This window comes from Chenopodium quinoa, unplaced genomic scaffold, assembly GCF_001683475.1.
Source record: "Chenopodium quinoa cultivar QQ74 unplaced genomic scaffold, ASM168347v1, whole genome shotgun sequence".
Taxonomy (NCBI): domain Eukaryota; kingdom Viridiplantae; phylum Streptophyta; class Magnoliopsida; order Caryophyllales; family Amaranthaceae; genus Chenopodium; species Chenopodium quinoa.
The window spans coordinates 10,369,002-10,441,090 of record NW_018743331.1 but is presented as its reverse complement, the minus strand read 5'-3'; the positions used below and the strand labels follow the sequence as shown (position 1 = coordinate 10,441,090).

Sequence of the window (72,089 nt, the reverse complement as noted above, 5' to 3'; positions counted from 1 at the left end):
CGCCAGGCAACCGGTTAATTTTTGGGCCTCCTTGACATTTCGAGGTGATTGCATATCAATCACCGCCTGGAATTTCTCCGGATTGGCCTCTATGCCTCTTTGATTAATCAAGAATCCAAGAAACTTCCCAGACTCAACACCAAAGACACACTTCTTGGGGTTAAGCATGACCTTGTGCCGCCTGAGTGTGGTGAAGGTTTCTCGGAGGTCCGCTAGGTGATCCGCCTGGAGCTTGGATTTGACTATCATGTCGTCTATATACGCCTCTACATTCCTTCCGATCTGATGGGTGAAGACCGTGTTGATCATTCGCTGGAAGGTAGCAGGCGCATTCTTCAGCCCAAACGGCATCACCGTGTAGCAGTACAACCCCTGATCAGTGACGAAGGCTGTCTTTTCGTGATCCTTCTTCCACAGGGGAATTTGATGAAAGCCTGAGTAGGCATCCATAAAACTCGTCAGGGCATGGCCGGCTGTGGAGTCGACCAGACTGTCTATCTTGGGAAGTGGATAGCTATCCTTCGGACATGCCCTGTTCAGGTCAGTGTAGTCTACACACATCCGCCAGGCTCCATTCGGCTTTTTGACAAGTACCACATTAGCTACCCAATCCGGGTAGTAGCATTGCCGAATGAACCCAGCGTCAAGTAGCTTTTTGACCTCGGCGGCTGCCGCCTGAGACCTCTCCTCGCCATGATCCCTCTTCTTTTGCCTAACTGGATTTACTTTGGGATCAACAGCTAGCTTGTGGACAGCTAGATCCGGGCTTACGCCTGGCATCTCTTCCACTTCAAAGGCGAAGAGGTCTTTGAACTCTTTCAGAAGTTGGAGCAAGTCTGCCCCCAACTGTTCAAAAGCAACCGTCCCAACTTTAATGGTTCTATCAGGACGGCTGTCGTCCAGGACGACATCAATGCTTTCACCAGCCGGCTGGGGCCGGGAGTCATCCGGCCTTTCCCCGGCTAGTGATTGCTATTTCATTCTCTTGGCGGGGGCCAATTGGTCCGCCTTTCTCTTGTTACCGCCTGCCCTAGGGACAGGCCCGGCTTCTTTGTCTTCGAGGTCAGTAGGTTCCTCGCGGGGGCCGGCTGCATGGGCTGTCGGCCTAACGTCTGAGAGATAGCACTCTCTAGCCGCCTTTTGGTCCCCGTTTAGGGAGCCTACTAACCCATCATCCCTCTCGAACTTAATCAGCATGAGAGAGGGGATGATTACCGCCTTAGACTCATTGAGGGTTGGACGCCCCAATATAAGGTTGTAGGCAGTCAGTTCTTCGACTACCAAAAACTTGACGACCATGTGTCGTCCTTCCCCCTTGCCTCCCAGCCGGATGGGTAGGTCAATCCTACCTACCGGATGCACTACCCCACCTCCAAAGCCGACTAGGGGGTGGGGGGCCTTGTGCATACTGCTGGGCTTGTATTTCAGTTTCGCCAGGCAGCGGTAACTTATTAGGTCAGACGAGCTCCCGGTGTCGATTAGGATCCGGCCAACTCGCTGATTGGCAACTTTACATTCTATGACAATGGGGTCATCGTGGGGCCGCCTGACCGTACCCCTGTCTTTCTCGGAGATGAAGACTTCTGGGAAGACGACTTTCGACGCCTGGCCTTCTTCCTCTGAGGTGGACAATTTCCTGATGTTGTCTTTGGCACCCCGAATGGTAGGGCCACCACTGGCAAAGCCGCCTGCAATGGTGTAGATGTGCTCTTCATCAGTGTCAGAGCTCACCACCATCTTAGACGACTGTCCTCCCTTTGCAGGGTTACCCTTGGGCTTTGTCAGGTAAGACTTTAAAGCCCCCTCATCGGCCAACCGGTCCAATAGCCGCCTGAGGCTGTAGCAACCATTGGTGTCATGGCCGATGTCCTCATGAAATTGGCAATACTTTCTCTTATCCCGATTCTTGACCGCGCTCTTGAGGGGAGCCGGTTTTTCAATAGTCAGGCGGTTTTTTATCTCCATGAGGATGGAGGAGCAGTCTTTGTTGAACTCGTACTTGGGGACGTACGGTTCCAACTTCTTTTGCTTCTTCTGGGATGACTGACCTGGGCGGTCAGCTGCCCAGACTTCTTTTCTTTTCTTCTCTTCCTTTCTGGCCGGCTGCTGGAACCGGCTCTCTTTTACGTCAGACCGCCTGGGTTCTGACGTGTGCTTGACAGCACAGAGCTCCGTCGCCTGTATATAGGCCTCAGCCTCCATTAGGGCCTCCTGGAGGGTAGCGACCCTCTTGCGAACTAGGTCGAACTTGAATGTCGACCCATCCTTCAGACCCTTGAAGAAGTCTGTGTATGCAACTTCGTCAGACAGTCCTTGTATCTGAATTCTCATCAGATTGAACCGCCTGACATAGGACCGAAGTCCCTCCTTGTCACCCTACCGGATCGCCCCTAGGTCAAGGCTGGTTTTCTTGGCCGGGATATTCATGGAGAAGTTGGACGCGAACAAGTATGCAAGCGTCTTGAAGTTGTTGATGCACCCAGCCGGAAAATTGCCGAACCACCGTTGGGCTATGCCCTTTAGTGTTGCCGGGAATCACCGACACCAGGCGGCGTCGTCCAACCCCTGTAGGTACATGAGGTTGGTGTACGCCATCAAATTGTCCTCTGGGTTGGTGGTGCCATCGTAGGTACCAACCAACACATTCTTAACCTTAGCCGGCTGTGCCGCCTCGGTTATTTCACGGGAGAAAGCCGAAGGCTGTTCCCCTAAGTTTAGCAGCCTGAGCTGCCAGTCCATGGGCTGGACGGTATTTGTTGCCATTCTCCCAAAAGGAGAGTGCTGCATGTATGGTGATCCAGCTCCAAAGGGCTGTTGAGTCCCAAATGGAGCCTGGTGGATCACATGAGGGGCAGTACGGACGGACGTGCCGTGCGTGTGGCTCCTCGGGTGAGTCTCCGAATGCTTGATCGAAGAATTACAGAAGCTGTCTGGGTATGTCGACATTGAAGCCTTCTGGGACATACTCTGACCTCTTTTATCTTCGATAAACAGCCGGGCATCTGTGAATGTCTTTTTTGAGCCATCCGGTTGTATTTGCCGGATGGCCTTTCGCTGCCCTGACTCGGGGAAACGAATCTTTGAAAGATCAATTAGGGGCCCATCTCCCCCTCTAGGCTTTGGATGGGGAGTAGGCACCCGGTCTTTGGTGGGCTTCTTTCCTGAAGCCCTCTTGGCCGACTGGCCCTTGTTGGAACCAGCTGACTTTTTGAGGATGTCGGTGATTTCCCCTTTGAAGCTACTCATGAGGTTCATGAGCTCATCTCTGGTGACAGGGGCCGACCCCTCCGTCGCCTGGGTCTGTCCGGTATGCCTGCCGCCTGGGTTGTTGGGGCAAGCCTTGTCCATACCACGTTCCCTTCTTTCTTTGGAACGGGTGCGCCTTGAGCGGAAAGACCCGTCTGGGGCCATATAGGTTTCGACATTGCAGTCGTCACCACTTCCACTTTCGTGATCCGTGTGGACCACAGGGTCAGCCGTGGGCCGGCTACCCTCTGCGTTTGGTACATTTTCAGATGCCATCCAAGTGGTACTCTCCCCACAGACGGCGCCAAATGTTTCGGGGGTTTTTGAGGAGTCCCACGGGAGAGTTACAGCACCGGGAATGTACGCCTGACTTCTGTACCTGCAAAACCACGAAACTCCGGTTGGGTGGAGTTTCGCCTCCGACGATCAAGTTATAATCACTTCGGGTGAAATAACGTGCAGAAGGTAAATTAGTACTCTCGGATTCCGGGAGATTCCGCAATTAATATTGCTCTGGTTTGGTGGATGTATTTCTCTATATCAATAAATGAGGTAGATTCCTCTATTTATAGCAGATGGGCCTGCCCCCCCCATTGGGGGTACGATGCCACGTGGCATCCATTGGTTGGATGCCCATGGTGCAATAGGGGGATGACACGTGTCAGATCCCCATAGGGCCACGTGTCCAGGGTAACTTTTACCCTAAACAGCAAGCATTCAGACAAATTCATGGTATTGACTATGATAAAACCATTTCCCCAGTAACAATCACTACACGAATAGAGCAAATTGGCAACGGTTCAAACCCCCCCAAAGGCAACGGTTTTGAACCGTTGCGTATTAGAGGGTTGCCAAATCCCAAAATAATTGGCAACGGTTCAAAACCGTTGCCAACTCAACAAATTGGCAACGGTTAACCGTTGCCAATTGCTATGGCGCCTTTTTTTTAATTAAATTTAATGCAGTTGGCACCGGTTAACCGGTGCCATTGACTTGTTTTTTTTTTTTTTACAGTTCAAAATCAGCATAAACTTGCACCATAATCGTTTAAACCAAAAAAAAAACACCAGAATCGTATCAATGAACAACAAAACACCAGAAAAACAATGAACACCATAATATACATGAATATATTATATTAAATAAATTGTTATTTTACAATTTATAAAAGAATTATATAAATAAAAACGTAACAATGAACAACAAAACACCAAATCCTTGAATCTTGAATCCTTCGTCTATGAGCAATCGTTGTAGTTGTAATACTACCTGCATCAATTAAATTAAAACCCCTAAAATCAAAAAAAAATTCGAACCAATAACCTGGAAACTAATAAACCCAAAACATTAAACAAAGAAAAAACCATTGTTACGTTTTAATCTAGAACCTAATAAACCCAGAAAAAACCAATAATCTAGAACGAACCTAATAAACCCTGAAAAAACTAACAAAAAAACTAGAAACAAAAAACCCAGAAAATTTTGAAAAAATCCGAACCCAGAAACCTAGAAATTTAAACAGAAAAAACCGAAAAAATTCGAACCAATCAAATTCGAAACCCAGAAAACAATCCGAACCCAAAAACCCAGAAAAAACCAAAGGAATTCGAACCCAAAAATTCGAAACCAGAAATTTAAACCCAAAAAACCCAAAAAATTCAAGAAACTAAGAAACCGAGAAAAAACAAAAAAAAAAAACAGGTATTCGAACCTAGAAAAACCCCAAAAAAACGAAAAAATTTCGAACCCAGAAATTAAAACACGAAAACAACCAAAAAAATTCAAGAAAATACCATGCGAATATTAGGAAACAAGAAGAACGAGTGATTTGAGAGATTAGAGAGATCTGAGGTGCATGCGGATTTCGGAGATAATTCTAAGGGAGATGAGAGAGAAGGAGCTCTGAATGAATTAGAATGAGAATGAATTTGAGAGAGAGATAGAGGGGCGGCTGAGGGAAAGAATAAAAGGAGCCCAAATTTTTTTTTATTAATTGGCAACGGTTAACCGTTGCCAACACTAATCCTTTTATTTTTTATTTTTTTTAAATAATCATTTGGCAACGGTTAACCGTTGCCAACTCTGAAATTTTAATTGGCGCTCATTTTAGTTGGCACCGGTTTTCATGAACCGCTGCCATAGGGGGGTTGCCTATTTAGTTTTTTCTACTAGTGAATGCTTAAGTCTATTCGGAATCTTCTAGCGATTGCTGCATTTTTCAATTACGAAATTTGGCAGATGGATGTCAAAGCCGCCTTCTTGAATGGGTTCTTGAGGAGGATGTGTACATGACACAACCTGAGGGTTTTGAAGATCCAAAAAATCCTGGAAAGGTATGCAAGCTTTAGAAATCCATTTATGGATTGAAGCAAGCATCACGGAGTTGGAACATTTGTCGATGAGGCAATCAAACAGTTTGGTTTCCTTAAGAGCAAAGAAGAACCTTGCGTATACAAGAAGTCTAGTGGGAGCAGCCTAGTTTTCTTAGTCTTGTATGTAGATGACATACTGCTTATGGGGAACGACATACCAATGCTTGAGTTAGTCAAGGAATGGTTGAAAAGTTGTTTCTCCATGAAATACTTGAGTGACGCCGAGTACATATTGGGAATTGAGATCCATCGAGATAGGTCTCAAAGGATGATTGGACTAAGTCAAGAGACTTATATTGATAAGATCCTTGACAGGTTCAAAATGCAAGACTCTAAGAGAGGATTTCTTCTAATGTCTCATGGTATTACGCTTAGTAAAGCTCAGGGCCCTCAAAAGCGAGAAGAGTTGAAGCGTATTGCGAGTGTACCTTATAACTCTGCAATAGGGTCCATTATGTATGCCACGATATGTACAAGGCCAGATGTTGCATATTCCCTAGGCATGTGTAGCAGGTTTTAGGAAAATCCAGGAGAAGCACACTGGACAGCTGCTAAGAACATCCTTAAGTACTTGAGAAGGACTGCAGGAATGTTTTTGGTTTAAGGTGGCGAAAATGAGTTGGTTGTCAAGGGCTACACGGATGTGAGTTTCGAAACAGACAAAGATGACTTCAAATCCCAATCTGGATACATTTTCTGTCTGAATGGAGGAATAGTGAGCTGAAAGAGTTCAAAGTAAAGCACTGTCGCAGACTCTACGACAGAATCTGAGTATTTGGCTGTGGTAAAAGCAACTAAGGAGGCAGTTTGAATCAAGAAGTTTCTTACTGAGCTAGACATTGTACCTAGTGCTCAAGAAGGAATTGAGTTGTTATGTTACGATAACGGTGCCATTGCCTAATCAAAGGAGCCAAGATCACATTACAAATCCAAACATGTTGAAAGGAAGTATCACCTCATTCGAGAACTCGTTGGCAGACGGGATGTCAAGATCTACAAAGTTCATACGGATGAGAACATCACTGATCCACTTACTAAACCCTTCCGCAGCCCAAGCATGAGACTTACTCTAGGGCTTCTGGATTGAAGCAAGTTATGTAATTTAAGTTGTATTTGTTTTTAGAAAACTTATTACACATGTAATACATTAACTTGCAGAATTATGTTTAATCAGAAATTTATTATTTCTCTTATTTAATTATGGTTTTGATGTTAAATAAAATGTCCAAAATAGTTGTGAATTGACGGGATCATCAAATACGTGATTTGGTGAATGAAACCCCACAGGTGAACTAAATCATAAATTATTTAAGTTCCTAGTTCGAAATCATTAAATTGGACATAAATGATTTCAATAAATGGACTAGCATGTAAGATTGATTGGATAGCGCAGTTTCATGGGCTTTAGGGGCATAGAGATGCTCGGTCAATCACATGGGTATGCATGAATGATGCATGATTGAATTATTAACCTACTTTGAAGTTAAGTATAGAGCTTCCGGATATATATATTAGTGGATTCCTCTTACATGAGTGGAACACTGATTTCTTTTAATGATTGATCTAATTGTGGTACATCCAAACGTTATTCCATAAAAGGGGACTATAAAAGGTGTTTCCTGGTTACTTCAAAAGTGGAGTGGGAGCTTTGGTTGCCACAAGATTGGATTGAGTCTACCTATTTAATTAGGAATGTGTCATGGCCTCTTGAGGAGGGAGAATACAGAAAATGCATGGTTGTGCTCAAATGGATTACATAGTAATCATTTGTTTTTGCAATTCTAGCTCAGTTTTCAAGAAATGATTTTTAAATTAATATGATTTCGACATGAGATGCAATCATATTATTAAATTGACACATATTGACTTAATGAATGTAAATGTTGCACACTTGTCTCAGATAAATGGGAGATCGAAGGCTTTATGTCTTCGTCAAGTACACTTACTTGATATATCATAGATCATTATTATGGAGATAATTAGTCCATTCTTTTGGGTCGTCATTGTCTGTCGCGCCCTGTAAGGAGAAGAGAGAAATCAATGGAATTGAATTCTGCCGCTCGGTAAGGCCACCAACACCCGGCCGGGCGCGAGAGCGTTTAGGTTTCTGCATCAAGAATGGCCAGTCGGGCAGTCGCTGGCCCGGTTGGGCGCGGGTTGTTGCTGTTTTGAGAGTGACGATTTTTATCAGTTTCTTGTATGGTTTGGCTTTATTTATTGCTTTATTAAATTATATATATGTTCAAAGCACATATGATGGGACATATTCAAGGAAAAATTAGTTTCTATTTTTCTCTTGAAACCATATTGCAAACCCCAATTATCATTATCATAATTATCAAAGTTTAATTACATTTGATCACAAATATACTACACACTATTTGTCTTCGTTGTATCTCCTAGTAATTTCGTGACACCCCGTGTGTTTAATCAGGGTCGAAATATTACTTTGTAAATTGATTTTGTTCACGCCTCGAAGTGTTAATTTTTCCAAGTTCGTTGCAATTTTTGTGACCTTGTAATCAATTCCCCAACAATCCAAAGTAATATTTTCTACAAAGATGGAAACGGTGAAAGAATTGACATCAAACTTTCAAAAGTTGGACAAGTTTAAAGGAGTTGATTTTCGAAGATGGCAGAAAAAGATGCATTTTTAGTTAACCTTACTTGCAGTGGCGTATGTTCTCACATCCCTAAAGCCATCGGAGGAGGAAAATGAGGTATTGGAGGTCACTAGGAAACGCAACAAGTGGGAGAATGACGATTACATTTGTCGTGGGCACATCTTGAATGGTATGTCAAATGAGTTGTTTGATATTTATTTGTTTCATGATTCCGCTAAAATGCTTTGGGAAGACTTAGAGTCGAAATATATGGTCGAGGATGCATCTAGCAAGATATTCCTTGTTAGTAAATTTAACAATTATAATCTAGCAAGATATTCCGTGTTCAAGAAGGACAAAAGGAGGAAAATGCTATTTCTACCATCGTTGACATGGTGGAGGATGGAAAATCTAATGAGAGGAAGAGGGGATATGACTCAAGCAAAAATAAGGGCAAGAAGCCTAATGTAAGTGGTGATGGTACAAAATCACGTCCTTGCTGGGTTTGTGGAAAACCTGGTGATTTTAAGAAGGATTGTACAATCTGGAAGAAGAAATTGAGCAAGAAAAAGACTCAAGGTGGGAAAGGCGACTCTAGCAAATCCCATAAACAAGGTAAATCGTGTGCACAAATTTCATTTAATTCATTTATGGATTGAGTGTGTATGATTTCTGAAATCAATTGTGTACAGGCTGATTGTTCGTGGTATATCGATTCGGGTGCATCGAGGCATGTGTTCAAAGATTAATAATTGTTCAAGACCTTCATGGAGGTTGGTGATGGAGAAATAATTCTTTATATGGGCAATGACTCTATCTCTAAGGTTCTAGGCAAGGGACAAGTTGAGCTAGTCTTTAGTTTGTGCAAATCTCTTATTTTAAGAGATGTATTGTTTGTTCCCAAACATAGGAGAAATCTTGTATCCGTTGCGATCTTGAATCGATTAGATTTTAAATGGTTTTTGAGTCGGAGAAGTTTATTTTTTCTAAAAGTGGTCAATTTGTAGGACTTGGTTACTTGTGTGACAATATGTTTAAATTAAGTATTTGTAATACATTGAATGATGTTGTGTATGTTGTTAATGACAATTCTTCTTTATCGCATTTGCGACTTGGTCATGTTAATTATAAAAAAGTATATTTTATGTCTAAGCATGATTTGATACCCATGTTTGATCCAAGGATAGAGAAGTGCAAGACATGCATGTTAATAAAAATCACAAGGAAACCATTTCCTAATGTTGTTGGGAAAAATACTACTCCCTCCGTTAATTTTTATTTGCAAATTTTGCCATTTTAGTTCGCTAACCATTATGTGCAAGTTTCTATTTTATTTCTATTTTTAGTACATAAAAACCCTGAAAATTACAAATTTACCCTTAATTAAAAATTCTGATTTTAATAATTTTACTAGTGGGTGGGCCAACTTTCTCTCTCCAAACACTTTAATCACTTTCATTTGCTAGTGGGTGGGCCAACTTTCTCTCTCCAAACACTTTAATCACTTTCATTTACTCCCACTAATGTTTGCCCCTTAAATTTTGCCTCGTAAACCGCAAAACCCCCTAAAGTTGCAAATAAAAATTAACGGAGGGACTACATTACTCGATTTAGTGCATAGTGACTTATATGATTTTCACAACACACCTTCTTTAGGGAATAAGAAATATTTGGTAACATTTATTGATGAATTTTCAAGGTTTTGTTATGTCTATTTATTATTCTCTAAAGATAAAGCCCTGGACAAGTTTAAAATCTACAAAAATAAAATAGAATTGCAAATTAACGGAAAGATTAAAAGATTGAGAACCGATAAAGGAGGTGAATATTATGATCCAAGTTATTTCCAATCTTTAGGTATAGTACATGAAACTACCGTGGCATATACACCACAACAAAATGGTGTAGCGCAAAGGAAGAATAAGACACTAGAAGAAATGGTTAATTCTATGTTGTCATTTTCAAGTTTAAGTGATGGATTTTGGGGTGAAGTCGTTTTAACGGCTTGTTAAGTGTTAAATTGTGTTCCCATGAAAGGGAAGGATGTTACCCCATATGAGCTATGGTATAAAAGGAAACCAAACTTGAGTCATCTCAAAGTTTTGGGGTTGTAGGGCAATTATAAAAGTGCCGGAACCTAAACGTAAAAAGTTAGGTGAAAGAGGAGTTAAATGCATTTTTTATAGGATATGCGGAATATAGAAAATCTTATAGGTTATATGTGATATAGCAAAATGAATTTTGTTCCGTTTACACCACCATTGAGTCAAGGGATGCATTGTTTGATAAAAATCAATTTTCTTCAACTCCTAGACCAAAGGATATAACTCCAAATACCAATTCTCAAAGTTTTGATCAAGTTTTAATTGATCAAGAGGTAGATGACCAAACTCATTTAGAGGAGGCTTCTACATCATCATCAAAACCTAGGAGAAGTAAGAGGGCAAGGAAAGAAAAATCCTGTGGCCCGTATTTTCATGTGTACTTGGTTGAAGGATCAAGGGATGAAGTTTCAACATAACATCCATACATTTTTAATGTGGAAGATGATCCTTTAACTTATGAAAAGTCTATGAAGTCTCGGGATGCTCCATTTTGGAAGGAAGAAATTAATGATGAGATGGATTCCATCATGGGAAACAACATTTGGGTGTCAACTAATTTACCGCCTAATTTTAAACCAAAAGGTTGCAAATGGATCTTCAAAAAGAAATTGAGGATTGATGGAACTGTTGAAAAGTTCAAGGCTCAGTTAGTGGCACAAGGTTTTACACAAAAACCTGGTATCGATTATTTTGATACATATGCACCTATAGCTAGAATCTCAACAATTAGGTTATTGATTGCACTTGCGGCAATAAAAAATCTAGTGATCCATCAAATGGATGTCAAGAATACGTTCTTGAATGGAGATTTGGAAGAGGAGGTTTATAAGCGACAACCGGAAGGGTTTTTGTGGAAGGCCAAGAGGCAAAAGTTTGCAATTTAATTAAATCACTGTATGGGCTAAAACAAGCACTTAAGAAATGGCATCAAAATTTTGATGAGGTTGTGTTGTCTAATGGATTTAAATTAAACAATTCTGACAAATGTGTGTATAGAAAATTTGATGACAACGGTCAGGGTGTCATAATTTGTTTATATGTAGATGACATGTTGATCTTTGGAACGGATTTGTCACAAGTTGAAATGACAAAGTCCTTCCTTAGTTCTCAGTTTTTCATGAAAGACATGGGGAAAGCAGATGTCATCTTGGGCATATGAATAAAGAGAGAAAATGGGAAGTTGATCTTGTCACAATCTCATTACATTGAGAAAGTGCTCAAGAAGTTTAATGCTATTGAAAGTTTGACCTTTCTTTATTCAAAACCTGTGGATCTTAGCTTAAAGTTGGTACCTAATGAAGATAATGTAGTTTCACAACTGGAAAATGCTAGAGTTATAGGATGTTTGATGTATGCCATGACAAGTAGTAGGTTGAATATCGCTTATGCAGTTGGTCAATTAAGCAGGTTCACTAGAAATCCTAGTATGCTACATTGGCAATCGATTCGCCGTTTGTTGAAGTACTTGAAGAAAACCATGGATTATGGTTTGATTTATAGTGGGTATCTTTCATTTGTTGAAGGATATTTGGACGCAAGTTGGATCTCAAATGGAGATCATTCATCCACAAGTGGATGGGTATTCCTATATGGGGAAGTGTCATTTCATGGGCATTAAAAAAGAAAACTTGCATTCCGGATTCTACAATGACATCAGAGTTTATCGCATTACATTCTGCTGATAAAGAAGCCGAATGGTTTAAGGATTTAATGCATGAGATTCCTTTGTCACAAAAGCCAATATCGACAGTTGTGATACATTGCGATAATAATGCTACTTTGGCTAAGGCATATAGTTAAGTGTATAATGGTAAGTCAAGGCATATTGGAGTGCGACATAGTTACATCCAAGGGCTTATCAAGAATAGTGTGATCACTATTGATTATGTTCGAACGAATTTCAATCTAGCTGATTGTTTCACCCAGGCATTGGCTAGAGATGTGAATAATAGGATGACAATAAATTTGGATTGGAGCCCTAATTAATTACCAATGAGGGAGTCTTAACTTAACGCTTAATAAGACGTTGGGTCATAAGTTCAGTAAGATTAACTTTCTTATTTGGTAATTGGAAACTTGTTTAATCATCCAAGGTAAAGTTCCGATTTTCTGTGATGAAAAGAGGTTGTTTTAAACTTAATAGATTTCCTGATATAGTGCTTTGTCACAAGAGCATGTTTTGGAATCTACCTATATAAGTACGTAGTTTACCCGCTTCAAGAAGATTTTGGGGCATAGCTTTGAAGTACTTACGAAAAGTTAGGGACACATGGCTTTACGCGTCAAGTATTAATGAAATCAAGTAATTGATCTTGTGTGTGTAATATCTTCATGAATTCAATATGTATTGCTTTTGGTTCAAACGTTTTACGATACCAAATGGATACAAATTCTTTGAATGTATATTGCACTAAGTGGGAGTTCAATTCTTTGTACACTTTCATTATGCATAAGATTGCCTTTTATGATGATGATGTTTTGCAACGAGTCTAGATTTATACTCTAAATGGGGGAGGATAGTTGAATAATTTAGAGTATTATAGGCTAATTTCATGTTGTTTAATTAATTACTTAGGTTAAGGTGTTGTTTTTAAATTAAAAAAGTAATTAGAGAAATAACATACTCGGTTTAGAGGAAAAACCTTTGTTTTAGAGGAAGGAACAAAGCAGCCTATTAAAGGTGGTGCTGGCCCTACTGGGCGCGAGCGGTGGTTTCTGACGTTGCTCAGCCGCTTGGCCGAGTAGCCGCCGCCTTACCGGGATCGAGAACGAAGATCAAAATTAGCAGCCCTGTTGCCCGAGTTTTGAACTTCTTTGCTTTACAAGGCTTGAGAGAAATCACTGGAATTGAGTTCCGCCGCCCGGTCGGGCGCGGGTTGTTGCTTTTTTGAGATCTAAGTGATGGTTTTCGTCAGTTTCTTGGTATGGTTCGGCTTTGTTTATTGCTTTAATATATATATGTTCAAAGCACATATGATGGGACATATTCAAGGAAAAATTAGTTTCTATTTTTCTCTTGAAACCATATTGCAAACCCCAATTACCATCATCATAATTATCAAAGTTTTGATTACATTTGACCACAAATATACTACACACTATTGTGATTGTCTTCATTGTATCTCCTAGTGATTTCATGATACCCGGTGGGTTCAATCAGGGTCAAAATATTACTTTGGGAATGTGAATTTGTTCATGCCTTGAAGTGTTAATTTGTCCAAGTTCATTGCACTTTTTGTGACCCTGTAATCAATTCACCAACAATTATTAATCTTGCAACATGATCAGTTGTTTGACTAATTATTGTTAATAAGAGTTTGAATCGAAAGATCGTACTTTTAAAGGCTTACCTACAATTAGCAATTTTGATTATATCAGCAACCGTACTATATATGTTGAATTGAGAGCATTAAGACCTGGCCGTAGGCTTAGCAATTACTCTAGATACTTGATTATTTGAATTATTTATAATATTTTGATTGATTTGGAACTATAAACATGGTGAACCACAACCTTAGGCCTTTTTATTATTTTTAATCTTATATTAATTTAGACTACTTTTCTATCCCAATTCGTGACATAATTTAGCTTCTCCAATTCCTTAGAAGTTAGATTGAATAGCCATCACTCTATGGATTCGACCCTACTTACCCTACTAAATTGTTAGTTGGTTTTGTTAGGAATTTGTTTTTGACCAGTGTGCATCAACCTATCTGGATCATTATCTTAGATGGATGACGAATGTAACACCAGGCCCAATCAAGTAGCCCACAATCAAGGAAATTAAAGAAGTGGTCTTTAGTCAGTTAAAGGTATTCAAAAGAGATTGTTCGCACCAAGAAGAAAAACTTGTCTAGCAGTTGAAAGGAGATTATGGACATATTTTCAAGAAGCTTTTGCCTATAATAGAGGATGAATCTCTGAAGAAAAGACATCAACGAATCAAAGAATAAAAGCATTTCATTTTCTTTAAGTTTTCTTTAGCAGTTTCTTAGTTTTCCCTTGGCTTAGTTGTAGCACTCCCAAATCTCCCTCTACGAAAATAGAATAATATAGCGTAGAGATAGACTTGGGCATATTACCGCCACGTAAACACGTAAGGCATACTCAAAGTGGAGACCAAAACCAACTTTATTTTATTAAAACTTGACCAAAGTTGCTGAGTACAAACTTATTATGAAACTTAAAATAAAATAAAATAATATAAAAAATTAAAAAAAACCTAGACTAGTTGATCAATCCCGAACTCCCGATGCAGCATATAGACTCCACCTGAAATCACGACTGATGGTAATATGTGTTCGCAAAAACTCTCAGTACATATAAATGCAAAACATGTCAAATTCTTTTATTAAGCAAACACGCTTTCGAAATAGTTACATTAATTTAAACATGCCAAAATTATGATTTTCCCAAAATTCATCACTTTCCAAAATTAGACTTTCCAAATATTGGCTTTCTAAACAAAGAAATAATTAAAGATAGAAACTTTCTAAAAACTAATTCCTCTCCTAAGTGTGTACACCTCTCAAGCAAGTCAAACTATACTCGAGAAAAAGCCAGATCATACAAAGTTCATGGTCTTACTTAACCAATCCCGGGTAGAGGGACAATAAATGTTAAATACTTAGGCCCATAATGAGCTGCAAATTTAATTCAGTTCCTTTAATCATAACGAAATTCAATTTAATTCAAACATGATTTTGAAATCAATCCCTAAACAATTTATTAAAATATTTATACAAATAATCATTGAAACATATACATTGTTGGGTTTCGTAGAGTCCGACTCTACGCGGAAGAGAAACCCGCCCAAGACCCGCCCACTAATTAAGGCAACTAAGCATGCAATCACAATTATACAACAATTAAGAGAGATAAATAAAAGACATTCATATCCTTGGCGCGTGCTTCGCTCGATCCCGAGCTCTTACTTCAAAACTTGAACCCCGCAAATGCGAAGGTCTCCAATGGCTCGTACCCACGAACACGACCCGAACGGTCCTACTCCCGAAGGTTAGTCGGGACTTGACCAATAAAAACTAGAGTTTTACGAACTTAAGGGTTTCTTGCTTTTCTAAGGAGAAGCCTTTTTAGTTCCACTCAAATGTTCTTCCCAAATCCCAAAACTTGGGTATTTATAGGGAAATGAACCTTGATTTCCCATTCACAATCAATGTGGGAGATTTGCAGTTTTCCCCATTTTATTTTAATCAAAACAAAATAAAATTGCAATTCAATCACCAAGTTACAAGTGGCAATAGGAGGAGAGGGAGAAGGTGAGGACCACAAAGGGAGGGGACCAACCCACCTTGTTCCCCAAGGCAATGACCAAGCATTGGTCCCGACTTAGCAAAACCAGACCACCAAGGCATGTGGCTGGCTGGCAGCCTGCCTTGGCTGCCAAGGCTGCCAGCTGGCGCCTAGAACCAAGGCTAGGCAGCCTGGCCTGCCAGCTAGCACACACGCACAGCTAGCCGTAATGCATGCGCAGCCAGCCAGTGCATGCATACTGCTAGCGAGCTACACATGCTGAATTGATGCCTATGCGCTACTAGCAAGGCTGCTGCTTGGTGCGTCAATGTTGGGCGCTGCTGCCTGCTAGCACACACGCACAGCCTAGCATGCCTAGCATGCTGCTTGCTGGTGCGTGGTGCTATGCGATGTTGCTTCTAGCAATGCGCCAGCGCCTAGCATGCTAGCGAGGCCTAGCCTTGCGATGCTTGCTTGGCCAGCTAGCACGCACAACCTCGCACACACGCATTGCTTGCGATGATGTGTGTGCTGCGTTGTGCGATGCTCAAGCTTGGTGCGTCGCTGCGATGGCTAGCTAGCACGCATGGCCCTAGCACGCCTAGCACGCTAGGCTTGCGGCTAGCATTGCGAGGGACCTTGCTTAGCCTAGCACTCATATGGTTAGGCCAATGCGAGGCTACGGCTAGGTTCGAACTTGTAACTTGATTGATTTCACGTCTCGTCGAATTCTAAATTCGACTCGACTTGCGACGCTCGGTCTCGACGATCTAAGCTCGATGTCCGACGTCTTTGTTCGTAAAACTCTGACGACTTATCAAATCCTTCAGATTGATTCATCGTCTCAGATCGGTTGTTCAATTGGGTTCGATCCGAACGGTTCAGTCAAGATTAAGCTGTAATATTAGCTTGATTCATCGTCTCGGAAGCGGCCTCCACCTAGGCATTCCGATCACTTGACCTTACTGAAGAATTAGCTTTCTAATAATTCTGAACCCTCTACCGGAATAAGACACTTGTTGGAAGGACACCATTCCTTTCATACATATTCAGAAAACATTTTCAAAGGTCTAGCCATCTATACGTATCTCAACTTTCAAGATTTATTATCCCATCAATCGCAAACGATCTCCTAAACAAACAAAATAATTTTATTTTAAATAAAATTTAAAGATTAAAACTTTTAAAAGTTATAACTTTGAAAATAAATATATGTTTTTAAGGGAATAGAAATAAAAGATTGAATTCACGTTGGAAAGAATAGGCACAACTTGCAGAGGCCGTAACTCTTAGAATATAACTCTGAATTGGGTGATTCTTGTGTCTAAACTCAGGGATTTTTTGAGAGCAACAACGTTTTGTGATATAGTAAAATGCTAAAAATAAGCAAAAGTTCCCAAAAACTGGCTCTATATGTATACAGGCTGATTATTCTACGAAAAAGGTTAAGAAATGTTAGAAAAGGTTTAGGAAAAGAAAATTAAAAGAGAAGAAGAGAATTGATTTTTGGTGTGAAGAATATGAGAGGTGTAGAAGGGGTATTTATAGTGTTTAAGGACTATGGAATTAGGGTTTAATGATTAGTAAAAGATGGAATTTAAAGTTTGAAAAGAAATAAGATTATCATTAATATATTTTTTTTCAAAATTAATTAGAAAATACAATATTATATCATTTAATATATTAAGGTGTGAAAAGATAGAATTTAAAGTGTGAAAAGGATTGAATTTAAGTGTGAAAAGAAATAGGATTTGCATTGGTTTTTTTAATTTAGGAAACTAATAAGGAAATACAAGAGTTTATCATTTAATAAATTAGGTGAAATAACAACTAAAAATCTGGTCAAATACATCAAATATTTGACAGCCATAACCTAATAATAATCATAATTTTTTTTTAATAATGATAAAATCGAAACTCATAATTAATTTCGGAAAATAAATAATTAATTACCTAAAAATCAGAAAATACCTTTATAAAATTAGAAAATTTAGGATTAAATTAAAAGATATTATTTAATCATTATGAAGACCAAGAATTTTAAGCTAGATAAGTTTTATAAACCGAAAATGATTAATTTTGACTTTCAAGTAAAAAGATTGTAAAAATCTTAAGATATTTCAACATAATTAATTCACTTTGAAAATTAGAAAAATAATTTTCATAAATTATAACTAATATTCGGCATTTTAGGATGATAATTAATAATTAGGTTTAATTAATCCAAAAATCCGAAATTAATTTAATAAAATCTACAAATCATTCATAAATTTATAAAGCACTAAAATAAATTACGTAGTTTAGTAAAATAAATTTTGGAATATTATGATGTGACAAATTAATAAAATTACAAATTATTTACATTAAAATCCAAAATTAATTAATTAAATAAATTGGGTTATAAATCCAAAAGTGATAAAATTATATAACTACTCCAATATTTTGGCGCCTAAATTTGAATTTTTATTTTGGCTCTTATATCCAAATATAAGAAAATTAATAGAATACCCTTATTAAATATAAATAATTAAGAAAAATAAATTTTAAAATTACGGGGTATTACATTAGTAGCCAAGCGATAGTTTATTACTTAGCATGTATAGATGATTGTTCGATCATTCCAATTGTATGAATATGGAGTAACTCTTCCTTTTAGTACAATTATCGCCCTGACTTTATCCTTGATTAATGAAAAGCATTGCTTCTTTTGTCAATGTTAATCTATTTGTTTATTTAGTGATTCAATTCTTGTCTAACTTTTTCAAGGATAACTTCTTTACTTGTTTGTTGTGTTATATTATCAAGGTTATCAAATCATAACAAGCAACATTAAGGGAAGCCTCTTAATATCCTTGAACAAGATAGGGTTTTTGACTTATTGGTATATAACAATATTTACCACAACAAATACCTTAATGCCATATCTTTTCCTCTCATGGTTTCCAGTTTCCCACCCAAACCTACTATTGTTTTTTTTTTTTTTTTTTTTTAATTTTTTTGAGGAAGTATAAATGGAGGCTATTACTCTATTAGTTATGTATGTATTTGTTTGTTTTTGTGCTGACTTATATATGTATTTGTAAATACATACATAATAACATTAAAATATTGTAAAAGCACATGCATGGAAAAAGAGAGAAAGGAACAGAGAATTAGATGGGTGGACCCCACCTACTTTTCTGATCATATTGCCATCATGTTAGGGAAAATGCAGTGTAATTGTTATATAATACCATTGGATATTCAATGGTACTATATATGCATATATTTACTGCATACAAATGTAGTACCATTACATGCATATATAGTACCACTGAAAATTAAGTGTGGTATACTTTGATTATCCAATAATATTACTCTAATTTTAGGATATGCATTTTCAATATATATGTGTACTTACTTATATACCCCTCGTTATTTATGAGAACATACATAACGGTTATCCCGTTGGAATGCCTCTTTTTCTTTACTATCAAATCTATTACTTTTCAAAAACTAACCCCACTTTCTTTCATTTATAATATTTTAATATTTCAAATCCTCCAATTACCCCATTCACTAATTATCTTTAAGCTAATTAAATTTCCTAAAATTATATACCAGTCAAAGTGTAACACAAAAAAATCGAAAGGATTATACTAAATAATAAGACTGATAATGAAACGATTACACCAACTTTCCTCAAAAAAAAATCTTGCACGATTTAGAAAGTAATTAAGATGTCAACTCCATTCCTTATTTTTCTAAGCCAAAAACTAACGAACATAAAATAACTAAAAGTTGAAATATTAAATTATAATAAACATTGATTACAATGACGCGTTATTTTGGTATACATTCCTAAATTATAACACTTTAGGAAATAGTTTAAATGTTTATCTAACAATCTGGGAGCCTTCGTTAGCAAGATCCTTTTTATAACACACCACCGAGGCCTTTCACGGGTATAGAGGTTTGTTTGCTTGCTAAAGACTGATAATTGTCTTTAATCAATTTAGATTTGCATGCTATACTTTCTCCATTTTGACTACATAAATCTTACCGAATATGACATTTTCATATTAGGAATGACAATCAAGTAAATAAAGACGAAGGAAGTATTATATAGGCATTTTCATAAGAAATTGGAGCAAATGTGTTTACTGCAAATCAATGGAAAAACTAGAGCATACATACACTTATATGTTTCATTTTTTCATCTAATCGATTTTGCCACATTTACAAGTTTTTTTTCTTTTTTTTTTCGCTAAAAATCAAGCCAAACAAACAACAAACTGACAAACACAGAAATTAAAAAGACAACTAAGGAACTAACGATGGCGAGCACACCCAGCTAACAAGTGCGCAGGAACAACCCAATCTCAGGGAACCTTGAGAATTCGACAAGCCAAAAATTGAGGAAGGATCTCCTGAATTGCTTGAAAAAGGCAAGTATAGGAAATATCCGGCGATCTGGGAGCTCGAAACAAGGCGTCTAAAACAGTGCAATCTGTATAGATGAGAAGGTGAAGATAGCCTCTACGAAAAGCAACTTGGAGAGCCCACAAACAAGCATGAATTTCCGCTTGAAGGGCAGACACTGCTCTCCCCTTTGAGTGAATTTCCTGAAAAGCCAACCTGCCCCTACACTGTTATCTTGACAGTTCCAAGACCATAAAAGATTAGACAATGGTCGAGAAGATCTGAAGAACCCCCACGCAGACACCAAGGCGTAGAATCCTGTTAGGATGCAGTCCTAGGCCTGCACGTATAGGAGAGAATTTTCTGAACTTCCTGGGCCTAGCCCGAGCAACCCTATCCTCTGAAATCCTGAAAATCATAGAAGGAGACCAAACTGCCTGACGAAAGATACAGTTATTACACTTAATCCAAATAACCCAAAGGAAAGAAACCAAAAACACAAGGCCATCGAAATTCTTGGACGGGAGGAATTCTGAAACCAAATCCGTAAACCATAGGTGAAAAAGTTTAACTCGTAAGAGAGCTCTATCCAGTGCCAAAGGGCTCCTTTCCCACAACAGACATGTAAAAGGACAGTCATGAAAGAGATGAGCAACCATCTCGAACTTACAGTGACAGAAGATACACACCGGATTAACTAGAAGACCTTTCGAACACAAACCCGCCAACAAGGGTAAAGCCTCGTGAAGCAGCTTCCAAGCGAACATCTTGAACCATGGAAGGAGAGGTTAACCCTAGAAACGCTTCCACCACAACGCGAGAGCCGGGTTACTAACAACCGAACCATGGATTGTCGAACAAGCAAGGAATAGGCGGATTTAGTGGAAAACCGACCATCCGAAGTAAACTTCCAGTACACAAAGTCATCCATCAGACACTGTGGTCGCTCCATTGCAAGAATGCGCTGCGCAGTATGATTATCAAAAAGCTGATGGATCTATGAGGAGTCCCATGCGCCAGAACGCGGAATAATAAGAGAAGAAACATGAGTCGAAACCTCTGACTCAAACACAGAAGGTTTGAAATGTACCGAACCCCCAAAAGCCCAATCGTCCTCGAGAATGCGAACTTGCGAGCCTGTACCCACTTTCCAAGCCAGACCCTTAGCCAAAATCGATTGCCCATCGAGCAACCCCCGACAACCCCAGGAATCCTGAAGTCCTAACTTAACCAAGAGAACCTAAAGATGTTGGAAGATTTAGAGTGTTGATGGTTGCGCGCTCGCGAACTATGAGTAGCGCCCGCGCTGAGGTCGCGCCTAAACCGCGGACCTCACTGGAATCTGAAGGTTTGGAAGAAGAAAGTTGGCGCGCCCGCGCGTCCAAGTGGCGCGCCCGCGCGTCCAAGTGGCGCGCCCGCGCTTGGGTCGCGCCTAAACCGCGACCCTCTCTGACTTTCTGTATGAAAATTCGCAGGTTTTGGGAGGAGCGTCCTCTCCCAATATAGGAGCGCCCGCTCCTCCTGGTTGGCGCGCCCGCGCTCGGGTCGCGCCTAAACCGCGCCCCCTTCTGCCTCCCTTGGTGAATTTCGGAAGTTCAGGAGAGGAGCGCCCGCTCCTTGTTAGGAGCGCCCGCTCCACTGGAGAGGAGCGCCCGCTCCTCATTAGGAGCGCCCGCTCCTTATTAGGAGCGCTCGCTCCACTCTGAGGCGCGCTCGCGCCTTCCAGTTTTTCGCGAAATTCTGACGGTTAAGTCTTTAATAAAAGGCTTGGTTTTCTAGATTTCGAATATAGAGAAATAACTCTGATCTTCTCTCCAAAAGTATTCTCTACATTTTCTCTCAAAAACTTTGCAAACTTTTGTTAGAAAACTCTTGCAATCATTCTAAATTGTGTGAATTTATCATCTTTACTTCGATTCCAGTACTAAGAACGAAGTGGCTGTCAATTGTATCTCAAAGAAGATTTCCGGTTTAAACCCAAGTACCGTGTGGGGGAATTAAACTTCTTTAGGAAAGTATTCATACGCCTTTGACAGTGTATCAAGGTCATAGTCTCAAGGGGCATTGCAATTCTCATGTTCATGTGTGCTTTGATTGGCTTGGAGTAGAGGCAAGTTACATATTCTTCACATTAGTGTTTTGTTTAGAAATTTCTGTAATTTCTTAAACTTATTAATACTTGATTGTAACACCTTAGTTGTGTTTGTTGTAATTACTTTACTTTGTTATTGTAATCACATTATTTAGGTTTTGTCCCACATAAGTTTTAAGTGCATTTCTAGTTTGAATTCACTGAAAACCTAACAAAAGAAGGATATTTCGCGGCCAACAGCTTAGAGACAAGGAGCTGAGGATGACGATGAATACGCCAACATTGTTGAGCGAGTAAGGCTGTGTTGAAATGTTCAATACTACGAAGACCCAAACCACCCAAACCTTTGGGAAGATGCAACAAGGAAGCAGACTAGAGAGCCATCCCCCTTGAAGAAAAGAAGAAGAAGAAGAAGAAGAAGAAGAAGAAGAAGAAGAAGAAGAAGAAGAAGAAGAAGAAGAAGAAGAAGAAGAAGAACGCCACCAAAATCGAGCAAGCATGACATCTATATGATGACAAATCGAAGCAGGAATCTAGAAGACGGACAACACATGATTGAAAGAGGCCACAATTAATAATTACCAACTTAGCTGCTGTTGAAAGCTTGAGAGAGGTGAACTGAGAGAGGCGAGAAGCAACTTTATCAATCAAATATCGAAACTCCAAGACTTTACTTCTGCCTAAGTCAACCGGAAGACCGAGAGACGATCTATGGTGAAGGCTCAAACTGTAGCAAGATAATCCCTATAATCAGGGGGAGTATTAGGGCTAAACACAAATGATTTTTGACGATTAATCATTTGTCCTGACACCTCACAGAACTGTTGAATGGCAGCCAGCATATGGTCATAAGAAGCAGGAGACACTTGGAAGAATAGAAGTGATTCATCGATAAAATACAAATGTGAAATAGAAGGAGCTCCGCGAGAGATACGAATGCCCTGAATCTGAGAATGTTTTTCCGCTTAACGCAATAAGGCGCAGAAAACCTCCATACATAGAACAAAAAGATAAGAAGAGAGAGGGTCTCCTTAACGAAGACCACAATGAGGTTGAAAAGCGGGCAAAGGATTGCCATTGACCAAGACCTGGTAAGAGACGGTAGAAATGCACTGGTGAATGATATAAATCAAATACGGGGGGAAACCAAAGGCCTGAAGCGTACGCAACAGAAAACTCCAGCTGATTCTATCATAAGCCTTATTCATATCTAGCTTGAGAGCAGCACAAAATCGCTTACGAGCCTTAGAAGCGTTCACGTATGATAGGAGCTCGTGTGCAATTAACCCATTATCAGATAAAAACCGTCCAAGAACAAAAGCTTTCTGATAATCTGACACTAATGACGGTAAGACAAGCCGAAGACGACCCGTAAGGCATTTAGCAATGCATTTATAAAGCACATTGCACAGGCCAATAGGGCGGAATTGAGAGACCAGCTCGGGACAATCCACCTTTGGAACTAGGACTAGAACGGTCCAATTCCAGTCTTATAACATATAACCATGGGCAAAGAAATAATGAACAGCAAAAACCACGAAAGGGCCAACAATGTGCCAATGAGTCTTGAAGTAATGAGTTGCTAATGATGAGCCGAAGAGAGTGATGGCAAACCCAGTGATCCCACCAGGAAGAATCGGGAACCGTAGATGACTGAGAGGGATTGTATTAGTCTTTGTAAAAGGAGAAAATCAGAGACCGAACCCCACCGGATCAGAAATCCACAGCTCCAAGTTGAACTGCAATATTTAAAAATTCTCATAAGTTGCCCCTGCTTGTGCAACGATTCAATAACGCAGCATAACCCCCCAAGAAAACTACATCACTTGGGGTTTCCACTAGTATTTTTAACAAATATGTACTACGTATAACTATTGAGGATACACTACAAATCATTGATCAAGATAAAGTGATCTTCAAAACCCAAATATGGAGTGTATTCATCCAGTAATCAACGGTGTTACAACACAAAGTGTGATTGACAAGCCTTACTAAAAAATAATAATGATAATAATTATATGCATGATTTTTCACCACCTCCTACGCCTTCTGCCATACCAGTAAGCAAAGCCAGCCACTGATGCAGCAAATATAACCCCAGCAGTTGCATGCCAAACATGTAGTGGTTTTTGGACTATATCAGTGGAATTTTTAACACCAACAATTGGGGATGACGGCAGCGACTTCTGGCAAATTTCAACAGAGAAGCTCAAACCTTTGTTTTCAAGGTCAGTTAAGTTTTCAACTGAAGGTTTAAGCCTGGTGGCCTTGGCCAGGGCCTCATATTCTTCTTTGTTTCCACCTTCAAGGAAAGACCCAACAAGCAGGCCATCTTTTACCCAATAGGCTCCAAAGCTCTTCCCTGAATAATCACCAAAATGAACTATCTCTCCTGCATTATCCCCATAGAACTGCCAAGATAGACCAAAGACTCTAGAATAAAAGAATGGAAGATAGTCAAAGTCATCGGTTTTCTCAGGTTCCACTATTGCATTGACTGCATGTCTAGCTGTCCTCCTTGCAGAATCTACATGTTCAAGGCGACGAATTTCACCAAACAATTTGACTGGGAATGCCGCCACATCTCCAACTGCATAAACTGAGCTATTGCTAGCTTGCATTTTCCCGTTGACCTTGATACCACCCTTCTCTATAGAGAGTTGGCCTTCAAACAAACTAGTATTTGGGCGGATTCCAATTCCCACGACAACCAAGTCAGCAGGTACACGAGTACCATCCTTGAGATTGACAGCTGTAACCTGTATATTATAAAATGTGATAACAAACACATTCAGAAGCTTTCTAGTGACTTTAGTAAATCATGAGATCTAAATTCTGTTACACAAAAATGGTGCACAGGTTAACAAATATGTGAACCTCCAATATTTACCTTTCCACTGGAATCAAACTCAAAAGACGTCAAGACTGTCCCTTTCACAAATTTGACTCCTTTGCCCTTGTAATAGTCCTCATAATAATCTGCAATCTTGGTTGTGAACAAGCGTGGCACTGGAAAAATGAAATACACATTGCATGAAATTCCCAGATAATAAAGCTTTGGTCAGACAATAAAATGGGAACAAGAAATTGTAAACCGTCATACTAATCATAAGAAGTAAGCAAAGAACCAGATAGCCAATACTTTTCCAGAAATACAACTCCCAATCAAGCTGATCATATAGGTTTTGGCAGTACTCAAGAACAAAGATTAGCTGTATCAATGCCAAAATTTCCATTTTCTTGTCTTTTGTATTTATAAACCCTTTTTTACATCAAAAATCACGATATGATGATTATGGATTTCTTGACACAATTTTACAAGGAACGCAGCATGGACATTTTTTCAAAACACAACAGATGGATTTGCATGAAGATGAGGCATTGGATCGTAAGGGATGGAAATAGAAGATTTTTGTCGATGACTACATGGAATAATCACTTTTGATTCATGTACCCAACCCCACTTACGGTTTTAACAAGCCTCGACTAGGTTTAGGTTCAGCAGTTTTATGGTCAGCTATATTATGTTGGTCAGCTATATTATGTCAATGTATCCAACTTTTGTAGATGCTTGTAAGTTACATGTTTTCAGCATCAATTTAATTTAAAGAAGCAGCACAAGTCAATATTTTTCTCTTTGTGTTGGCAGATTTTGATACGTCATCGTTTTGATAAAAATCCAGAAGATTATTAATTTACAATATCAAGCACTAAAATTCAGTCCAAAATTTTGCAGAAAATGCAAGCATTGATGTGAATCTTACTGTAGACACCAATATTTTCCACACATATTTTAGTATCTTTGGAGCCATAATTCCAAATTAATATGGTTCATTACTATATTGACTATGATTATATAAGAAGTAGTTATGCAACTATACTTACTGCAGTGGTCCTCAGGAAAGACCATGGTTACGTTGATCTTGTTAATGACCAGAGATGCAGCACATTCCATTCCTATATAGCCACCGCCGATTACAACAGCATTTCCACCAACACAAGATTGCATCACATTAACAAGCTTACTCGCATCAGCAAGATCACGCAAATAACACACGTTTTCAGCTTCCAATACATTCACCCCAAATTCTTCAAGCTTCAAAGCCTAAAAGTTGTACAGAAAAATATAATTGAGCCCATGCACTAGATTGTTTCAGGAAATACACTTACTGTCACTATAACTATATAGATGCCATTCAACCAGCTTGTAACAGTGAACCTTAAAGCTTTTTGGTGATTCAGGCTCAAGCTTTTACAAAAGTCAAGCCCCTTTTATGTTATTTGGTAAATTAGTTTGTCAATTTCCAACGTAACGAAATTAGTGGTGTGGTGGAACTATGATTGAATAAACAAAGGCAAGGAAAAATAGGCATCATTGGTACTAGGGAGAAATGCAATGCACTAAATCAAGAAGAATGAGCTTCAATACCCGAGCACCAGTAGCTACGACAAGAATCTTGTAACTTATAGTCTCCCCAGTTGCTGTTAACAGTGTTTTCCGCTTCACATCAACAGACTTAACTCGAGTTCCAAGAACAAGTTCAATGCCTGGATTCAGCATCCAAATTGTTATCTGTAAGCAACATCACTAATGCCTCAACTTGCTACACAACAAACGTGCATTGTTTTACATGCACAAACTTTTGACCTGAAGCAACCAACACTCCAGCAGAAAAAACAAAGTAATTCAAGACAAATCCTCAAGTGAACAAACACATGATCATTATGTGACACGTCACAAATGCAGAGTCAGCGTATGGTAAATTACTAATTGATGCAGATAAATGTTATCTATTAGGACAGCTAATTGTGACCACACACTAATATTGTCATCATTCCATGTATATTTTTTTTTTCTTTTACTTTTATTAGATGAGTATTATTAATGTATGCAGTTTCGTTGCTACAAACATCTCAATTTTATATGGCTGCCCCAACGATATAACTCCTATAGTAAAACAGCTTTGGGAAAAACATTTGCTTCTTAGACTATGCTCTCCATCTTCCAAGGCCTAAATATGTAACATGACTACATGAGTATCATAAGAGGGGAAGCTTAAGTTGTTGAATGTCGCTTAAATGAATTTACTCGTATATAAGGTAAATGATTTAAAGTCCTCCGAGCCATTAGATGTAAACAAACAAATTCAAATCAACTGGATCTCCTTCAAGCACTATCATCTTGTTATCTGCACTATCATCTTGTTGAATTATTATTGCATTATCAAGCTATCAAATGTTTCATGTCAGCATACATCCCAATTTTTAAAATTTTGATGTTCTACATTATACGATCAGCACAAAAAAAAAAAAAAAAAAAAAAAAAAAAAAAAAAAAAAAGTTCTCCGAGGTTCCTAGGTACCCTTAATAGCCAATCAAAATATCTCATCTGAAGCCTAATTCAAACAGACCTTACACTCCCTTACATTAATAACCAAACTAAAGTGACTTCCAACTTTCCTAGAATTAAGCATTCACTTGGCAGTTGATATGTGTAGAATATATAGGCTGTTTAAAGATCTAATCAATTTTCCTCTTGTGCCTGCAATCTAGTCAGAACTGCTGAGCTATGATCTTTAGAGCTAGATATATCATGAATTAACATACAGTAACAAAAGTCACGATTGCACTCCATACATTATTTTTTGTGTTATCTTAATTACTACCTCCGTTTCATATTTTTTGCAACTTTGGGGTATTATTTGTGAGATATAAAATATTCCAAAGTTGCAAAAAATATGAAACGGAGGTATATAAATTTATAACTAAATAACAATCGTGAAAGTCCACTAGCACTCCACATTAATAATTCACAAACCTATTACTGTTGGTTCTTTCTAGGTCCTACACTTGTTTAAAAAAAAATCAATTAAGAGTTATTAAGCAGTGTGCGAGCAAATTATAACTTCATTCCCTAATTAAATTTTCAAGCTTCTGTGAAAAAATGACAAAGCACATGTTCTGTTCATTCCCCCTAACACCCCACCCCCCCCCCCTACTGTTTTTCACCATATATGAACTTGTTAAAGTTATCAATAATAAAATATTCCAATTTCATCAATAAAAGATACAACTTTGAAGTAATTTATTTCATATATAATCAAGGTCGAATTGCCACAGTATGTGAGGGTAACATATTCCTCTAACTATGACAAATAACATTAAACTGATCATAACAGCACATACGCCAAATAACATAAAAGCTCAAGAAAATGTGAGGCTGAAAGTGTCAATACCATGTTCATTGTACCATTTTGTCGTTAGCCTTTCCTCATTCAAACCAACACATGTATGAAATGATGGAAGCCGTGCAGGAGCTGTAAGCATGAATTTTAGAAAAGCCAATGTCAAATATCATGGTAGCAAACAGAAATCATGAAAAGCTTCAGAGATTAGATAAAAGTAGAGGCTACAGAAAATATGCATCCTCCTAAAATCTACAAAGATGATTTAAAAATTTTGACAATAATGGTTTAGGCTGCATTTGCTTCATTGAGGAATCATGTACTATAATCCTATCAAGGAAAACAAAATTCTATCCTGATTCATGTGCCTAGTAAACATATGCTTAATCTGTTTCAAAAAATTATTCAAACAATTTGACTAGCATGCTTGCCAATGAAAATTTGTGACCATAAACATCTTTAAAAATCTATTGGTAATAAACATAAAAAAGTTTATATCATAAAAATATACAATGAAAATAAATCAGTAACATTTAACTTGATAGAATTTTCTTTAAGTGTTGCAATTCTTTTGAAACGGAGGAAGTACATTTCCTCAATGAAATCTTCTTTTTCTCTTTTATAGCATACAGCATAATTCTCTAATAATCTAGTTGAGCAAACATTTGAAGTAGCCAAAATCTGTATACTCCCTCATGTCATGTGAACAACATAGGATTAAGAGATGTAACAGTTAAATCAAAACAGTATTTTCAGACATATTTTTACAATTTTCAAATGCAAAGACAGAATTTGTCACCACTACTAGATCAACCTAGACATATGATTTAATTGGGAGCCCCATGCATGTAAGGTCTCACTCAGTAAGATGCATAACAAACTTTGAAGGACTGAGAAAATAAGACAGCATAGAGCCTTCTTAATATCGTCCAAACCAAATGCAAAACTCTGCTTACTTCTTTAAAAGTTTAGTAACGAAGATGAGATGATACAATAATAACTCATGTAACGTGAAAAACAGAAAGCCTACCTTCGGGAAGCAAAAATCCTTTGCTTAATGCAGGTCTTTCATATGGAGCAACCTGGAAAGAACAAATGAAGCTTCTTGATTTTGAACATCAAACAAAATCCAGATTTCTTGTTACCATGGATTAAATAAAAATAAAAAAATTAAATTAAATTAAAAAAAGAAAGAACAATGATAGAATATCAGTTAAAATACACTTTTGAGGATTTTGTTCTGTCCAAAAAGATACTATACCACTATCGACCAAAAACTTTGAAGGTTGCTGAAATGAACAGAAAAGGCAATAAAACCCATTGGTTGAATTTGGTAATCTTTTGTGCTGCACTTCTGAAGAGTTTGCGACAACATTTAACAAATTTAAATTTTGAGCTCAACTGCTAAAAAATAAGGTTTTACTTGGCCGCTATGGAAAACTTTAGAAAAACAAAAAAGGGCTTAATTTTCTCTATAAGTTTTTTTTATAATTCACCAATTTCCAAGCATTTTTAAGCACTGGAGGAGCTGTGTGATTAGGCATGGGTGGGAATCCACTGACAAAACCATGCTAAGTTTCCAGGAATTCAGACCTGGTCATGTCATACTTTGAGAACCAGGCAGAGGCAGTGGTGTCACGGTTAATTTCCAGTAGTAAGAGTCCATGAAGAATGATCACACTACATTTATTGGTTAAATATTAAAGATCAACAGCATGTATCTGAGAGTAAACTATTCCATCTGAAAGAGGAAATTAGAGTGTTATTGTGATTGCTCATTCTCTTGTCATATTCTCTTAATTAAGGTAGTAAATGACTCAATCAACTAGTAAAAGTCTTCAGGTTTGTGCTAATTGATTCCTTGATAATTTTTCCATCACAACAACATATATTGTTTTTCAATGGGTTATTGAGAGAAGCTGCAATAAAAAATGTCACCAAATATCTTTTTCTCAAGAATCAAGAGTAAGGTGATACTTGAATATGTATACTATTCGGCAGTAGAAGTGTTATGTTCTTTATCACCTTCGTACAAGATTTTTCATGAAACCATAGAGATGATAATCGAATTCAGACATATCTCAGCTCACCCTTAGTGATCATAGAGAACCCATTTGACCCTTCATAATAAAAGGCCTAAATATTCCATCTCTGGTTAGCAATTACACAAACTTGCTGGATTCCCCATCACAATATCCTCATCATTATTCATATTCATTGTTTCATCAACAATTTCAAACTTACCTACAAAAGTCAATGTCAGTTCTATCCAAAAACCAATCAGAAATTGGAGGAAATGCCATTATTTAACCCCTAAACTGACAGGAATTCAATCCAAATATAACTCTTATTCATCAAAATTCCAATATACATTCATTCACTCAACCCAAACAAACAAACTAACATCATAAAAACGCAATTAAAAATCCTAATCCAATAATTCACAAACATATCAAACAGTACAGTTCAAAGAAAAATTGTGCCCATAAATTCAATCAAGGTATTCACACCAGAAATCCTTTAATAAGAATTCAAACTAAAAAGGGTATCTTGCTTTCTTTGCAACAACAACAAAAATGATCAAATAATACAACAACAAAAAAAGTACCGATTCTTCAGAAATGATGCAGAGTTCACCAGGAGAAACCCCTTTTTTGGTGAATTCTAGAGCTGCATAACCAGCAGCAACTCCACCACCCAGTATAACGTATACAAACGCTCGGCCCATCTTAAATTTGAAATATCTCTCCTTCTATTTTTGGAAGAGCCACAATTTCATTTCTTGGTTGTGTTTTTGTTAGACGAACAGCAAATAGACATCATATATTCTCAATCCGTGCCGTGAATGGGAAGATAGAGACTCATCAGACTAACAAGTAATCGACCTCACACATTTTCTTGTAGCCCTTATCGTCAATTCGTGAGGTAAATTATTTGAGGAATTAGAAAGGGAGGAATGTTATGTATTTATTTGTTGGTACATGATAATTAGTAAATATTTTAAAAATTAATATTAGTACCACTGAAATTTGAAATGTATATTGTTATTATAATAGTATTGTAAATAGTTAAAATTACACCACCAAATATTGTTACAATGGTATACTTTTGAAACTAATATATATATCACTAGGTTGTGAAATTATTCTATTGGAGTGTAATGGTATAATATTAGTTGTAATGGTATTAAAATGACTATAGCGGTACAATTAAAACCTGAAAATTAAAGTGATAATATATGGTCCATCACCTTTTTGTTGTACTAAGTTACCATTATGTCCATGTTATGTACCAATAGGTACATAACTTTCCTCCCTTTAAAATGCCTCAAATTCTCTGTCTCTAATACGGTGTAGCTTAAGTTATTAATGGATTTAATAACACGAATTCTTATATGTGGCTGGGCCACACGGTGTGGCCAGCTATCATAGGGGTTACTCTGTTAGTTTAATAGAGGTTACTTGTCAGTGTTAAGAAAAAAAAACTTGTGTGGATCTGGTTCACAATAATATTATTGTGGACCTAAGACCATATGCACGCGCTACTAATGTTATATTGAATATATTGACCCTAATCTTAACATAGTAACCGTAAATTTAGAATAGTAGCATTTGTTAAAATTTGTGTGACCTTTAATATTATTGTTAAGGGTGAAACTAATGCGATTTAAATCGCACCAAACCGCAAATTAAACTGAATTATATGGTTCGATTTAGTTTGAGAAAAAACAATAGTGCGGTTTATGGTTTGGTTTCGGTTTTAGGATTTAAAAAACCAAATTCCTAACCGAAATATGTCACATATCCATATTACAGGTCTTTTAAGACTTTGTCACTGTTATTACTTCATTAGAAATTACAACTTGTTATTTCATTATTTGCTATTTGTCATTTGTTGGATTATATTTGGATAATCAAACCCAAAAAACAGGTTTTGAGTAATTAGGCCCATAAAAAGTTACAAATTAAAGCCCAAATCACTAGGCCTAAAAATTGCAGTGTGGTTTGATTTTTTTTTTTTTTTTTTTTTTTGAAAAACCGAATTTAAAACGGTGTGGTTTGGTTCGATTTCAATAGTTTTATAGTGCGGTGTGGTTCGAAAAATCCCAAAACCGAATTAATATGATTTGGTTTCGGTTTGGGCTACAAACCACACCGCAAACCGAACATTCACCCTAATTATTGTAAAATGGAAATACGATGTTATGTTAAATATAGTGATCCTAATTTTAACATAATGACCTTTATTATTAACATTAACCACTATATTAATAATTTTAGTTAAAAAAAATATTAACCTCTTATGACTTTTATAATTACTATATATATATATATGTGTGTGTGTGTCTGTGTGTGTGTGTGTGTGTGTGTGTGTGAAAACCAAGTCCTATAATAGGAACTAGGAACTCATCGTGACCGTTGATCGCTCTCAATCCAACGGCTCATGCTTCACCTGCCTTTTTCAATTTCATTAAGGGTATTTTTGTAATTTCGGCAATTGAATGACCTCCCTTGTTTTTCCAAGCACCGCTTCATTTTCTCTCTCTCTTCTTCCGCATTTTCTCTCTCTACCTTCGAATTCTTTCAAAGGCGATTTTTCGCGATCTGCACTCTTCGCTTGCGCTCATTGATTTGTCAAATTCTTCGATTTTGATCTTCAAATAGTTCATATTCTTCGATTTTTGTCATTCATTGAGGTAATTTTCTTGTGTTTCTGATTTTATTTTTATTTTCGTTGTTTATTGTTTATTTCATTACAATTTTCGCATTTAGGGTTTTTTTTTGTAATTTTTATCAATTAGTTTTGATTAGGGGATTTTTATCCACTAATCAGCATCTGACACATGGACCAGTCAGGTTCCGCCACGTGTCCTTCACGTAGGCCAATAGGAGTCTTCCATGTGTCAACCAGAGATACGTCCTCCATGGACCAATTGCGACGCGACACGTGTCCATCCATGCCAAATGGATAAATCAGCCAACAAGGCCCACTCTTTGGGGGAAGCCCAGTCAGCCTTAGGTTTAACCTAAACCTAGTAGTGACACGCATCCCAAGGCATATAAATATGCCCATTAATCCTCATTAAGGGGGATTACGCACATTTAACACTCTCACCTAGAGAGACTAAATCACATTTATTTCCGCATTAATTACTCCTTAATCAAGTACTAAATTGACCGTTGGAGGCGGATCTCCAATCATCCGGAGCATCCGTTTGTTTTGCAGGTACAGGCGTCCGGTTCCAGTCTCGGAATTGTAACTCTCCCGCAGGACATCAAAAAACCCCGAAACATTTTGGCGCTGTCTGTGGGGAGAGTACTTCTGATATGGCATCCACGTCTGTACCGACTCCTGAAGAGAGGCGTCCCCTGGACGACCCTCAAGTTCAGTCGGACCATGATACTGAAGAAGAGTTTGAAGTTGAAGCTCATACAGCTTCAAACGGGACCCTAAGGGCCCAGCGCACCCGTCATACCGAAAGGAGAGAACGGGAAGATCCTCAAACTGGACTCAGTGATCCAGTTGGCGCACCGCCTGTTCAGCAGCAGCCGACTGATGGGTCTGCTCCCATTACAAGGAACGAACTCATGACCTTCATGAGGGGCTTCAAGGGAGAGATTCAAGAGTTGCTCAACAAAAAGACGCCTGCTCTGGCCAAGGAGCAGTCGGCTAAGAAACCTTCCTCTTCAGGGAAGAGGAAGCCTGTTCAAGGGCGAGAGGCGACCCCTCATCCTAACTCTAGGAAGTGGGAGTCGCCTGCCCTTGATTTCACAAAATACCGCTTTCCTACTCCAGGAAAGAGGAAACCTGTTCGTCATATTCAGGCGGACGGGTCGAAGAAAACATACACAGACGCTCGGCTATTGCTAGAGCAAAAGAAGAATGACCGACTGTCAGAGTCGGCCTCTACTTCAGACTTCCAAGACAGTCTACGCAATACCTCTATGAGGTATACTCAGTCACATCATGAGAGTCAGTCAGGCGGTACCTCCCGTCAGTCCGGCTTTCATAGTGACCAGGCGGTACCAAACTTACTATTCGTACCGCAACAACAATATTTTTTGCAGCCACCTCTGTTTGGAGGACATGCGGCAAAGAATGTCCAACCTATGGACTGGCAGCTACGGTTGCTTAGACTTGGGGAACAGCCGTCGGCCTTCTCCAAGGAAATTACTGAAGCCGCTCAGCCGGCCAAAGTGAAAAATGTGTTAGTAGGCGCCTATGACAGCACTACTAACCCAGAAGACCATTTGATGGCATTCACCAACCTGATGTACCTTCAAGGGTTGGATGATCCCACTTGGTGCAAGTGTTTTCCAGCGACTCTCAAAGGAATCGCACAACAATGGTTCGGCAACCTGCCGACTGGTTGTGTGAATAACTTCAGGACGCTTGCTTACTTATTCACCTCCAACTTTGCCATGAACATACCTGCGAAGAATACGACCCTTGATTTAGGGACGATTCAGCAGGGTGAGAAGGAGGGGCTTCGTTCTTACATCAGGAGGTTTAACCTGATGAGAATACAGATCCAAGGGCTACCGGATGAGGTGGCCTATACTGACTTTTTCAGAGGCCTCAAAGACGGGTCGACCTTCAAGTTTGATTTGGTTCGAAAGAGGGTGGCGACTCTTTAAGAAGCCTTGATTGAAGCGGAAGCCTATATACAGGCGACTGATCTTTGTAGTACGGGAAAACAGTCGGACGGGAAAAGGTTCGATAAAAAAGAGGGACGACAGAAATAATCGTCCAACAAAGATGAGAAAAAGAGAAAAGAGGTCTGGGCGGCTGATTCCTCTAAACAGCCGGCCCAGAAAAAGAAGAAAGAATTCAAACCATACTCCCCAAAGTATGCGTTTAACAAGGATAGCCAAGCTATCCTAAAAGAAATCAAGAGACGGATCTCAATTGAGAAGCCGGCCCCCATGAAGGGTTCTGCGAGCAACCGGAACCAAGAAAAATTATGTGATTATCATGAAGATGTTGGTCATCAAACCAACGAATGCATCAGCCTCATGCGGTATCTGGACCGCCTGGCTGAACAAGGAGATCTTGACTCTTATGTCAAGAAATCGAAGGGGAACACTTCCTCGAAGAAGCAGTTGGCCAAAAAGAATCAACAGGCCGACAGCTCTGATACAGATGATGCAGTCGTCTACACCATTGCAGGCGGCTTCTCAAGAGGCGGCCCCACTATTAGGGGCAACAAAGACAATATCAGGCGGCTAGACGTCAATTCCGTTCACCAAGAACGACCCTCCAAATATTCATTTCCTGAAATTGTCATCACTGAAGAAGATCTAGGAGGGGTAAGGGGGCCGCATGACGACCCTATTGTTATTGAATGTAAAGTGGCCAACCAGACAGTTGGCCGAATCCTCATAGATACCGGCAGCTCCTCAGACCTCATCAGTAGCAAATGTCTGTCAAAGCTCAAATATCAGACTGATTGCATACATCTGGTATCCCACCCTCTAGTAGGGTTTGGAGGAGGAGTCGTCCACCCAGTGGGACGAGTGGATTTACCCATCCGTCTGGGTGAAAAAGGGGAAGGTCGACACATGGTGGTCCGGTTCTTGGTAGTTGAGGAACTCTCGGCCTACAACTTGATTCTGGGACGCCCAACCCTGAATAATTCCAAGGTTGTTATAATCCCGTCTCTTATGTTGCTCAAGTTTGAGAGGGATGATGGAACAGTCGGCTCCCTAAGGGGAGATCAGAAGATGGCCCGAGAGTGTTATCTCTCGGATATTAAGCCCACTGTCATGGCCGCTGGGTCAAGTGGTGGAAAAACAGACCTTGACAATGTCAAGGAGAGTGCGCCTGTTCAAGAAGCAGGCGGCAAGAAGAGAAAGGCTGCCCAGATGGGGGCCGCAAGAAAAGAGAAAAAATAGCAATCATTGGCAGAGGAGCAGACAGATGAATTCCGCCCTCAGCTGGCTGGTGAGCATACGGACCTGATCCTAGACGACTCGCGTCCTGACCGAACAGTCAAGGTTGGGACGACTGCTCTGAGAGTCTTGGGTGACGACTTTCACCAACTTTTGAAAGAATACAAAGACATCTTTGCATTCGAAGCCCATGAAATGCCAGGCATCAGTCCTGACCTGGCGGTACATAAACTGGCTGTGGATCCGAAAACAAAGCCGGTAAAAGAAGTCAGGCGGCAGCCGCCGAAGTTAAGAAATTACTTGATGCGGGGTTCATTCGGCAACGCTACTTCCCAGACTGGGTTGCAAATGTAGTGCTTGTTAAAAAGCCGAATGGTACCTGGCAAATGTGTGTAGACTACACAGACTTAAACAAGGCGTGCCCCAAGGACAGTTACCCTCTGCCTAAAATTGATAATCTGGTCGACTCAACAGCCGGCCATGCTCTGATGAGCTTTATGGACGCCTATTCTGGTTTCCATCAAATTCCTTTATGGAAGAAAGATCAAGAAAAGACGGCCTTCGTCACTGATCAAGGGTTATACTGTTACACGGTCATGCCGTTTGGTCTGAAGAATGCCCCGGCCACCTTCCAGCGAATGATAAATACTGTGTTCTTTGAACAGATTGGGAGGAACGTCGAAGCATACATTGATGATATGATCGTTAAGTCTAAGCTTCAGATAGATCATCTGTCGGATCTCCGAGAAACTTTCGCCACAATCAGGCGGCACCATGTCATGCTCAATCCCAAGAAATGTGTATTTGGAGTTGAGTCTGGGAAATTTCTTGGATTCCTTATCAATCAGAGAGGAATAGAGGCGAACCCTGAGAAGGTGCAGGCGGTCATCGACATGCAGTCGCCTCGCACCGTCTGAGAGGTTTAGAAGTTAACAGGTTGTCTGGCGGCCTTGGGAAGATTTCTAAGCCGATCAGGCGACAAATGCTTATACTTCTTCCAGGCCATTAAGAAAAAGGCAAGGTTTGAATGGGGGCCGGATGCTGAAGCGGCCTTCCAGAAATTGAAAGTTCACTTACATTCCTTGCCGAGGCTGGTCAGCCCTTTGCCCAAAGAAGTACTTTACATGTACCTGGCCGTCTCTGATCATGCGTTAAGCGCTGTTCTTCTTGCTGAAAGAGACGGCTGCCAGCTCCCGGTCTACTTTGTCAGTCATGTACTAAAAAATACCGAGTTGAGGTATCCCTTAGTGGAGAAATTTGGTCTTGCACTCTTCATGGCTGTTAAAAAATTGAAGCCCTACTTTTTGGCACATGCAGTCGTCGTGTATACAGATCAACTTATCAAGCGGCCACTGACCACCATGGAGTCGTCAGGCCGGATGATTAAATGGGCCATAGAAATTCAGAGCCTCAAAGTTACTTTCGAGCCTAGAAAAGCAGTGAAGGGGCAAGCCTTTGCTGACTTTATTGTTGAGATGACTCGTCCCCCTGACTCTCAAGTTCCAGACCAAGTCTGGAAGGTATATGTGGACGGAAGCTCTACTTCAAATGGTTGTGGAGCAGGCGTCATATGTCAGTTGCCAGAGGGTGACAGGTACGAGTATGCTCTACGCTTCAGTTTTCAGGCCTCAAACAATGAGGCAGAATATGAAGCTTTACTAGCCGAAATCCGCATGTGCAAGGCGGCAGGTGCAAGAAAGATAGACGCCTGTTCTGATTCACAATTGATAGTGAGTCAGTATAATGGTGAATATGAAGCAACCCATCCGGCCATGATCAAGTATTTACAGGCGGTACAATAAGCAGTCGGATCCTTTGAAGATTTTCATCTGACTCAAGTGCCGAGATCAGAAAACAACCAGGCGGATGCTCTTTCAAAATTAGCATCCTCGGCCTCCTGTGATACTCCTCGAACTGTTTTCTGGGAAGTAATGGAGAAAAGAAGCATCGAGGAAGACCCCATTGGAATCCTAGACAGAAGCTCAACCTGGATGGATCCAATCAGGGCATATCTGACAGACGGTACCTTGCCGGATGATCATCACCAGGCGGCTGCGCTGAAAAAAACGGGCAGCCAGTTTTGAAATGATAAAGGGAGAACTTCACAAAAGAGGGTATCTTCAACCCTACTTGAAGTGTGTTACTCCAGAAAAGGGGCAAGAGATACTAGATGATCTTCACTCTAGTTACTGCGCTTCCCATATAGGCGGCAGGTCGCTTGCCCAACGGACAAGGCGGCAGGGCTACTTTTGGCCTACTTTAGAAGCAGATGCAATGGAGATGGTGAAGAAATGTGACAAGTGTCAAAAGTTTTGTAAACTAATTCACCGTCCGGCTACTGACCTCACTACCATTCATAGCCCACTACTGTTTGCTAAGTGGGGCATGGATATTCTGGGTCCCTATACGCCTGCTACAGGCGGTAGGAAGTACATACTTGTTGCAGTCGACTACTTCACTAAATGGGTGGAGGCGGAGGCTGTAAAGGGAATCAAGACGAAGGATGTAATTTCATTCATCTGGAAAAATGTCATCACTCGGTTCGGGGTTCCCATTTCTATGGTTTTTGATAATGGTCCCCAATTTGAGACGCCTGTTCTCAAAAACTGGTTGGGTGACCAAGGTATTTCACATTACTTTGCATCAGTCGGCCGGCCCCAAGCAAACGGCCAGGTAGAAGCCTTCAATAAAATCATCTCAGACGGCCTCAAGAAAAAGATTGAATGAGCAGGCGGCCTATGGGCGGATGAACTACCACATGTTCTCTGGGCCATTAGGACGACTGAAAAAGGAAGGCACGTTCATATAACGCCTTTCTAGCCTCCTTTCTAGCCTAACCATATGGTGGGAGCTCTTTTAAACTTGGTGTGAAAATAAAAAGGTGTTCATATAACGCCTGTTCTCACTAAGTTAACACAGCAGGGACTAGCCGGCCTAAATCGTCTAGTTTCTCTCGCTTAAAACCATGGCTGGTAGGAAACCACCTTCCTACTTGGTTAATTTTACAAGTGATAGGACCGCCTGCCTAAAGGGGATCCAGTCTTCAAAATGAGTCAGATACCGGTTGAATAAATGGCCGACTGATCGCCTAGCCTGGAAACAGACAACCAGTCGTCCAGGGGCATAGGCAGCGTGACTAACTCTTACCTGTTTACAACTATCGGCCATGCAAGACAGTCGGTATAGTATGCAACTAGATATCAAAGTTTCGATACTTAGCAAATAAAAGCACGAATTCGAAATTACTTAGCAAAATAGAGCGACCTAAAATAATGGTCGCCTAAGTTATATTAACAGCCGGCCAAAAAGACCGGCATAAATATTCATAACCCCGGCCCCTTGGCCGGGTAAAGATACAAAAAGAAGCGGCCATTAAGATCGACAAAATATTCAGAACCCCGGCCCCCTGGCCGGGTAAACAGAAACAAACGGCACGCAGGCCGTAGAAAGAAGACAAAAAGCTTAAGAAGGGGGCAGGTCTTCAACAATAGCGGCTGTCGCCTGGTCAGCATTCTTCTTGCTTGACTCGGCCTCAGCTGCATCCTTTTTCGACGCACCTACCCCAATCGACACTAGGGCCACTACCGGCTCCTCCACCTCCAATGCCTCGTCCTCAGCAGCCGCCAGGATCTCTTGATTATATCTCTCGGAACACTGGCGGTACGTTTTTTCCCATGACGAAAAGTCGGCATTGGGGAAGAGGCGGCCCCAGGTCAGGCGCTGGATTTGAGCCGAGTCTTCCATCATCTCTCGGACCAGCTCCTTCTTTTCCTGCTCGGCCTGTGCCGAGAGCTCCTTAGTGAGGCTCTTCTCCTAAGTCGCCAGGCGCTCCTTAACGCTCTCCAAGGATTTCTCCAAGGTGTCGTATGAGCTCATTTTTTGGCGAAGAGGCCTCAGCTCGGTCTTGAGGTTGGTGATGGTCGTCTCCACCTCATTGTTCCTCTTCTGGGCCGCCTCAAACTGAGTCCGGATAGCAGAAGTAGCCTGCGCCTGATAATAAAGAATATCAGTTGTCAAAATCTCATTTTGGGCAATTTGAAACATTGCCTTATCACAGTCAGAGGCGGCCATAGCTTTAGCAGCCTTTACCTCTTTGTTCTTCCTATCAAGCGGCTTGCGAAGGCCGTTCACTCGGAGCAGGGCCTAAGTAAAAGGGAACAGGCGTCAGGTTTCAAACAAAAAACAGGCGTCCTGGAATTTAAATGACAAAAATATGCTAAGTATACCTCAGCAAGGACCCCTGCGATACCGTCTAGGTCAAGGGTGCCGACACCCCTGACCGCCTCCCTCTCAGCCGGAGGGACGGCTTTGATCATAGACTTGGCCACCTCGACCAGGTCCGGTTCCTGAGGACCGGCTGCATCAAGCATAAACAAAAATGTTAGAAACAGTAAAAAGGAAGCAAGCCCAAATGCACAAGGGTAGTTCCATACTTCTAGGCGGCCTGTTTAGAGTTTGAGAAGGAGTGGATGGCTGTTTCTCAGCCACCGCATGTTTCCTGGCAGTGCCAGGAGAGCTCGCAACAGTCGTCCTCCGGGTCTTGGAGTCCGGCTGTTGGGAAGAAGAAGTTCTTGGAGTGCCCGTCTAAAAAAAAAATAAATAAAAAAAAAACGGTCAGTATCTGCGTAAACCCAACTTCAAAAAGGAGAAAGAATGAAAGGCTTGGAACTTACCAAGGGCGCCTCCTTGTTGGGGGAGTCAGCAGAAGATTGTTGCATGATAGAGGCTCGCAACATAGCCGCCGCTGTCTTGGAAGCGGTGATTTTGCTCATGGCGTCCGCTGCAAGGATAAAATACCAAAGTTAACAAAAAGTTAAACAGTAACGCATGGCAAAAGAGAGTATTCGACAGGCCGACTACCTCTTGAACACCGACTGCTGAGGCCGCAGGCGGCCAAAAAGTACTCGTCATAGAGCCATTTAAAGCTCGGGACGCAGTGCAGGGGTACTTGCTCTCGCACCCCTGTAGTAGAGTCGACCCTCGACTCTACTTTGAAGAGTCCTTTGTCCAGGATCTCTTTCTTAGCCTTTGGAGGAACAGGCGGCATGCTGCGGCCGCCTGCAAGAAGAGGCGGATCCCTGTTCCACCTGTTGAAGCGCTTGTTCAGCTCTGTGTCTGAACTTTCAATGATAAGGAAGGTGCTTCGCCAATCCTTCCACTTATTTTCTTTACCTCTTGTCATGAGGTAGCCTCTGTGGCTCGTCAATTGATACCAGCCGGTACCGCCTGCCTTAGGGGTCCGGCTGAGGTAGTTCATATGGGCGAAAGCCTCAAAGTTTGGCTCCACCCCATGCAGTTCGCACCCGGCCACATAGCCGAGAACGTTGAACCAGGAGTTTGGGGCTAACTGCCATAACCCCAACTCATACCCATCCAAGAACCGCTGAACAGCCGGATGTAGTGGGAAGCGCAGCCCAGCCCTGATGGCCGCCTCGTAGCAGCCAAAGCAGGCGCTATCGTAACTAGTACCAGCCGGCCAGACGACTGTGTCTTCTGGATCCGGCACAAAAACTAAAAAGTCGGGGCCCATTGTGTGGTTCGCAATAAAGCTCCCCACTCTTTCTTGCATGGCCTTGATCCGGCCCTGTGGGACAGTGCAGTAGTAAGGGGTATTTTGCTCTCGGTAAGAGGCGGATGGCTCCGCCCAATTGTCCCCCTTCTCAACTGCGTGAGAAAGCCTCGCCTCTTGTAGGCGGTTGTTTTTCTCTTCTGTGTCCAGAGAAGCATGACCAGAAGAACTAGACTCGGACTCGTCCTCTGACGAGTCCGAAGAGGACGACTCCTCCCCTCTCCCAGAGGGGCCCGCCTCCTCTCCTTCAATAGGAGTAGGAGAGAATGTAGACATATCAACTGTAAAATGGGAAGGGGCCACCTTGACCCCTCCCTCAGAACCGTCGGCGGTCAAGCTGCCTTGGTTCACTTCAGCATCTGGCGCCTGGTCAGATGTCTCACTAATCGGCACCCGGTGGGAGGAGCCGTCTGAGTTTGAGATCCTAGCAGTTCTTTTTGTTCTGGCCATCATGTTCTGCATAGACACAGAGACAGTCGAACTTTGTATAAAGGGCAAAGACTGGTTCGGAAAAGGGCAGGCGGCACTCCTAGTCCTAGATTCAGCCGTCCCCGGTGACCGGCTGATCACTAATCTAGGTCGTGTCGTGTGCTTCCATGGTACCATTTCAAAAAGGAAAAAATAAGGAAAAAATAAAAGAATGAGAGAACCGACGGTTACCTGAACGGGTGAAGTTGACGAAGTTCTGAAAATTCTGAGTAGCCGGCTTGTCAGAGCAGGCGGTAGGCAGAAAGAGTCCGGAATGTCAGAGCAAGTTCAGGGGTCCGAATGTTCTCTTCAAAAGTTCTCAAGTGTGAAAATGACTGAAGTCAACACACCCTTATATAGGAAAAATGAGAAGGCGAAGGGTCACTCCCAAATTCAAAATTTGGGCGGGAAAATCTCTCGGCCTTTCACCGAGTGACACCTGTAGCAGGCCGTCGCCTGTTACGGTGCGACACCTGTCACAGGTAACACGTGACCAGTCACGTGCCACCTGTGAGGGGAAAATGATTAGGGGATTTTTATCCACCAATCAGCATCTGACACGTGGACCAGTCAGGTTCCGCCACGTGTCCTTCACGTAGGCCAATAGGAGTCTGCCACGTGTCAACCAGAGATACGTCCTCCATGGACTAATTGCGACGCGACACGTGTCCATCCATGCCAAATGGATAAATCAGCCAACAAGGCCCAATCTTTGGGGGAAGCCCAGTCAGCCTTAGGTTTAACCTAAACCTAGTACTAGCACGCATCCCAAGGCATATAAATATGCCCATTAATCCTCATTAAGGGGGATTACGCACATTTAACACTCTCACCTAGAGAGACTAAATCACATTTATTTCCGCATTAATTACTCCTTAATCAAGTACTAACTTGACCGTTGGAGGCGGATCTCCAATCATCCGGAGCATCCGTTTGTTTTGCAGGTACAGGCGTCCGGTTCCAGTCTCGGAATTGTAACTCTCCCGCAGGACATCAAAAAACCCGGAAACAAGTTTATATTTACTTATTAATTGTTCTCTGATTAATTTTCTACGATTTAGTGTTTGATTTAGGGCTTTATTTTACGATTTAGGTTTTTTTTTTTTATTTCCGATTTAGGGCTTTTACACTTACTTACCCAATTCATGGTGGTGGTTATGTATAGAGTTGCTATATGGCTGGCTGGTCTAAATCAAGTAGTAGAACTTGTTGTGATTTTAAATTTACTTTTTGCATTGAGTCATTTACTTTTCATTATTAATATTGCTTAATCCTTATAACTTCAATTTTTTAGTTTGTTTAACTTTTTGAGCTTTTTTATTTATAATTTTGCTTTGAGTCATTTACTTTTTAGTATACCTCTGATAGTTTTAATTAGTATACTTTTTTTTAATGGTTTACTATTTGTTATTGTTTATTTACTTTTTTCTTTGATTCATTTACTTTTCACAATGATGACTGAAAGTGTAGAGCATTGTTCTCCTGCTGTCACTGATGAAGATATGAATGTAAGAATTTCAAAACACCCACTCAGCCTGTGCTTCCTAGGATATATTATAATTTTAGAGGTGATAAAGGGTATATCCCAGGTTGTTCTTTGGAAAACAAACCTATTCTTGGAATGAAATTTCATAATCTTGGAGATGGTATTGCCTTTTATTACAAATATGCTAATGAGTGTGGATTTAAAGTCCGTTCTAGTACTACTAAAGTAGATAAGAATAAGGTTGGTTCTAGTAATGGTAAAGGAGTTACTGTAATTAAATATTTATTATGTAGCTAAGAAGGGTGTAACACCCTAGAAATTCCTTTCCGTTACAATACCTATTTTGCCCTTTTTAAAATGCGAAAAAGGAAAATCTAATACATCACCGCCACATTGAAAACGGCTAAGGAAAATATCAAAGACTCACACATAGCGGAAGACTACTTTTAAAACCATTTAAAAACAAGTCAACTTAAAAAAGTCAAACCAAACGAAAGTAAAAGTCAAACTCAGTCAAACAAAGTCAACCTACAACTTAGAACCATTGTAGGCCCTTAAAACCCAATCAATATTTAAAACTTTTGCGTTAGTCTCATGATCATAATAAATAATAAATATTACATCATATTCCTATGAGAACTAAGCATGATTCGCTCTTCACTCATGCCCTTCATGAAAATGCCTCATCACCTAAAAAGCTTTTCTCTACTTGTCCCCACTACTCGCCATTAGAAATGGGTCATTGTAGGGCCAAGGTAAAGAAAATGCCAAACAAACATACAAACACACAATCAGCAATGCTGAATACATAAGCGTAATAATCACACTAACATGCTTATAACCTATCATCTCACAACTTACCTCGTTGCCCCTGTTTACAAGCATATAAGACATTCAACACCTAACTAAACCAACACCAATGTTCATTTAATTTTGATTACACATCGAACGGGTTTCCAACCAACTACCTGCCTCAATAAATTGAGGTAAACTACACCGGGAGCTAACCGGTAGGCAAATGTCACATGAAGTGACTGGACATCCTGCGCATAATGATAATAAAAAGGAAAATACAGCGTCCTGTACTCCTAGTAGAAGTTATGGTCAAATATAAAGTCGATAACTCCCCCCATATGTTCATACTCAAAGTATATACGTTCCAAGAGTTTTGGTGTGTAATCTCTTTCACTTTACGTTATTTACATATTATTAGGCTCGGTGATGACTCTCAAACCATAACACAAACAAACATTATCATTCATTCAAGTAATCAAACACACCAATTTAATTCTTGAATTATTAGTGACCACATAAATTTAATAGTTGAACCCTTTTTAATCTACCGTAGTGTCAAAGACACCTTAAACGCATAATGTGCCGGAAATCCTATCCCTCGGTGTTAGAAACACCTTAAGTGCATAATAAGCACCACAATAAAATTTATTCTTGTGTACTAAGACACCTAAATAGCTCCTTCCTCATGCTTATTGCATCAATAAAAAAAATTATATGAACCATAATAAAATTCCCTTTTCATATTCCAAACCAAATTAAACATTTAGTTAAGTTAAACATGCTCTCTAACATGACAATAATAAAAGTGTGGTTCATATCCAACATGCCAATATAATTTAATTCCAATCACCAATTCACCATAAATAATTCATACATCACAATTCAATCACCAACATCAATCCAAATCAACAATTCCAACCAACACCTATCATGATACTACTTGGAATTAATTACACAAAGCCTAGCATGCTTCTACATATTCAAATAATTACTAAGTGTTTAGGGTAAAAATACCCCGTCCACGTGGTCCAATCACGTGCTGACACGTGTCAGCATCAGAGGGGTCATGAGAGAACCAATCCTCTGGCGACACGTGGCACTCTAGCCTATGAAAGGGGAACTGATCCCCTGTCACTATAGAGGAAAACCCGAGCAATATTAATTGCAGTATTCTCTTGGAATCCGAGAGAAAAATCAATACATTCCGCACTCTTATACATCCGGACACGTTCTAACTTGATCGTCGGAGGCGGAACTCCACCCAACCGGAGTTTCCGTGGTTTTGCAGGTACAGACGGCCGACGCGCATTCTTGGAATTGTAACTCTCTTGAGGGACTCCGAAAACCCCGAAACATTTGGCATCGTCTGTGGGGAGAGTACTTCTGAGATGGCATCAGAGTCTATACCGCCTGCTGAAGGCGAACGGCCTACGGCCGAAGCCGAGGTCCACATGGACCAAGATAGTGGTGACGACTTCGAAGTCGACACCTATGTGGCCCCAGACGGGTCATTCAGAACAAGACGCACCCGTTCCAAGGAAACAAGGGAACGGGGTGAAGACAAAGCTGGTCCAAACAACCCAACCGTCCAGCCGGCTTGGTGACCCCAGGCGGCGGAGGGTGCTGCTCCCGTTACTAGAGACGAACTCATGAAATTCATGACGAGTTTCAAAGGGGAGATCAAGGACCTGATAAACAAGTCAACTGGCGCCAACAAGGGTCAGTCGGCCAAGAAGCCTTCTCCCTTAGGTAAGAAGCACGTTAAAGATCGTGTGCCTACTCCTTACCCTAGACCAAAGGGGGCGGATGGGCCCATGATCGACCTTTCAAAGCTCCGTTTCCCTGAATCAAGGAAAAGGAAGGCCATCCGACAAGTTCAGCCGGATGGAACAAAAAGGACTTACTCAGATGCCCGGATGTTAATCCAGCAGAAGAGAAGTCAGCAATTGTCTAAGTCGGCCTCAACGTCGACTTACCCAAACAGTTTCCAGAATACTTCAATGAAGTATTCGGAAACAAACCGAGAGAGTCAGTCACGTGGCATGTCCGCACGTACTGGCCCTCAGATTATCCAGCCGGCTCCGTATGTGCCCCAACAGCCATACATTCCGTATGGATCACCATACATGCAGCCGACCCTCTTTGGGGGTTAGGCGGCACAAAATTTCTAGCCCATGGACTGGCAGCTTCAGCTAATAAACCTTAGGGAACAGCCGTCGGCGTTCTCTAGGGAGATAACCAAGGCAGCTCAGGCGGCCAAGGTTAAGAATGTGTTGGTTGGTACCTATGACGGTACCACCAACCCGGAAGACAACCTAATGGCTTACACCAACCTCATATACTTACAGGGGTTGGATGACACCGCCTGGTGCTGATACTTCCCGGCGACATTGAAGGGCATAGCCCAACGATGGTTTGGCAATCTGCCAGCCGGTTGCATCAATAACTTCAAGACGCTGGCATACCTGTTCGCGTCCAACTTCTCTATGAACATCCTAGCCAAAAAGACAAGTCTTGCCTTGGGGGCTATTCAGCAGGGAGATAGGGAAGGACTAAGGTCCTATGTTAGGCAGTTCAATCTGATAAGAATTCATATTCAAGGGTTGTCTGATAAAGCTGCCTACATAGACTTCTTCAAGGGTCTGAAGGACAGGTCGACCTTTAAGTTCGACCTGGTCAGACAGAGGGTTGTTACCCTCCAAGAAGCATTGATGGAAGCCGAAGTCTATACACAGGCGACGGAGCTCTGTGCCATCAAGCAGCCGTCGGACCCTAAAAAATCCGATAAAAAGGAGAGCTGGTCTGCTCAGCCGGCTAATAAAGAAGAGAGCAAGAAAAGAAAAGAATTTTGGGTGGCGGACCATTCTGGTCAGCCGTCCCAGAAGAAAAAGAGAGAGTTGAAGCCGTACGTCCCCAAGTACGAGTTCAACAAGAACTGCTCCTCCATCCTCATGGAGGTCAAAGACCGGTTAACCATTGAAAAACCGGCTATCGCACCATTGAAAAACCATTGAAAATCTTTACTATAGCAGGCGACTTTGCCGGAGGGGGTCCTACCGTCCGGGGTACCAAGGATAACATCAGAATGCACGCACTGCCCTCTCGCATATACACTCGCATAGCCAGCATGCGTGCTGCTAGCGAGCCACGCATGCTGGGCATTGCCTCGCCAGCCACACGCACAAGCATGCACTTGCTTGGTGCTGTGCTAGCGATGCACACGCACATGGCGATGCTGCCTAGTGTTTTGCTATGTGCTGCGATGGTGCGATAGCCCTAGGCATACACACACGCACACACACGCAAGTGCCTAGCAGTGCGATGGTGTTGTGCTGTGCGAAGGGCTGTGCGAGGGCTTGCGATACCACCCAGGCACGCAAGCACGCATGTTGCGGTGGTGCTGTGCCATGCAAAGGCACGCACACACGCAAGCACGCTGCTGCGATGGTGCTGCCATGCGAGGCACGCACACATGCAAGCACGCTGCTGCGATGGTGCTGCCATGCGAGGCACGCACACATGCAAGCACGCTGCTGCGATGGTGCTGCCTTGTGCGCCTAGCACGCATGGCGTGCCTAGCACACACATGGTGCGCCTAGCACACACATGGTGCGCTTAAGCTTGCGATGAACTAGCCTAGCCTAGCACTCACATGGCTAGGCCAATGTGATGCTACGGCTATGCCCGTACTTGTTGCTTGTGATTTTGCGACGCTCGGTTTCGACGCCCTAGGCTCGATATCCGACGTTTGTGTTCGTAAAACTCCGACGACTCATCGAATCCTTCGGATTATTTTGTCGTCTCGGATCGGTTGTTCGATTGGGTTCGACCCGAAGGGTTCAATTAAGATTAAGCTGTAATATTAATTGTACCTTAATATTACTGATCGGAAGCGGCCTCCACCTAGGCATCCGATCACTTGACCTTACTGAAGAATTAGCTCTGTAATAATTCTAAACCCTCTATCAGAATAATACACTTGTTGGAAGGACACCATTCCTTTCAATCTCCCACTTGTCCTTCCTGACAAGTGTGCATACAGTGTATAGCCCATTTCCTATGTCACTTAATGTCTCTTCGTGAACTATAAGGTAAGATTCATCGTCATCCTTATTACGTTCAGAAGTGTTTCTCGATCTCCGAGTTCGACTGTCAATAAGCAGATGATTTCTAAAATCCATATGAGCACGACCATGCATTTTCACAGTCTCGCTCTTCGAGCGGCCTTGTAAACAACAAAGACATGTTCCCTATTGTTAATAGGGGGACATTCCCAGTCTTATACCGTAAGTTTCTCTTACTAAGAGGACCTATTCTCTCGAGTGTTCTCGTTATGATCCCTAGTTACGGCAGACGTTAGGCAACATCTAAGAGACTAGTACTCAAACAAGAAAACTTCACAATACTCATGGTTGAGGAAACAGGTTCTGATAGCTATAATGAGAAATGTACTTATGACAATTTCGAATCTCTTAAAGTACTCTCATAGGTCTATCCAGTGCAGTTCTAAACTAGCACTTGTGCAAATGATTTATGACCATTACGTCCTTGCAGCACAAGAAACGGTGCTGTAAATCATACTACACACTAATCTTTGGTGGTCATCAATCGTCCATGAGTTAGATGACCTTGATTAGGGATAATTTTCGATTTAAATATTCAATGTTCACTTAACAGGTGTTTCTTTATCCAAGACATGGTCTTGATACCCTATATTGAATATTTCCATAAATCGAATGGACTCATTATATAATTCTAAACCACAATTAAATAGCAATGGAGTGAATATAAAATATAAAAATTCATTACTCCATAAATGAATGGTTTCAATACAGTATCTTACATTAAAACGACCAGTTTAATTAAAATACATGTACAGGGAATTTCAAAGCCAATCTCTAACGTGCTTGATTCCCATTGCCTTAATGTGCTTGTTGTGTTTCACTTGAGGCAGAGGTTTAATTAGTCAAAGGATCGGCCACATTATCATCCGTTTCGATCTTACAAATTCTGATTTCACCTTCGGATTTCCATTCGTTTATCATGTGAAATCGCCGTTGGACATGTTTAACCTTCTGGTGCTCTCTTGGCTCTCTATCCTGAGCGATAGCTCCATTGTTGTCACAGTAGAGATCTATCGGACCCTTGATGGAGGGTACAACACCAAGTTCACTGACGAACTTGCGAATCCAAACATCCTCCTTAGCGGCTTCTAAAGCTGCCAAGTATTCGGCTTTAGTTGTAGAATCTACAGTAGTGCTTTGCTTGGCACTCTTCCAGCTAAATGCTCCTCCATTTAGGCAAAATATGTACCCTGACTGTGACTTGAAGTCGTCTTTGTCAGTCTGGAAGCTAGCTTCGGTGTAACCTTCAACAACCAGGTCTTTGTGGCCACCATAGACCAGGAATTTATCCTTGTTCCTTTTTAGGTACTTCAGGAAATTTTTGGCCGTAGTCCAATGCGTCTCTCCTGGGTTTAATTGGTATCGGCTCGTAGTGCTTAAAGCATACGATACATCTGGCCTGGTACATATCATGGCATACATGATCGGCCCAATTAGCGAAACATATGGAATCTGATCCATTCTCTCTCGCTAAACAGATGTCTGTGGACACTGTTTCTTGCTGAGAGTTACGCCATGGGACATGGGTAGGTGCCCTCTTTTGGCATTCTCCATGTTGAGTCGTGCCAGTACTTTATCAATGTAAGTACTCTGGCTCAATACAATCATCCTCTTAGATCTATCCCTATAGATCTTGATGCCTAATATGTACTGTGCCTCTCCTAAGTCCTTCATTGAAAAGCACTTTCCCAACCAGCCCTTTACAGACTCTAGTAATTTTGTGCTGTTTCCAATGAGCAGTATGTCATCGACATATAGGACTAGGAATGCGATGTCACTCCCACTGACCTTCTTGTAGACACAAGATTCATCTGGATTCTTGATAAAACCAAACTTGTTGATGGCTTCATCAAATTGCAGATTCTAACTTCTTCTTGCCTGCTTCAGTCCATAAATGAACTTCTTAAGCTTGCATACCTTCCCAGCGTTGCTTGGATCAACAAAACCTTATGGCTGTGTCATACTTCCAAAATCCCATTCAGGAAGGCGGTTTTGACATCCATCTGCCATATTTCATAATCGTAATATGCAGCAATCGCTAGGATAATCCGGATAGACTTTAGCATTGCAAACGGGAAAAAGGTTTCATCATAGTCAATCCCGTGGATTTGTCTATAACCTTTCGCCACCAGTCTAGCTTTGTATATTGATACATTTCCATTTTTTTCTGTCTTCAGTTTGAAGATCTATTTGCAACCGATGGGTGTGTAACCCTCAGGCAAATTCACCAAGTCCCAGACTTGATTTTCAGACATGGAGTCCATCTTGGATTTCATGGCCTCTTGCCATTTAGCAGAGTTAGGGCTCGTCATAGCTTGTTTGTATGTCGCTGGTTCATCATCATCCATGACTAGGATGTTCTGATCATCGGTTAAGACAATACCAAGGTATCTGTTTGTTTAAGATCTTGGCCATTGCGACCTACGAAGGGTAATGGGTTGAGCATTTACATTATCTGTTTGATTCTGACCAATCTTCTCAACTGCTTCCAAAGCACTTAGATTGTCAGTTTTATCAGTTTGACATTGTTGCTCGTCCTCTCGAACTTTGTCGAGTTCGATTTTCCTCCCACTTGTCATTTTGGAAAGGTGTTCCTTCTCCAAAAAGACTCCATCACGAGCAACAAACACTTTGTTCTTGGATTTATTGTAAAAGTAATACCCTTTGGTTTCTTTTGGGTATCCCGCAAAGAAACACTTGTCTGATTTGGGGTGAATTTTGTCCGAAATTAATCGTTTGACATATGCTTCGCATCCCCAAATCTTGAGAAAAGACAACCTAGGAGGTTTCTTAGTCCATAATTCATATGGAGTCTTTTCAACAGCTTTTGACGGAGCTCGGTTCAATGTTAGTGCCGCGGTTAGTAATGCGTGTCCCCAGAAAGAGATAGGAAGTTCACTAAGACCCATCATTGATCGAACCATGTCTAACAAGGTTCGATTCCTCCATTCGGACACTCCGTTCCATTGAGGAGTTCCGGGAGGTGTTAACTCTGAAAGAATACCATTTTCTTTCAAGTGATCGTCGAATTCATGGCTCAAATATTCGCCACCTCGATCCGATCAAAGTGCTTCAATTTCTTGCCAAGTTGATTCTCAACTTCTCTCTGAAATTCTTTAGATTTCTCAAAAGATTCAGATTTATTCGACATTAGGTAGACATAGCCATATCTACTAATGTTTGTTAACGAAGGTGAATTCTTAGGGGTCTTAGTTTAAGTAGTGGTATCAACTTTTGTCTAATCATATGTCAAAATCATGCAATTTTTATTGAACATATATTTGCAAGACAATTTTGAAACAACCATTGTCAAAGCCTTACATTCAAACTAACTAGGTGTCTAACACCATAGATCATAGTATGTTCAAAAGCTTGATAAAACTAAGATTAGCTTAATTACATGTCATAGACAAAATAGTGCATGCAAGCACGACTGAAAAACCATCTTCGTCGTCTACTTGTCCTTGCACGAACACTTGATAAGCTTCTCATTTGGTCCCTAAAAAGGCAACATAAAGTGAGTCATACTTGGTACCTAATACCTATGATAAGCTTAATTCACAAGTGTTTAAGGAAGATACCTGAGGCAGATGCTCCATTCCTCTCCTCCTCTTCCCGGAAGAGCTTGCATTCCTCTTGTAGTGGCCTTGCCCACCACAATGGAAGCATCGCATCTTTGCCTTGACCTTCTTGAACTCCCTTCTCCTTGCTCTCAAGGGCCTCTCGGTCACTCCATAGGCGGTGGCTCTGCTAAGTAGTTGCACCACCTCTATTAAGGAGCGTGTCTCCTTTCCCGCAGCTATATGCACTCTAAGTGCATCATAGCCCGAGTGGAGCGAAGCAAGCAAGATATGCCCCGCCATCTCATCCTCCAATGAGATTCCGAGAAGCTGCATGTGTTTGAAGAGCCTAGTCATTCCAAGCACATAAGGTCGGAGGGGCATGCCGGGTCTCAATTTGGCATTGTAGACCTTTGTCCAAAGCCGACGCCTTTCCTTAGCAAGACAACCCACATTTGGTGGATTTATCTTCATGTTTGAGAGTGACCTAGTCCAATCAAACACGAGTCCATCATAGTTGCCATTGTCACTCTTGGTGACTCTTACATTGACAACATCCTCCAATGATTTGAGGAAAATATCCGGAAGATAGAAGGAGAGCTTTTCTTTCCATTCTTCCGGGATGGAGTTAGCCATAAGTCGTGAGATTTTCTTGCAATCGGAGGACCATTTTTCATGAGCCTCATCGGTCATGATCCCCTTAGAGAAGAAGCTTGGCATGGGAGTATCAAGAGTGTACTCCAAGGAACAACTCAGAAGAGTTTTCCTGAGTTCTCCCTCCCACTCCTTGAAGTTTACCAAGTTTAGGCAAAATGCCAACTTGTTGGGGAGATCCGGGTACATGGGGTTGTTGTTTGAGTTAATTGCAGACATTGTTCTACAATTGAGGGAATTTGAAATGAAAAACCATTCATATAACCAATAAGTTTGAAATTTAAAAGCGTTCATGCAAATTTTCAATCTTATTGAGCATTTTATCCACGCATTATGAATATTGTCCCTTTTAGGCAAGAATTAAATGATTCCGGGATCCTAAAGATCAAGAAATGGTTAAGCATTCTTTGGCTTGTCTTAACATTAAATATCTTAAGGTAAGCAATCCAATTGCTAATAGCTCTAAGCTACTCTCGGTTTGATAAAATGTCGCATTTGATGCATTCTTGACATTTTATCTCTTTTGCCACGACATCTAAGGACTCCTTACTGATATCGTTGAGCTTAACCAAGATCAATTCGTATACCTAGTATACCTTACGTTCCTAGGGAAGTAGTGATGCCTCGCTTAGGCGTAGCCCATCACATACGCGCATTAGTTCGATAAGTGTTTTTCTTGGAACGACAATTTTTAGCTCAATATTTTAAGGGACCTAGGGTTTCTATGTTGGTTGAATTTAAGTGAACTTAACTAATCATCGCAACATTTGAAATCCTAGACATGCATCTAACATTCAAATATATATATAACAACAATATATATAAGGCATAAATTTGATGCATTTGGCAACTAGCATGACCCCTTGAAATCTTCAAATCTTCAAGGGCCTTCATCTTGGCTCGTCTTCATCGAAACGCCGTCTTGAGAAATCTCGGCCAAAATAAAATTACTAGCTACTACGACTAAGATTAATCTAAAGTACAAAAAATACTTAACGGTACGCAGACCGTATTTAGATTTACAAAAATACGTAACGGAACGCAGTCCGTATTTTCTATCCTAGTCGGGTCCCACTAGTTGCCATTTTTCTCAAAACCTGTTTTGAAACAAATTTTTCATTCACCCATTCACTATTTGTGAATGGCCCGTGCATTTTAAAAGATAAATCAAGTAAACACGCAAAACTAGTAATTAACTTAGGTGGTTAATCCGATTAACGCGCCTAATTAAAACTAGTCAAAGTTGTTTAATAAATTATGTATTACTAAGGTGCAATTTGTTCACGTAATTAGCTAAGCTCCCACTAAATTCCGCATCCAACTTAATCAATCCAATTAATTAAGCCGATTAACCCAAATTTGTCAAAATCAAAAATTTTGCAAGAGCCGAAAAATCGAGGTCTAACCTCGTTAAAATAATTACAAAATATTTTAAAACGGCAAAATTTTCGCAAAACACATAGCCCGAAATTAAGCCAAAAACGCCCACTCGTATCGTAGCGAGCTGTGCACCATGGCTGCTAGGCAGCCTAGTGTTGCGTGTGGTGCTGGCTGCTAGCAAGCACGCCTAGCGCAGCATGCTCTGCTAGCTAGCACCGGTAGCACGCTAGGCATGCTACGCATGCTAGCTGCTCGCTGGCGTAGGCAGCAGTGGGCTGGTTGGCTAGGGCTTGCTGCCTCGTTACCCAGCAGCACGCATAAGCTCGCCAGCAGCCTGAGGCCCACGCACCCAGCATAGGCAGCACGCAACAGTACCCTCGCCACACAGCAACACAACATCATGGCATGGCCCCTGTGCGCACCATAGGCAGCCACATGCGGGCTGCGTGGGCAGCCCGGCTAGCCTTGGTGGCGCTTGGGGTTTTTGTCTCGACTTGCGTGCATTTTCTCGGGATTTTAATCCCGATTTACGTGCGACGTAAAATTAATCTAAATTTATTTTAGAATTAATTTAGGGCAAAATAAAAATAAAATAAGTCCAACTTAATCAAATTCAATTTTAATGGTGCACAAGCCTAAATTTCCAAAATTACCTTGGAATATTTTAGGTCTTTCTTGATGCTTAAAATTGAAAGAGCTATGTCCATAATCAATTTAACCAATATGCAAATTAATAATGGATTTGACAAATAGGAAGTTGAATAAATAAATTAATCATCTAATGATAAGATTTTCCAACTTTTATACTTGTGTAAAATAACAAGATTACATCTTCCAATATGAAGATTTATCAACATTTACTCACAAGCATTTGAACTCCAAGGATTTTAATCAACCAAATATGAAAAATCCAAAATTAGTTCAACATGAAATCTAAGGTTAAAGTTCCAATCATTTAAACATTTAAAGATTAGATCTTTAACATACTAGGAACTTAAAATTACACATTCACAACAAACATTCACAAATTAATGCAATTTATTTGCATAATTCTGAAAAGCAAGTTTATGTGAAAAAGAACATATCAACTTAAGCACATATTATAACTCCATAATCATGCTTAAAAGATAATTAAATTGCAGTAGATTAGGGATGCAATAATGCATTTAATCTATCCTTGACATGCTTGCATTATCAAGGCATAAACGATTTAAAATTTTCGTTGAAAACGAAAAAAACCCTAAAAAAAATGAGTTTCTGGTTCGAATTTGGCTTCTGGACAGCCTTCAAAGAGGGTTGAAACTGATTTAGAACGTCGATTCCACCCACAAAACACTATTTTTAAGCCAAAACTGGGTTCGACAGCCAAAAAGAGAAAAATACGAGTTTTAAAACTATTTTAAAACGAGCTTCTAATCCAATTAGAAAAGCAAAACCAGAAATTAACTTTAAAACACCTTAATTAATAAATAATTGCAATAATTAAAAGGGGCGCGGCTCCGATACCGCTGTAGGGATAAAGAATTATACCCTAGACGCGTGCTTCGCTCGCTAAAAGAGCTCTTAGTTGAACCTCGCAAATGCAAGGTCTCCGACGGTTCGTACCCTCGAACCCGACCCGATCGTCCTAAGTCCCGAAGGTTAGTCGGGACCCGAACAAAAATATAAACTTTGGATTTTTACGAACTTAAGGTATTCTCAACAATGGAGATGCCTATATAGTTCCACTCAAGTGTGTATTCCCAAAATCCCACTCAAGGGGTATTTATAGGGAATGGGGACTTGAACCCCTTGTACATGATCAATGTGGGATCATGTGCAATTGTGATAATTTATTTAATTCTAAATTAAATAATTAACCAAAAGCAATCACCATGCAACAAGTGGCAAAAGGATAGAGAGAGTTAGGTGAGGACCATGTCCCTTGGGGGGACCATTGCCTTGCTCCCCAAGGGAAGCCTTGAGGCTTTTGGTCCCCACACCTCAATCCGCAACCTAGCAAGGCAGCTGGGCTGGCTGCCAGCTAGCACGCCAGCACGCACCAGCTGGCATAGCTAGCACGCACAGCATGCACTAGCCAGCAAAGCCAGCACATGCGTGATGCTAGCGAGCCACGCATGCTGCTAGGTGTTGGGCGCTGGGCGAGGCCCCCTTCGCTGCTACTGCTTGCTGGCCAGCACGCACTGCCCTCTCGCATACACACTCGCATAGCCAGCATGCGTGCTGCTAGCGAGCCACGCATGCTGGGTATTACCTCGCCAGCCACACGCACAAGCACGCACTTGCTTGATGCTGTGCTAGCGATGCACACGCACATGGCGATGCTGCCTAGTGCTGTGCTATGTGCTGCGATGGTGCGATAGCCCTAGGCATACACACACGCACACACACGCAAGTGCCTAGCACTGCGATGGTGCTGTGCTGTGCGAAGGGTTGTGCGAGGGCTTGTGATAGCACCTAGGCACGCAAGCACGCATGCTGCGGTGGTGCTGTGCCATGCGAAGGCGCACACACACGCAAGCACGCTGCTGCGATGGTGCTGCCTTGTGCGCCTAGCACACACATGGTGCGCCTAACACACACATGGTGCGCTTAGGCTTGCGATGAACTAGCCTAGCCTAGCACTCACATGGCTAGGCCAATGTGATGCTACGGCTATGCTCGTACTTGTTGCTTGTGATTTTGCGACGCTCGGTTTCGACGCCCTAGGCTCGATATCTGACGTTTTTGTTCGTAAAACTCCGACGACTCATCGAATCCTTCGGATTAATTCGTCGTCTCGAATCGGTTGTTCGATTGGGTTCGACCCGAAGGGTTCAGTTAAGATTAAGCTGTAATATTAATTGTACCTTAATATTACTGATCGGAAGCGGCCTCCACCTAGGCATTCCGATCACTTGACCTTAGTGAAGAATTAGCTTTGTAATAATTTTGAACCTTCTATCAGAATAATACACTTGTTGGAAGGACACCATTCCTTTCAGATTGAGCATGACCTTCTACCGCCTGAGTATGGTGAAGGTTTCTCGGAGGTTAGCAAGGTGATCCGTCTATAGCTTGGATTTGACTATCATGTCATCAATGTACACTTCAACATTCCTACAAATCTGGTTAATGAAGACCGTATTAATCATACGTTGGAATGTAACAAGCGCATTTTTATTTTCAAGCCAAACGGCATCACAGTATAACAGAATAACCCCTAATCAATGACGAATGTTGTCTTCTCTTGATCTTTGTTCCACAAGGGTACCTGGTGAAACCCTGAGTAGCCGTCCATAAAACTCATCATGGCATGTCAGGCTGTAGAATCGACCAGACTTTCGATCTTTGGAAGCGGGTAACTGTCCTTTGGACATGCCTTGTTCAAATCAGTATAATCAACACACATGCGTCGAGTCCCATTTAGCTTCATGACAAGAACAACATTTGCTACCCAATTTGGGAAGTAACATTGCCAAATGAACCCGGTGTCTAACAGCTTTTTAACTTCGGCGGCAGCCGCCTGACTTCTCTCCTCGCTGTGATTCCTTTTCTTTTGTCTGACAGGCTTTTTCTTTGGGTCAATGGTGAGTTTGTGGACAGCAAGATCCGGGCTGATACCTGGCATCTCCTCCACTTCAAAAGAAAAAATATCCTTGAATTCCTTCAACAAATTATGCAAGTTTGCCCCCAATTTTGCAAAGGCAACCGTCCCCACCTTAACAGTTCTTTCCGGACGTGTGTCGTCCAGAACGATGTCAATGTGCTCACCACCCGGCTGGTGACGGAGGTCATATGACCGTTCCCCGGTCAGTGATTGCTATTACTTTTCTTTCTTAACGGTTACCAGCTGGTCAGCCTTTCTCTTTATGCCGCCTGCTGGTAGGACAGACTTTGTCTCCGTGACATCTTCAAGATCAACTAGCTCAACATTCTAGCCGGCCACTGTTGGCTTGACGTCTAAGAGGTAGCACTCTCGTGCCACCTTATGATCTCCTCTTAGAGAACCGACGGTGCCATCATCTCTCTCAAATTTCAGCAGCATGAGGAAGGGTATTATGACGGCCTTGGATTCATTTAGAGTCGAACGACCTAAAATGAGATTGTAAGTAGTCAACTGCTCTACCACCAAGAACCGGACGACCATGTTCCGAACCTTTCTCTTCACTCCCAGCGGGATGGGTAAATCCATTCTTCTGACTGGCTACTTAGGGTCCGTCTGCAGAGTCACCTTGGACTAGAGATTTGATAGGGTTAGAAATCGTCGTTAAAAGTCTTCCTATAAAATTAATCCTAACTACCAAAATAAATGAATATAGTGGGAAGTAAGGGTCATATATCCACAGGGAAGCGAAGCAAATCAATCATAATATTCATGAACACAAGAGTTAAGGGAAATATTTTTGAAATTTTTGAGGTTTAAACACTAAGAATAATTAATAAACACAAACAACAAAGGAATTCATGCAATAAAAACAAACGCTAGGGTGTACGGGGGTTCCAAACATGGCCAACACATCAAAATAATGATGGAAATCAAGATTAACAAGCCTAGGAATATAAAATTCCACCTAAACAATTCATTCCCATGCAATTGTTCAAGAAAATTGATAATTTAGATCTAATACCTAAATTAAATCACTCCCGTGCATCCAAAATGGGCAACAAATCAAATTAGGCAATTAAAGGCGCACTCAATAATCTCAAGCAATTAATAGCACAAATCATCAATTTAAGGCATAATAACAAATCATCCATCATCATCTAGTCAACATCAATCCATGTTCTTCACCCCCTTCCCCTACCTAGAAATCTAGCCTAAAGAAGGAAGAGAAATCATTAAAACAAAGCTAGAATAAACAACTACCACTACAAATCTAAACATCATTCACAAACAAGGATGAACAAAACTAACCATAAACTAAGATAACAATTAAAATAGAAAGCAATAAACAAAATAAAGAGAGATAAGGGAAATAAATTACTAATTAAAAGCTTGAATTGAAATATCTTGAAGTTCAACAATAGAGGAATTGAAGCAAAACCCACACTTTCTCTCTCTAGATCTAAGTTAATCTTCTCTCTAAATCCTAATCTAATTCTCTAATTAGGGCTAAAAAAAAGTTGATAGAAAATTAACCCACAAAAATGGGTATTTATATTACAAGCTTTAAAAATCAGAATAGAATAAAAAAGGAAAATTAAATATATAAATAATAAAGAAAAGGAAAAGGAAAAGGAAAAATAAAGTAAAACAAAAACCCACAATTAAATCCCCAAAACCAAACAAACAGAGCCCCGAAAATCCCACTCTCCTTCTTCCTTCATTTCGCTGCTGTAAATCGCTGTCGTTCATCATCATCAACAAATCTTATCCGTTCGATCTCTACAATCACCTCCATTCACGCGCAAATCACGTGATATTTAAGAAAAATAAACCCACGATGGAGCGGCCACTCGAGGTTTCAGAGCGATCTGTCACGCGCTGACTAATTCCCTTAGTCTTTTGCAGGTTGTCCACTAGAGTCACCACCCGTTAGACTGCTAGTCAAGGCTCCCCAATTGCTTAGCAAAGCTAAGTGTCGATGTTGTTAGTTAAGTGTGGTTTGCTTGGAAAGCACAAGTGAGAATATATGAGAAAGCTTTAAGAAAGAAGGCTTTTATAAATGCTTGAGAGAATACAAGTGTTTTGTACATGAGCAAGAATGGGTGGGAGGTTTCCTATTTATAGGCACCATCCCTTTCTAGAGTGTTCTAACCTAGATGCTTCCGAACCTCCTCAAATGGAGGGTTCTAGAGAACTCTATACAGTTCTTGAATACATAGACTTATAAAATATCCTAGAAGCATCTATAATGTTCTAGCATCTCAAATATGTACAAGTTGCCCCTAGAGGCTTCTAGAGACTTCCAGATGCATCACGAGACCTCTCGGGCGTTCTGGATAGTTTTGGGCCCCATCTTCAAAATCTGATTGCACCATCATCTTCATTGGGCCCAAAAACGGTGGTCCACCAAGTTTGGGCTCATTTGGAGTTCATTAAGCCCGGCCTATGGCCCATTATTGCGTTACTGTCATTGGCGTGTTCACTAGGGAAATCAGCAGCCTGCTAAATAAAGCTCTATAGGGGGAGGGTGCTCTGGCCTAGCCAGCCACGCACCGAGGGCATTCCCCCTGGCCACGATTATTACTTGCTACCTTGTGGCCCTAGTGAGGGGTGGGAATGTGTGAGTCGTGACAGATCGCTCTAAACATTCTGCCTCAATTGATGAATTGAACCAAAATTGGAGCGACCGCTTCAAGGAATCGAAGCGCCCGCTCTGAATTTCAATTGAAATCGGGCTAAATTGAAGCTTCTTGCGGGCTACCATTGTCGATTAATACTGAGGGAGGTCGTTGACGGTCGGAGAACGGTGGTTTGGTGCTGGTGATTTCGGGATTCCGGATGTATTTCAAGTGGGTTCGATTAGTGGGTGCTGCTAGGTGAGAGTTGCAATTTGTGGTTGTGAAATCGTTGCTGCTATGGTTGTTGGTTTGCGGTGGGGAAGATGGTGGTGAGAACAGGGGATGCGTGGTTGCTGCTGGTGGCTTTGTTTTGCAGCTGCTGGTATGCACAGTGTTAAGGACGTTTTGATTGCGCGGCTGCTTGGGCAATTGAGGGAGAAAGTTGCAGTGTATTGTGGGTTGAGTTCGACTCGCTGCTGCTGGGCTGTTGATGTTGTTGATTCGGGTTGTGAGGGAGCAGGGAATGGTGGTCGCAGAGGAGAGTCTACGGTGGTTTGCTGTGGTTTTGCTGCTGACTGTGGCAGAGTATGAATTGGTTGTTTTTGTTTGGTGGGGAATTGGAAGCAGGGGAAGTGTGGTGCTTTGGAGTGGTGTAGGATAAGAGGGCAGCAACTAGGAGCTTGAAAAGTAACTTGGCCTGAACCCGGGACCCCGAACACGACCTACAACAAGAACAAACATAAGGACAAAGACTAAAATAATAAAATAAAACGAAGTAAAAATAAAAATAAATTAAATAAAACAAAATAAACTACTCTAAACAAATGAGAAAAGAAGAGAAGTGAGAAATTATAAATAAAACTACGAAATATAAATAAATAACAAAAATAAGCTAAAAACAAATAAAAAAAGCAACAATGACCAAATTAAAGGTTAAAAGAAGAGAATAAGAAATTAAGAGAAATAAAGGCTAAAAAGAGAGGAAATTATTAGAAACTTAATCAAGAAATAAGCCTAAAAACACTCTAAAAGTGACATAAATGTCACTTATTAAACTCCCTTAAGATAATCTTTTGCTCGTCCTCAAGCAAAATGCAATGAAACACAAGAGAAGGAGAATGATTTATTCAAGCAAGACAAACTAAAAAGAGAACGAAAGAATATACACTAACTCACTGCAATAGAAATCACGGATGCATATTGCGTATACATCAAGACCTTTAAACCCTAATGTCGCTAAAGAGGATGAGTAAGCTCTCGTTTCCTAAGAGGTTAACCCACAACTCTTGGTGGCACGCTCTAAACAAACCAACCAAAAGAGAAAATAAAGAATAAAAACAACCAAAAACATAAAACAAACACATGAATAAAAGGAACATTTTAGAAAGGCAAGCATAGATGGATGGCAATCTTACTAAGCAATGAGAGTAAGCACACTATTGGATGCCAATGGTTGATTGAAAGATAAACTATGCTAAGCATAGAGAACTCTAACATGCTCCACTCCCCCCGCATTTCATACAGTTTTACCGCGTTCTCTCATCTAGATTCAAATCCACCCTTCAAGGTAGCATCTCATGACTCCACGAAGGAACCGGTACAAAGATAAGACAATAAAACACAAGGGGAACCCGACATCTTACCAAGTCATACTCTCTCCATATGCTTGAAATCTAGCTCCCTCCACCGACTAGTGACTCAACTAAACTAAGTCAAAAGGACTTTAAAAGGGTTGTAACGTTGGATAAGGGGTAAAGGTGAGGAAAAATTTGAAAATTTTGGTGGTATTTCCTAAGTGAAGCAAAGGAGGGGCCCTCTCTAAAAAACGAACTCATGAAATCACCAAATTTCAAACAAAAACACATCTCCCCCAAGCTTGAATTGAGCAATGTATGTCCTTAATGCTCAAACTAAGAAATGTGCTATATCAAAATCTTTTTGTAATTTTCATTCTTCTTCTTCTTTTTTTTTTTTTTTTTTTGAGCTTTTGCTTTTGTCAACTTTTATTACATTGTCCTTGCCTTTTATAACTATGGACGGTTTTTTCTTAAATTCACACTTGTTTTTATTTAACAAAAATTCACAAAACACAACCTTGCATTCCAATCCAATTCATCACATTTCCCACTTTTCAAACCAAGACGAAAACAAACTTTTATGACCCAAAAGCTTCACAATTCTAAGGGTGAAAAATGAACCAAAAAGGCCTTGACGTGTGTAATGTGCTCATAAACAAGGAGGGATAGGCTCAACATGGCTAGCAAGGGGCAAATGCAAACAAAGATACAAAGAAACACAAAAGAAAAGCTAAACCTAGAAAAATAAAAATATTCACTGAATAAGAATGCCTTTTTTATCTTTAATTCGGTCGTGATCTTGGGTAGCTAGATGTCAAGTTCTCGATCTAAGCATGCTTTGGTAAGGATCTTATGCCACACATACAAAAATGTTGAAGGCTTGAGCAATGAAACTCACATCGGGCTACAATAACTTCCTCTAGGGCTTCAAATCCCCTAATGAGAGCAACACCATCTTACCGCAAACAAGTGAAATTAAGATCGGTGGGCCTTACAAGTTCTAGCACAACTACCTTAGCATAGGCATATCCTAGAATCAACCAATGTCAATCCAAGAATGTAGAAACTCTTAATTCTTAAGAAGAAAGACATTCAAGAATGCAAATCCATCAATTAATGCTCAACTAAAACACACAAAAATTACATAAAAATCATATGGGTTATCTTGAGCAAAAGAAAATCCTATACCAAATAAGGGAGCATAAAAGGTAGAAAGGCATGCAAGAAATTAATTCCCAATCGACAAACAAGGATCATTCGGAATCAATACCAACGATCACCAAATTCCAAAGAATCAAATGCATACAACCTCGAACCGTTCAACTCCAATCTACTCTAAAACCTAAACTAAACAAACCAAGAAAGGAAAAGGAGAAATAAAAAAGGTCTCACCGAGAGGTTGTCTTAAAAGAACAAAGGAGCATAAAATAGAATTCACCAAATGCAACCCCGCTGCAAGCTTCCAAAAGCAACCTACACAACAAGACCAAAGTACACAAATCAAGAGAGTAAAAGGGAAAATAAAAGAAGAGTAAAAGAAAAAGTAAAAGAGGGTTAGAGATCCTCCGAGTTGCCTCCCGGGAAGCGCTTGTTTAGGGTCTCTAGCTTGATCCTTCACCTCATTCAAGGTGGATTAAAGACAATCACCTTCATCAACTTGAAGATGGAATCATATATGCCCCCAAGCTTGGGTACGATCACTCCTTGAGGGCTCACATCACCACAAGGGAAAGGAGTGGATGAATCAAGAGCCAACGGTGGCTCATCATTTCTCTTTCTCTTCTTCTTGTTGTTTCTTCTTCTCTTTTATCTCTTCTTTCTTTTTCTTCTAAATGGGGAATAAAGCATGGAATCCTCAATCTTGAGAGGGGCAACCTCACCTTCCTCAAGAGAGCTTTCAAACCAAGCGGGAACTTCAACAAAGCCATCATACCTCATTGTCTCCTTATCCTCGTCCTTGATTTCCTTGTCAACACAACTCTTAACACAAACATCACATGCTCCCTCAAAAGTTTCTTGGTTTGAATTGCTTACATCACATAGGTGGACTCTCATTAGCCATGATTACTTCTTGAGTTTTAATTGAATGGGACTCCTCCTTGCAAGCCATTACACCATTGATCACATAAACCCTACATACTCTCACAACCATGGGGCTCTTCAACACAACATTCTCAACTAGCCTATTAGGGAAGAGAACTAGGCCTTCAAACTTGTTTGGTTCACTAAAATCAAATGGCTCCTCTTTCTGTTTATGAACCTTCTTCTCAACTACCACCTCTATAACCTTGTCCTCCTTTCTCTAATCCTCCTCACAATTCTTCTTTTTCTTTTCATTCTCCTTAGAGTCGTGATAAGAAAGCCCCGATCTCAAGGTGATGTCCTTGCAAGTTTTGGGTTGGTAAGTGTGTGAGGGGTTAGTAGATGGTGGTAAGGGGAGTTTTGTGGTAGAGCGAAGAGAAGAAATTTCGGCTAGTTGAGCTAATTAGGAATCAACAACTTCATTGTGAGATTTGATCTCTTGGATTTGTTGAGTGATAATTTAAAGTTGTTGAAGGATTTGGGTTTGTCTGTGTCGGGTGGGGATTGTTCTTGATACTCTTGAGGATATTGGTCATGGAGTTGATCTTGAAAGTTCCCAATTTGGTTGGAAGGGTAGGAACAATTTTAGGTTGGTGGATTGAAGAGAGGTCCATTTTGGGGGTAGGAGTTTTCTTGCCATTGAGGTTGTTAAAGTTTTTGGGGTTGAAGTTGGGTTACAAACACATCTTCCCTCAAAGTCAAAGCCGCAATATGCTTGGGATTCATCTCTACACAATAGGATGCATCATGGTCCATGCCAACACAACGCGCACATGAGAAATCGATGACTTGAGAAGGTTTTGAACCTAAACCAACACTTGAGTTCAACTTAGAAAGACCCTCATTCAAGAGCTCAACTAAGTGTTGAAGTTGGCCGACTTTCTCCAACTCATAAAGGTCTCTTTTCTTCCCTTGGGACCTTCTTTAACCACCCCAAGAATAGCTACTAGCCACTTCTTCAATTGTAGCTTCAACTTGGCTTTGAGGGATCTTAATCAATTTGCCACCGGCACCCGCATCTAGATTGGCCCTTGACATTGGCTCCAAGCCATCGTAGAAGAGTCTCATGAGCAAATTATGGTTGAATTCATGATGAGGGCATGCTCAAATCAAATCCTTAAACCTTTCCGATGCTTCTCCAAGAGTTTCATCCGGATCTTGCTTAAAGGAAGCTATCTTCCTCCTTATCTTTGCGGTTTGCTCATCGGAAATGAACCTCTTGAGAAAGGCCCTTGCAACTTCCTTCCATGTAGTGAGAGATTTGGGCTTCAAATGCTTGAGCCATTTCTTTGCTCTTTCGGTGAGAGATTTCCGAAAGAGATGCAAACGAATGTATTCTTGGCTCACTTAATTTGTTTGTATCATTGCACACAACTCGAGGAATCGGTCAAAATGCTCAATGGGGTCCTCATTTGCACCTCCGGAAAATTGCTCAATTTGCACCATCCTAACATATTGAGGATGGATTGTGAAATTAGTCTCGGTGGTCGGGAGAAGTATACCACTTGTGAGCTCATAGTTTTCCGGATTTCCAAACTCCCGAAAAAGAAGGTCATCCTCTTGCCTTGCCATGTCTTTCTTTGAACACAACAAAGCTAAGCGCACTATTAGCAATGACAAATAGGAGGAAAAACAAAACAAAAAAAGAAAGCAATTAAAGATGACTCTAGCAAACACGAAACATATGATAAACAAGCCGCTTCCCCGGCAACGGCGCCAAAATTTGATAGGGTTAGAAATCGTCGTTAAAAGTCTTCCTATCAAATTAATCCTAACTACCAATATAAATGAATATAGTGGGAAGTAAGGGTCATATATCCACAGGGAAGGAAAACAAATCAATCATAATATTCATGAGCACAAGAGTCAAGGGGGATATTTTTGAAATTTTTGAGGTTTGAACACTAAGAACAATTAATATAAACACATAACAAGGGAATTCACGTAATAAAAACAAATGATAGGGGGTACAGGGGTTCTAAACATGGCCAACACAATAGAATAATGATGGAAATCAAGATTAACAAGCCTAGGAATATAAAATTCCACCTAAACAATTCATTCCCATGCAATTGTTCAAGCAAATCGATAATTGAGATCTAATACCTAAATAAAATCACTCCCGTGCATCCAAAATGGGCAATAAGTCAAATTAGGGAATTAAAGGTGCACTCAATAATCCCAAGCTATTAATAGCACAAATCATCAATTTAAGGCATAATAATAAATCATCCATCATCATCTAGTCAACATGAATCCATGTTCTTCAACCCCTTCCCCTACCTAGAAATCTAGCCTAAAGAAGGAAGAGAAACCATTGAAACAAAGCTAGAATAAACAACTACCACTGCAAACCTAAACATCATTCACAAACAAGGATGAACAAAACAAAGCAACAAGACTAACCACAAACTAAGATAACAATAAGGAAAACAATTAGGGTAGTGTGGTGCTTTGGGGTGGTGTAGGATAAGAGGGCAGCAACTAGGAGCTTGAAAAGTAACTTGGCTTGAACCCGAAACCCCGAACACAACCTACAACAGGAACAAACATGAGGACAAGGATTAAAATAACAAAATAAAACGAAGTAAAAATAAAAGTAAAATTAAATAAAACAAAATAAACTACTAAACTAAAAAAATGAGAAAAGGAGAGAAGTGAGAAATTATTGAATAAAACTACGAAATATAAATAAATATAAAAAATAAGCTAAAAACTAATAAAAAAAAAAGCAACAATGACCAAATTAAAGGTTAAATGAAGAGAATAAGAAATTAAGAGAAATAAAGGCTAAAAAGAGAGGAAATTATTAGAAGCTTAACCAAGAAATAAGCCTAAAAACACCCTAAAAGTGACATAAATGTCACTTATCAAGAATATAGGACTTCAGCAATCCCTTGTCAGCCAACGTATCCAACAACCGCTTGAGGCTGTAGCAATCATTGGTGTCGTGGTCTATGTCGTCATGGAAGTGGCAGTATTTTCTCTTGTCACGGTTCTTGGCGAGACCCTTCATTGCCGAGGGATTTCCAATGCTCACCCAGTCTTTGATCTCCATGAGGATGGAATAGCAGTTCTTGTTAAACTCGTACTTAGGAACGTACAACTTATCTTCATTCTTCTTCTTTTTAGACGATTAACTAGAGTCGTCTAACGCCCAAACATCTTTTCTCTTTTTACCCTCTTCATTTTTCAGAGTCGGCTGATCTTGCCGACTCCCTTTCTACTTGTCAGACCTCTTTCAATCTGATTGCTTGCTGGAGGAGCAGAGCTTAGTCGCCTGTACATAGGATTCTGCCTCCCTCAACGCCTCTTGAAGAGTGAAGATTCTCTTTGGAACGAGGTCAAACTTAAAGGTCGACCCGTCTTTTAGACCCTTGAAGAAGTCTGTGAAACCAACTTCGTCAAACAGCCATTGAATCTGGATTCTCACAGTCTCCTTGAACAACCGTGCCCAATTCAATGCTTGTTTTCTTGGCCGGTATGTTTATTGAGAAGTTTGAGGCGAACAGGAACGCAAGCATCCTGAAATTGTTGATGCACCCAAACCGCAGGTTGCCGAACCACTGTTGGGCAATGCCCTTTAGTGTAGCTAGGAAGTGTTGGGTTTTACGATGCGTGAGCACCGTGTGGAACCAAAACCCGCCCGGCCCACATGCATAATTAATACAACGAAACAAACTAACATGCAATTATTAAAGCAATAACCATATAAACACATAAAGTGGGAGAGAGAGAAAGTAAGGAAAAGACTTCCTTACCCTTGAAGCGTGCTTCTCACGAACCCCGAGCACGAACTACGGAAAGCTCAAGACATGCAAATGCGAACCCTTCTACGTCGCATACCCACGCGCCCGAACAAGGTTCCTACCTCGTAGCTTAGATGAGGCTAAACCAAAAGAAACTTAAGTTTTACGAACTTAAAGGTTTTCTCACGCTTTTGGGAGATGCCTTATTGAGTTCAACTCGAAGTGTAAATTTCCCAACTCCCAATCTTGGTATTTATAGACAAAGGCTCCCAAAAACCTTAATCATCTTTCCATGTGGGAGAAATGATAATGTGAGAAAATTAAGCAATTAATTTAATTCTAAATTAAATTAAATAGCATAAACAATAAGCAAATGACACGTGGCAATCCAAGGGAGCAGTTAGGTAAGGACCACAAACCCTCTCCTTGGAGAGCAAGCAAACTTCCACCTCACCCAAAGGCAAGGCAAGTTGGCTGGCCCCATGCCTTGGGCTCCAAGGCGCACCTAGCTGGCGGCCTTTCCCTTGCCGGGGCCTGCCAGCACATCGCAATCCCACGCGAGCCTATTGGGCACTAGCGAGCTGCTAGCTAGGCTTGCTCGCGTGCTTGCGAGCTGGTGCTAGCTTTGCTAGCATTGGCCTGCTCACATGCTTGCGGGCTGACGCTAGCACTACTAGCTGGGCCAGCAGGCATGCTTGCGAGGCTTGCGCTGCTAGATAGCTAGCTCGGCCAGCTCGCCCGGCCAGCGCACATGCGTGTCTGCTGGGCTTGCTGCCGAGGCATAAGCATGGCTAGCAGCCTTGCTAGCCTAGGATGTCTAGTCTTCGATTAGTTAGGCCAATGCAAGGCTAGGTCTTTGCGCGATGACTTGTCATTTAACTTATTTTCTAGTCTTCTTGATTTGTTGAATCGACTTGACGTTCGACGCTCGGCTTTGACGCTCTAAGCTCCAAATCCGATGTTTGAGTTCGTAAAATCTCTATCGACTTATTTAATCCTTCGGATTAATTTGTCACCTTTGTTTGGTTACACGATTGGGTGTGAACCGTAGGGTTCAGTCAAGAGCAAGCTGTAATATTAATTATACATTAATATTACCGATCAAAAGCGGCCTCCAGTTAGGCATTCCGATCACTTGACTTCACTAAATAATTAGCCTTCCTGATTAATTCCGAACCCTCTATTGGAATAATACACTTGTTCGAATGACACCATTCCTTTCAAGAATCATCTACACCACGTGGCGTCATCCAACCCCTGTAGATACATGAGTTGGTGTATGCCACAAGGTGGTCTTCTGGGTTGGTGGTGCCATCATAGGCACCAACCAAGACATCTTAACGTTGGTCGGCTAGACCGCCTCGATTATTTCCTTGGAGAACACAATGAGTTGTTCTCCAAGCTTGAGCAGACGGAGCTGCTAGTCCAGAGGTTGGACTTGATATGCCGCCTAAACTCCGAAGAGGGCAGGTTGTTGGAAAGGTTAGGAAAATGGCCCGTATGATTGATGGGGCATGTACAGCGCCAAGCCTATCATTTGAGGACCTGTCTGGATGGAATGACCGCCTGACAGGTGCTCCTTAGAATGGAAATACCTCAGGGAGGTATTCCTAAAGCTATCTGGCATGGTTGGCGTTGATGCCGTGTCAGACAGCTGGCTCTTCTTGTGCTCGATGATCTGTCGAGCATTAGTGTATGTCTTCTTGTTGCCATCTGGCTAGATGTGCCGGATGGGCTTCCTCTTCGCTGTCTCTGAGAGACGTAATTTCGTTCAGTCGATCAAGGGCCGTACCCCCTCCTTCTGATTGGGAAGCGGAGTGGGCTGCCTATCCTTGACCTTCTTTGCATTCTCAAAGTGAGAAGGTTTCTTTGCCGGCTGCTCCTTGCTTGGACTAGCCGCTTGACTTTTAATCAAGTCTTTCATATCGCCTTTGAAGTTTGTCATAAACTTTAAGAACTCTGAACGGGTGATGTAAGCAGTCGACCCTTCAGCCTGAGGCTTGCCGATTGACTTGCTCGCACCAACTTGATTTGCATTTTGTTCCTTCTTGTCTTTGGAACGGATGCATCTTGTTATGAGGGAACCATCTTTGGCCGTATGTACTTCGACCTCTGGTTTAGCCTCCGACTCAATATCATGGTCCGAATGGACCCCTGCTCCTGGAAGTTTGTTCTCAGGAGCTAGTACTGGTTCTTGAGAAACCATCTTAGAGGTACTTTCCCCATATACTACGCCAAATGTTTCGGGGTTTTGTGAGATGTCCTGCGGGAGATTTACGTCACCAAAACTGGATCCTTAACGCCTGTACCTGCATACAAACGGAAGCACCGGGTGTTCAGAGTTCCGCCTCCAACGCTCAAGTTAGTACCGGGTAGAATGAATTAAATGCGGAAAGTAAAGGGTTTTCTCGGATCGCGAGATCTGGGGAATCACTGTAGAGAGTGATTGCTATAATAAATGAGTGATGTAAGAATTGAATGAGTGAATTTGTCTCCCAAGGTAATAAATCCCCTATTTATAGGGTATGGGAGTTAGTGCCCTTATCCTAGGTCATTGACCTAGGTAATTGGGCTGCGCCATTTTTACGATCCCTCGGGATTTGGGCCCTTGAAGGCCGCCTTTCCCTAATGATAGGGGATGCCATGTGTCAGCCGCTAGTTGGTCCCATTAGGAAAACTCCTAGGTTGACATGTGTCACCTTCTGATTGGTCTACGTGGCAAGGGTATTTTTACCCTAATAATAATAATAATAATAATAATAATAACAATAACAATAACAATAATAACAATAACAATAATAACAATAACAATAACAATAACAACAATAACAATAACAATAACAATAACAATAACAATAACAATAACAATAACAATAACAATAACAATAACAATAACAATAACAATAACAATAACAATAACAATAACAATAACAATAACAATAATAATAATAATAATAATAATAATAATATTGAAGTGAACTAAAGAATTGAATTGGCTTGTTTGAAAGCACAAATTCTTAATTGAGAAGGACTTTCATTAAGTTTATTGTAAGAGGGTTTAAAGTTACCCTAAACGTATTTAAAGTTACCATTATATATATCACAAAAGTTACCATTTTCCTAATATAAATTCTACCCTTAAAAAAAACTTATAATGTATTAGATTAATCATATTAGCCTTCATAATATGTATCAATTAAAACTACACATTTAAATACAATCAAACTCATTACAAATTCAAAGTTATCCTTAAATAAATAAAAATTACCATTAAATTTGTTAAATTTACCCTCAAATCGACCGTCTTACAATAAATTAATATAAGCCCGCATTATACAAGACTTTTGTTTGTCCAATTAAAAGAACAAGTTCTTAGAACATGCAAGTATGCAACCGGTTGTAATCCCTCCATTTTGTATTAGTCGCAACACTTTTCTTTTACATCCGTTATATATTAATTGCAACACTTCTATATTTGGAAAGAACCCACCACTATTTTATACTCCCTCCGCCCCTTTTTATAGTTCCCATTTAGACTGTACACATTTTCCAATGTAACATTTTGACCATAAATATCGTTAGTTGTTTATTAGTAAAAAAATAACAATTGAATATTAGTAATCTATTCATCGAGACGAATCAAATAAGACCCAACATGACTATGTTATGTCTTATATATTAAGAGTAATTTAGAAAATTCTCTCACATTATGAATAGTGTCAAAATTACAATGAGAACTATAAAAAGGGACGGAGGGAGTAATTTTTTTTCTCCCACTAACCCCACTAAAGCTGGGCACGGGCCGGGTTGGCCTGCGGGCGGCCCGGCCCGGCACGATAGTCGGCGTGGCACGGCACGGCCCGGCAGCTGACCCGGCCTGGCACGGTTGTCGTCTGGCGTGCCGTGGGCCGTGCCACGGACAGAATATGCAAATTTCCGGCACGGCCTGGTACAAGCCCGCCTCTTGGCCCTCGTGCCAGCCGGTCAGGCACGGCCCGGCCTGGCACGCCAAACGGCTATAATTAGAGTCGTTTTTGCTCAATTGTGTCGTTGCTCTTCCCCTCTTTCTAACGGTCATTAACGGCTCTTTTTCCCAATTTGCCTATAAATAACAAATTTCACTTCACTTCCAAATCACAATTCAACTCATCTCTTCTCTTAATCTCTTAATCTCTAATTCTCTTAATCTCTTATTCTCTTATATTCTCTAATTATTATTTATTAATATCGAAAAAAATTAAAAGTTCGTAATCGTAATTAGTGGAAAGCATTGAAGCACGGTTGTAAGA

General features: G+C 40.8%; 1 protein-coding gene across 2 annotated transcripts; it reads right to left on the bottom strand.

The window, feature by feature from the left end:
* Positions 1–23,904: 23,904 nt before the first annotated feature.
* LOC110737923 (monodehydroascorbate reductase 4, peroxisomal-like) lies at positions 23,905–31,180 on the bottom strand. Of its 2 annotated transcripts, XM_021918268.1 has the most exons (7): positions 30,866–31,180; positions 29,288–29,339; positions 28,309–28,389; positions 26,502–26,620; positions 25,958–26,177; positions 24,963–25,081; positions 23,905–24,831 (listed from the first exon to the last, which is right to left on the bottom strand). In XM_021918268.1, exons 1-7 carry the CDS (start codon positions 30,983–30,985, stop codon positions 24,103–24,105), a joined length of 1,440 nt encoding a protein of 479 aa, XP_021773960.1. In that variant the 5' UTR covers positions 30,986–31,180; the 3' UTR covers positions 23,905–24,102. The 2 variants fall into 2 exon arrangements, with proteins under 2 accessions (XP_021773960.1, XP_021773962.1); XM_021918270.1 differs by lacking the exon at positions 30,866–31,180 and having other exon boundaries at positions 26,502–26,645; positions 29,288–29,327.
* Between the last annotated feature and the right edge of the window lie 40,909 nt (positions 31,181–72,089).

Bases quoted from the DNA above. Each gene is read 5' to 3' on its own strand.
- LOC110737923 (XM_021918268.1), bottom strand. From the start codon at position 30,985: ATGGGCCGAGCGTTTGTATACGTTATACTGGGTGGTGGAGTTGCTGCT. The intron at 25,082-25,957 runs GTAAGTATAGTT...TCATTTTTCCAG, and splicing joins CTTTCCTGAGGACCACTGCA to TGCCACGCTTGTTCACAACC. The intron at 24,832-24,962 runs GTAAATATTGGA...TATAATATACAG, and splicing joins AGTTTGATTCCAGTGGAAAG to GTTACAGCTGTCAATCTCAA.